Below are 72,089 nucleotides of genomic sequence, written 5' to 3'. Positions count from 1 at the left end.
GGCATGATCTGAGATTGTGATCACCCAATATCCCGTGTCCACTACCCCCGTCAGTAGAGCCCTATTAAAAATTAAAAAATCAATCCGGGAGTACACTTTATGCACATGTGAGTAGAAGGAGAACTCTTTCACTCTCGGCTGGGTCCCGCCCCATCTGCTCCATAAACACCTTTAGCCATTGCCTGCCTGTTCTTGAGCTCGATCGGTCAAACCCAATGTCAGTAGCTGTGTTAAAATCCCCTCCCATGACAACTTATGCGAATACAGGTCCGGGATTTTCCCCTGCATCCTTTTTACAAACTCCACATCATCCCAATTTGGCACATACACATTTACTAGTACCACCTGCAACCCCTCCAGTTTCACACTGACCATAATGTACCGGCCTCCCACGTCCACAACTATTCTTCCTGCCTCAAATACCACTCCCTTATTAATCAGGATCGCAACCCCTCTAGTCTTCAAGTCCAGCCCCGAGTGAAAAACATGTTTGACCCATCCCTTCCTTAATCTGATCTCATCAGTTACTCTAAGGTGCGTCTCCTGTAGCATTACCACATCCGCCTTCAGTCCTCTCAAATGCGCGAACACGCGTGCCCTCTTAACCGGCTCAATTAGCCCCCTCACATTCCATGTGATCAGCCTAGTTAGGGGGCTCATCCCCCCCCCCCACTTCGCCGATCAGCCATCACCTTTCTTGGGCCAATCTCCAACCCGCACCCCATGCATCCGCCGCCCCGCCCCCGACCTCCTTTCTGTCCCACAGCAAAAATCCCTCCCCCATCAGCAGAGTATTTCCCCTCCTCCCCCCTAGTAACAGCACTATGTAAACTGACCCCTTCGACAAGCATAACATTTGCTCGCCCCCCCACTGCGCTTCCGTGTGCTAGCCCGCCCAGCTAGCTTGGTAACCCCCGCCCATGGCGCTAAACATTCTCCCACCTATTGTTCCCTCCCCATCCCCGTGAGCGCTGCAACGAAGTTCAAAGTCCTCAGTTTGCCACCAGTCCTTTCCTTCTAGCGAAGTCCATCGCTTCCTTGGGAGACTCAAAATAAAAGTTTTGCTCCTCGTATGTGACCCAGAGACAGGCCGGATACAGCAGTCCAAACTTCACCTTTTTCTTAAAAAGGGTCGACTTTATCTGATTGAACTCCTCTCTTCTCCTGGCCACCTCCGCACTCAGATGCTGATAGATCCATAGGATACTGTTCTCCCACTTACAACTCCATGTCTACCAGGCCCACCATAAAATACGCTCCTTGTCCAATCTCACCACCACTGCCCTCAGGGGGTCCCTCACATTTATCAAACGTGAAAAGTTGGATTCTGATACAATGCGTCATTACTTCCCCCTTAGCTTAACAATTACACATAGGTTTTAGATTAACGTGGATTACAAAATACATCTTAATATACAATGGTCCCATGGACATCCGGTGGCAGCCATGGAGTGCGAGGTCGCTTATTTGGAAGCTCCCGCTCGTGGTGGACTTTTGGGTCCTTTTTCCCCGATGTATGGGGGATTTGAGTGGTAAAATTGGAGGCCGGTGAAGAAGGGAAGAAGAATTCCCCACCAGTTTATGGAGTCATGAAGTGGTCTGCAAAGGAGAGATTGTTTGACAAAAAAGGGAGTGGAGTCAGCGGCACAAGAAAACATGGTAGAAGGTCAGGGACTGGGATTGCCGGCCCAGTGGTCAACGGAGCAGCTGGTAAACTTCCTCTGGGAGAGTTTTGCCAAGCAAAGGCAAGTGTACCTGGGCCCGATTAAGATGGGGATTGACCGTGTGGAGCATAGATTGGAATCCCAGGGACAGGTGATCAAGAAGGTGGAAGAGGTGGTGGCTGAGCATGTGGACCAGCTGACCGCCATGGAGGCAGAGATAGGGCTGATGAGGGACCACCAGAAAAGGCTGCAAGAGAAGGTGGAGGATTTGGAGAACAGGTCAAGCAGGCAGAACCTGAGGATCATTGGTCTTTCGGAGGGTATTGAGGGATCAAACTCAGGGGCATATGTGGCGCGTATGCTCGAGAAGCTGCTGGAAGAAGGTGCTTGGAGGTGGACAGGGCGCATAGAGCGCTTGTGAGGAAGCCACAGATTAATTAGCCACCAAAGGTGATGGTGGTACGATTGCACTGATTCCTGGACAAGGAGCAGATCTTGAGGTGGGCCAGAAAGACGAGGAGCTGCAAATGGGAAGGCAATGAGCTGCACATTTACCAGGACTTGGGTGCGGAACTGGCGAGCTTCAACAAAGTAAAATCAGACCTCTTGAGGAAGGGGGTGAAGTTCGGCATGCTGTACCCAGCTCGTTTGTGGGGCACCTATCAAGGTCAAGAAGTCTATTTTGCATCGTCGGAGGAGGTAATGAACTTTGTGAAAGACAGGGGACTGGCGGGAGATGGAGGATATTGAACTTGGGGACGGGTAATTCTGTACTTTCCTTTTGGGTTTTGTATGTGTTGGTTTTGTACCAAATTTTGGGCCTTTGCTCAGTGTTGTCCGTGGTTTAGATCTGTTCTATTTGGGGAATGGCGGGTTGAATTTTCATCTTTGTGTTTGTTGGGGATTGTAATTTGCAAATGTACATTCGAGCAGTGGGGGGAGGGGGGGGGGGGGATAAGTGGGAGATAAGTACCAGGCTAGCTGGGCGGGCTAGCTCACGGAAGCACAGTGGGGGGCAAGCAGGTGATTTGTTTGTTATGGAGGGTTGGGATTAAACAGGGGGCTCGATGGAGGCTCCATTGGGTGGCAATCATCGGTTCATCCCAGGGAACAGGGATGGGGGATTTAGGGGGTGGCAGAGGGTGGGCATCAGTAAATTGAGGGACCTGTTTATTGGCGGGAGGTTTGCGGGCCTGGGGGAACTGGAAGATAAATTTGGGCTTCCCCAAGGGAACATGTTCAGATACTTGCAGGTAAAGGCGTTTGCTAGGCGACAGGTAGAGGGATTCCCTTTGCTGCCCTCGCGGGGGACGATGGACAGAGTGCTTTCGGGGGTGTGGGTCGGAGAGGGGAAGGTGTCTGACATCTATAAGGTAATGCAGGAGGTGGAGGAGTCGTCAGTGGAGGAGCTGAAGGCTAAATGGGAGGAGGAACTCGGGGAGCAGATAGAGGACGGAACTTGGGCGGATGCCTTGGAGAGAGTCAACTCTTCCTCCTCATGTGTGAGGCTTAGTCTCATCCAATTTAAGGTGCTGCACCGGGCCCACATGTCTGGGACTAGGATGAGTAGGTTCTTTGGGGGTGAGGACAGGTGCACCAGATGTTCGGGGAATCCAGCGAACCACGCCCATATGTTCTGGGCATGCCCAGCACTGGAAGAATTCTGGAAGGGGGTGGCGGGGACGGTGTCGAGGGTGGTTGGATCCAGGGTCAAACCAGGGTGGGGTCTCGCAATTTTTGGAGTTGCGGTAGAGCCGGGAGTGCAGGAGGCGAAAGCGGCCGGTGTCCTGGCCTTTGCGTCCCTAGTAGCCCGACGAAGGAGGGGGGGGGGGTGTAAGGGGGGTGTAAGGAATAATCCTTATTGTAGTTTCTATTATGTAACTTAATATTGTGTAAATTTGCGTTGTTGTTAAAATGCTGTGTTGTTCATGGAGGTGGGGCGAATGTTTATGATTGCTAATATTATTGTTATTTTTGGTATTTTATTATGGTTCGTTGTTGTTGCATAAATTCAAAATTTTTCAATAAAAATTATTTCCAAAAAAAAATGGAGGGTTGGGATTGTTGGTTTGTTAAGGGGGGGAGGGGGGAACTTTTCTGCTGGCAGCAGAGGGACTGGAGCATGGAAGCAAATGGGAGGTCGATGACGGTGGACACCCGAGGGCGGGCCAGAGGAGACGCGAGACACGGGCGGGCCAGAGGAGACGCGAGACGCGGGCCAGAGGCTGGCCTAAGACGTGTGATGGTTGATCGGTGGGGTGGGGGGTGGGGAGAGGGGTGGGAGGAGGTGACCTCCGACCAGGCTGATCACATGGAACGTGAGAGGACTGAATGAGCTGGTAAAGAGGGCTCATGTGTTTGCGCACTGATCCAGCTGGGGTGAATGGGGTGTTTAAGGAGTTTTACAGTCGGCTGTATGAGTCGGAGCTCCCAGCTGGGGTGGAGGAGATGAGGCAGTTCTTGGAAAGATTGAAGTTTCTGAATGTTGAAGAAGGGTTGGTGGAAGGGCTGGTAGCTCCGATCAGGATAGAAGAAATACTAGAGGGACTGGAGGCCGTGCAGTCGGGCAAGGCCCTGAGGCCGGATGGCTACCCAATAGAATTTTACAAGAGGTTTTCTGGGATGCTGGGCCCGCTGCTGGTGAGGGTATTTAATGAAGCTAGGGAGCGGGGTGTTCTTCCCCCAACAATGTCACAGGCCTCGATTTCATTGATCCTGAAGCGGGAGAATGACCCAGAGCAATGTGGGTCATACAGACCAATCACCCTATTAAATGTTGATGCCAAATTGCTGGCCAAAATCCTGGCCTCGAGGATAGAGGACTGTGTTCTGGGGGTGATAGGGGAAGACCAGATGGGGTTTGTTAAGGGAAGGCAGTTGATGGCCAATGTCAGAAGGCTCCTGAATGTGATCATGATGCTCTCCGAGGGGAGAGAGGCGGAGGTGGTGGTCACTGTGGACGCGGAGAAGGCCTTCGACCGGGTGGAATGGAATTATTTGTGGGAGGTCCTGGAACAGTTTGGATTTGGGCAGGGTTTCATTGACCGTTTGGTTGCTGTACCAAGCACCGATGGCGAGCGTGCGGACGAACCGGGAGAGTTTGGGTTATTTTAGATGGCACCGGGGAACAAGGCAGGGATGTCCCCTCTCCCCACTGTTGTTTGCCTCGGCTAAAGAGCCATTGGCAATAGAGCTGAGAGCATCAAAGGACTGGAAGGAGCTAGTCGGGGGGTGGGGGGTGTGGGGGGGTGGAGGAACACGGGGTCTCGCTATGTGCAGGCGACCTACTTCTATATATTTCCGCCCCGTTAGGGGGAATGGGGAGATTATGCGGATCTTAGGGGAATTTGGCCGATTCTCGGGGTACAAACTGAATATGAGTAAAAGAGAGGTTTGTGTGATCCAAACGAGGGGGATGGAGAGGAGACTGGAGGAATTGCCGTTTAAGGTGGTGGTAGGTAGTTTTCATTACCTGGGTATTCGGGTAGCAAGAAGATGGGAGCAGCTACACAAATTAAATCTGGGCCGATTAGTGGAACCAATGAAGGAGGACCTAAGGAGGTGGGACATGCTCCCGTTCTCACTGGCGGGGAGGGTACAGACCGTAAATATGACGGTTCTCCCAAGATTTTTGTTTGTTTTTCAGTGTCTCCCTATTTTTATTCCAAAGGCCTTTTTTAAGCAGGTGAACAGGGTAATATCTGGGTTTGTGTGGGCGGGTAAACGCCGCGAGTAAAGAAAGTGTTGCTGGAGCGGAGCCGAGGGGAGGGAGGGCTGGCACTGCCGAATGTTATGAAATACTACTGGGTGGCAAATATACCCATGATTAGGATGTAGGTAGTTGGGGAGGAGTCGGTGTGGGAGCGTGTGGAGGTGGCATCTGGTAAGGGCACAGGCTTTGGGACATTGGTAACGGCACTTCTGCCATTCTAGCTGGTCCAGTACTCCACAGGTCCAGTGGTAGTGGTGGTCCTGAGAGTCTGGGGGCAATGGCGGAAGCATATGGGAGTGGAGGGAGCGTCAGTGTGGTCTCCAATTTGTGGTAATCACCAGTTTGTGCCGGGGATGATAGATGGGGGGTTTCGGAGGTGGCAGAGAGCGGGTATTAAGAGGCTGGGGGATCTGTTTAGTGATGGGAGCTTTCTCGGCTGAAGGATCTGGAAGTGAAGTTTGAATTGCTGGGAGGGAATGGGTTCCAATATGTCATGAGAATGCCACTTTAACAAATGTTTGGCTGCTCATGTTACTGCAGTGATGTCAGAGTGTGGGTGGAGCTGAGCTCTGGCCCTGCTTTTTAGTTTCACTTTGAGAAAAAGCTTGGGTGTGCCTGTGTTTTTTTTGGGTTTGTTTGATTGTTGGAGCTGAAGCCAGACAAAAAAGACGTACTGTTGTTCTCTCTGCCATGAAAAGACTATAATTTGGTGAATTTGGAATTATAAATGTTCCCAGTAGTGAATTTTAACCTGATATGCTTCTGTTAAAAGGTGTTTCTTTTGTCTTCTGGACGTTGTTTGGGAACTTATTAAGGATTACTTAGTGTTATTCTTTGGGGGTTGTAGTTGAATTAATGGTTGCTAAGAAGTTCACTGTATGTTTAAAAAAAGTTAACTTTTGTTCATAGTTTGGCTATTGTTTTGCTTTAAAAAATACTTTGCGATTTCTGCTGTACCACACCTGTAGAGTGAGCCGTGTACTCCCCGTACCACAATCTATTAAAAGTTGTGGGTCAGGTGAACTCCATGATACACTTTGGAGTTCTCTAAAACCCGGCCTATAACATCTCCAGGTAATGGATATTGTGCAAAGGCAGGTTTTTACCTTTCCGCTCCTTCCGCCACAGGGGATACAGGACAAGATAGTTTCTAGAACGGGGGTGGGGGAGGGGAAGGTATTGGAAATTTACAAAGAACTCATGGAGTGGGAGGAAACCCAGATAGGGGAGACAAAACTTAAATGGGAAGATGAGTTGGGAAAGGAGTGAGAGGCGGGTCTGTGGGACGATGCCCTGAGCAGAGTCAATACATCCTCATTATGTGTCAGGCTCAGGCGGATACAATTCAAGAGGGTCCACCGGGCACACATGACGGTGGCCCGGATGAGCAGGTTTTTTTGGGGTAGAGGACAGGTGTAGGCGATGTGCGGGAGGGCCCGTAAATCATGTCCACATGTTTTGGGCATGCCCGAAGCTCAGGGGATTCTGGCAGGTGTTTGCAGATGTCATGTCCAGGATGTTAAAGGTGAGAGTGGCACCGAGTCCAGAAGTGGCGATGTTTGAAGTGTCGGAAGACCTGGGAATCCAGGGGACGAGAAAGGCTGATGTTTGGCCTTTGCTTCCTGAGAGATTCATCATTAGGGGTCGTTCGGAAGTGGCAGCCGTTTACCAACTTCTTCGGAGAAATTTGAACCATCAGCAGATTCAATTTAGGGAGGGGGTTTGGGGAGCAAGGGGGTTGAGGGGAGGGACTTAGACTATGTTGGACTAGCTTAGGTGAGAACTGTGGGAGATGGAGGGGTGTGTTACACGTTGAACTATGTTTATAGCAGTACTTGTGTCTTTTGTTACTATAAAACAATAAGTGCCTTAATGAAGTGTTTTCTAAAAAATATCTACAATGGTCTCATAAACACAAAGTTCTTTTTAAGCACACAAGGTAACTGTGGAAAAAAACCACTCTCCACTCTCTGAGCCCCAAGTGAATGATTGTGGCTATCTCCTCAGAATCCCCCCCAGATGAATGTCACGTGAGAGTTTCCAAACTCCTCTCCCAAAAATGCACTTTAAAATCCTCTCTCATAATAATGTTTTGCCTTAGTGGCTTGCAGTGGCGTGCAGAGGGGGCGAGGTGGGGGGGGGGGGGGGGGGGGGGGGGGGCGATGGTGCATTGGCCCCGGGCATCCATTGGATGGGGGCAGTCAATCAGAGAAGGAAATAAACTGTAAAAAAATTAAAAAAAAAAAAATTTAGATTACCCAATTATTTTTTTCAATTAAGGGGCAATTTAGCGTGGCCAATCCACCTACTCTGCACAATTTTTGGTTGTGGGGGCGAAACCCATGCAGACACGGGGAGAATGTGCAAACTCCACACGGACAGTGACCCAGAGCCGGGATCGAACCTGGGACCTCAGTTCCGTGAGGCGGTTGTGCTAACCACTAGGCCACCGTGCTGCCCCAGAGAAGGAAATAAGATAGTAATTTTAAAATTTCAGCGGTGATAAATCAATTTTTGGAGGCTCACCCTCACTGCAGAGGCAGTTGTTAGCCCTTTATTCCTTTAACATGGTGTACCCTTTCTGTCTAGAGAAAATGGTGCTTCACCCCATCCCCCCACATGCATGCGCATGATGTACGTGGTGCAACCATCAAAAGCAACAAGCAGACGTGGTTGTTCGTTCCTGCGTTTCCTCGAGTCATAACCTGTCTTTTCTTCAGCTTTTTGTGCACCTAGATTAGTTCTTTTACCTACTCAGGTCAGTGAATAGCTCTAGAACGGGTGCAACTACGTTTTTTATAGGTTTTTTGGTGCTATTTAATGAAATATTTACGTGGGATGTAGTAAGAGTGAAGCCTGGATGATCAGAGGACTGCTATGGCATTTAATCTCGGAATAGGAGACATTTATTCCTTAACATGCTAATATTCGAATACAGATACCACTAATTTGCAAGTCTATGATATAAATTGCACAAAATTATCAGTGGAGAATCAGTGTGAAATAATTTGATACGAAGGAACAAAGAAATGAAATATGGTTTATCCGTCTGCAACTGACCGATTGTTTACCATTTTCTTCCCATTTTCTCATGCGTCTTACCGTTTTTGAGATAGAAAATAAAATGTTACGAGTATTTCGTGTACAACCGAGTGGAGCACAGAACAGGAAAAAAGAGGGCCAGAGTCGAAGAAGAGTCCCATCAAAGAGGGGCATTAGATGCATGGATAAAAAGAAGTAAAGAAGAAGTAGGAGAACCTAGAGAAGTAAAAGATGATGTGGGTGCAGAGAAGGAATTTTCTGATACGGATTCAGCTCAGTCAGAACATAATACTCTCTCTCCTCAGTCTCGTTGTCAGGATGATGATCCATGTGAAGAAAATAAAGAAGATATTTGCATATTTTTGCAAAGAAGCGATTTTGGCTGTTTGAAGAAACCGATTCCAGATCATTTGAAGATGACAATATTACAACATGGCCCTGAAAGATATCAGAATAAAAGTGGTCCATTTGCTGAGAAGGATGGGAGATCATTTTCCAAACAGTGGTTTGATAAAGTTTCCACAAACGGAGAAATTGTGGAGAGAAAATGGTTGTTATACTCTCCATATCGGAAAGCATGCTACTGTTTTGTTTGCTTTTTGTTTTAAAAGGAGCATTTGTCGTCTGTGTCAAACTTTGGAAAGGAAGACGGTTTCTCCACTTGGAGAAAATTAAATCCAACAATACCTGACCATGGGAAAAGCCCTTCTCATAGAGCTCACATGAGGGAATACCTGAACCTTGTAGTTCGACTCCATCATTCAACTACGATAGATGCTGAACTTCAACAGCAAATGTCTGCTGAAAAGAAAAGATGGAAAGCTATAACTGAACGGATTGTCGAGGTTATATCCTTTCAGGCAAAACAGAATCTGGCCTATCGTGGACATCGAGGAGAAGGAATATCTGGGTTATCAGAGCCAGGGGAGACAGTCAGTGAAAATACAGGAAACTTTCTAGCAACAATCAGACTTTTGGCCAAATATGATGACATCTTAGCAAAACACTTGCAGAGAGGGAAAGAGAAACCAAAAAGTGTCACCTACTTGTCCAACAGAATACAAAACGAAATAATCAATCTTCTTGGTGAAACTGTCAAGAAAAATATAATTTCCGAAATTAAGGACGCAAAATATTTTAGCATAATGCTGGATTCAACTCCAGATATTGCCCATGAGGATCAGGTTTCTGAAATTCTGTGTTACGTTCATATTGATGAAAACAGAAAAGTAGAAATAAAGGAGACATTTCTGGGATTTTTTCAAGTCAACAAGAAAGATGCAGTCAGCCTGGTAAATAAAATTCAGGAAAATTTGGAAGAAGACAAAATTTCCATGAATGACTGTCGTGGTCAAGCATATGATAACACAGCAGTTATGGCTGGAGTGAGAGGAGGTGTTCAACAAAAAATTCTAGAAGTTAACCCAAAAGCTGTGTTTGTGACTGCGAGAACCACAGCCTCAATTTGGCCTGTGTCCATGCAAGTGAGGTGCAACCTGTTGTTGTTACATTTTTTGGCATTCTAGAATAATTCTTTACTTTTTTTTCTTCATCTACTTCTCGTTGGGAAGTGTTAAAATCATTTGTCACTCGGACTGTGAAAAGACAGTGTGACACAAGATGGAGTTCCAGCCATGATGCTGTGCAAGTAATCCACGAAGAGTGTGACAACGTTATTGCAAGCCTTCAACACCTGCTGGAAGGAGAATTTTCAAGGGAAACTAAATCTGATGTAGGATCGCTACTGAACTCTATTCAACAGTTCCCGTTTATAGCTTTATTAAATTTTTGGTACTCAGTTTTATCATCAGTGGAGAAAGTCTCAAAACGTTTGCAGGATCCGAAAATGGGGTTCCATGAAGCTTCTTGTGATCTGAGAGGACTTATTCATATCTTGAATTTGAAGAATGACGAAATTATCCACAATGCAATAGATTTAGCCAATGAATATTGTGAAAATTGGAGAATACCAATTGCACGAACAAGGAGAAGAAGAATAATGCCTGGAGAGTCAGCAAGAGATAGTGGACTGACGGTACAAGAAGAAATGAATATAGTAATGGTAGAGATTGTGAACAGATTAAAAACTGAAATTGAAGACCGCAGTGTCCGTCTTCAAAGACTCAGTGACCGATTTTCTTTTCTTCTGAACTTGAATTCAGTAGTGATTGAAGATGAACAAGAAAGAGAGAAATTAAAAAAGGAATGTTCAGACGTTGCAAATTATTATGACAATGATGTGGTTGCAATTCAGTTATATGATTAAATTATTAATTTTGTGATGCTCCTTCGAGCTGGAGGGAATAGAGTTCCCCCTGATCCTAAAGATGCTCTGGAGTCTTTACTGCAGTATGGGAGGGATGTCTTTCCGACGCTGTGTGTTTCATACAGATTACTGCTTACAATCGCATTTTCAGTCGCAAGCTGTGAAAGGTCATTTTCAAAACTGCAATTAATAAAAACATATCTGAGGTCTTCTATGTCACAGGAGCGACTGACCAACCTGGCTTTAATAAGCATTGAAAAAGAATTTCTCACAGCTGATGTAAAAAGTGAAGTAGTTCAGGTGTTTTGTGACAGGAGGTATCATTTGGGGAAAAGAACTTAATAAATTTGATTGATTTATATTAAAATCGAATAAAGCGTTTATTTCATGTTTCATCTGTGTTTATATATTCAAAATGTTTTCCTTTCTCATAATATTTCTCAGTATATTAGGCCTTATACTTGAGTCTTTGGGGCATACAATCAAGATTTGCCCCGGGCATCACCAGGCCTCTGCACGCCACTGGTGGTTTGCATTCCAAAATCCAAACAAGGTTTGCCAAATGACACTTTTAAACAAAGCTTCTGCTCCACTTTTAATGGTGATTCCAGTCCACGATTTACAACTCCCCCTTTAGGATTTCTTTGCCTTGACTGTTGTACAAACTGTTCATAATTGCTTTAACTCTTGATTCCCAGACTCTATTAAAATGGCATCAAACGTTTCATTTGTGCTGTTAGGTAATTTGCACATTCTGAATTTTTCCTCTGTGTACCCAAACAGGCACCGGAATGCGGCGACTATGGGCTCTTCACAGTAACTTAATTGCAGTGTTAATGTAAGCCTATTTGTGACGATAAAGATTGTTATGAAAAAATTATTATTTACCTCTGAAGTCTACTGTCCCACTTTAAATCTAGTTACCGTAATTGGCTCTTTAACTCAGAATACTTTGCCTTGAATTCTTCAGAATAGTACTTTGGTCTCTCTTAAGTTAATACTTAATCTAATCTCAAGGGAGGTGCCAGCTAACGTTTGTTTTCCATTAAACTGGAAGATTGCCTCATATGTACTTTGTAATTTTGTAATGGCAGCAAGTTTTAGAAAGACTGTTCAGGTCAATAACTTAAAGGTTATATTCCCTTACCAATCTGTAAATGAACTTTGTTCTACATCTTCCTTACTGTTTGAAAAATGAAATGAAATGAAATGAATGAAAAATGAAACAAAATTGCTTATTGTCACAAGTAGGCTTCAAATGAAGTTACTGTGAAAGGCCCCTAGTTGCCACATTCTGGCGCCTGTTCGGGGAGGCTGACAGGGGAATCGAACCGTGCTGCTGGACTGCCTTGATCTGCTTTCAAAGTCAGCGATTTTGCCCTGTGCTAAACAGCCCCTAAATCTGTTTATCATAGATGTGAATTTACTTACAAAGCAAAATAAACATGAGAACGACTGTTCTGCCCATCTTAGTCCACCTATCCAGGATGACTGCTCAGAACCTATCCAGGTCTTGCTTAAATGTTTCCAAGATTTACAGATTTACAGTTCCATTCCTCTATCTGGGAAGTGTTTACTTGATGCCCATGTGCACCACTTACTGGACATCGTCACAGAGGAGCAGTAACACATCAGACTAAGGGCAACTCCACAGTTGGTGGGAAACGGGCCACATTTTGTCTGCAGAGCCAATTAAGTTCCTCCTGTTGCGGCTGCCATCCTATCGGTTCCAATATCCCATCCCCCAAGAGCACCAGCTAATCACAGGGACAGCAGCTCAGCAGCCTCAGCAGCATCATCGCTAGTGGTGGCCATTGCTGGGGCTGCGCGCCCTTGGAGACAGTAGAGTTTGGGATGTTGGCGCCATTGGCAACTGGGAGCTCTTCCATGGGCCATGGAGTAGACAACAGGGAGGACATTCTTCTGGAGCCCACTGGGAGATCACCACCATTGACAAATTGCCAGTGAAGTCAGAACGAGACCCTTGATTGGTCACATAAGTGGTACAGTTGGCTCCTGGTGGGCTGCTCATTAGTCACCTTTCGCATCGCTGGCAAAATGGCATGTCAACAGGGAGACATTACCCACCTCTCCAAAACCTACTATCTGCCGGGGCTTTGTCTGTATAACCAGAAAATTCTGGCTGAGCTCTGCATTTGCTTTGCATGCGGCGTGCATTTCTACGACACAGCTTGATAAGGGGACCACCTGTCAGCAAATAGAAATTATGTCACAAGCTTTCCTTGTCATTGCCCTCATTTACACTTAGAACATAGAACATAGAACATTACAGCACAGTACGGGCCCTTCGGCCCTCGATGTTGCGCCGACCTGTGAAACCATCTGAAGCCTATCTGACCTACACTATTCCATTTTCATCCATATGTCTATCCAGTGACCACTTAAATGCCCTTAAAGTTGGCGAGTCTACTACTGTTGCAGGCAGGGCGTTCCACATCCCTACTACTCTCTGAGTAAAGAAACTGCCTCTGACATCTGTCCTATATCTACCACCCCTCAATTTAAAGCTATGTCCCCTCGTGTTGGTCATCACCATCCGAGGAAAAGACTCTCACTGTCCACTCTATCTAACCCTCTGGCTATCTTATATGTCTCTATTAAGTCACCTCTCAGCCTTCTCCTCTCTAACGAAAACAACCTCAAGTCCCTGAGCCTTTCCTCTTAAGACCTTCCCTCCATACCAGGCAACATCCTAGTAAATTTCCTCTGAACCCTTTCCAAAGCTTCCACATCCTTCCTATAATGTGGTGACCAGAACTGCACGCAGTACTCCAGGTGCGGCCGCACCAGAGTTTTGTACAGCTGCAGCATGACCTCGTGGCTCCGAAACTGAATCCCCCTACTGATAAAGGCTAGCACACCATAGGCCTTCTTAACAGCCCTATTAACCTGGCTGGCAACTTTCAGAGATTTATGTACCTGGATGCCGAGATCTCTCTGTTCATCTACACTACCAAGAATCTTGCCATTAGCCCAGTACTCTGCATTCCTGTTACTCCTTCCAAAGTGAACCACCTCACACTTTTCCGCATTAAACTCCATCTGCCACCTCTCAGCCCAGCTCTGCAGCTTATTTATGTCCCTCTGTATCCTGTAACATCCTTCAGCACTATCCACAACTCCACCGACCTTCGTGTCATCTGCAAATTTACTAATCCATCCTTCTACACCCTCTTCCAGGTCATTTATAAAAATGACAAACAGCAGTGGCCCCAAAACAGACCCTTGCGGTACACCACTAGTAACTGAACTCCAGGATGAACATTTGCCATCAACCACCACCCTCTGTCTTCTTTCAGCTAGCCAATTACTGATCCAAACCGCTAAATCAATCTCATACTTCCTTATTTTCTGCAATAGCCTACCGTGGGGAACCTTATCAAACGCCTTACTGAAACCAATATACACCACATCAACCGCTTTACCCTCATCCACCTGTCTGGTCACCTTCTCAAAAAACTCAATAAGGTTTGTGAGGCATGACCTACCCTTCACAAAACCATGTTGACTATCGCTAATCAACTTGTTCTTTTCATGATGATTATAAACCCTATCTCTTATAACCTTTTCCAACATTTTACCCACAACCGAAGTAAGGCTCACTGGTCTATAATTACCAGGGTTGACTCTACTCCCCTTCTTGAACAAGGGGACAACATTTGCTATCCTCCAGTCTTCCGGCACTATTCCTGTCGACAAATACGACATAAAGATCAAGGACAAAGGCTCTGCAATCTCCTCCCTGGCTTCCTAGAGAATCCTAGGATAAATCCCATCTGGCCCAGAGGACTTATCTATTTTTACACTTTCCAAAATTGCTAACACCTCCTCCTTGTGAACCTCAATCCTATCTAGCCTGGCCGACTGTACCTGAGTATTCTCCTCGACAACATTGTCTTTCTCCAGTGTAAACACTGACGAAAAATATCCATTTAACGCTTCCCCTATCTCCTCTGATTCCACACACAACTTTCCACTACTATCCTTGATTGGCCCTAATTTTACTCTAGTCATTCTTTTGTTCCTGATATACCTATAGAAAGCCTTAGGGTTTTCCTTGATCCTATCCGCCAACGTCTTTTCGTGTCCTCTCCTCGCTCTTCTTAACTCTCACTTTAGGTCCTTCCTGGCTAACTTGTAACTCTCAAGTGCCCTAACTGAGCCTTCATGTCTCATCCTAACATAATCCTTCTTCTTCCTCTTGACAAGTGCTTCAACTTCCTTAGTAAACCACGGTTCCCTTGCTCGACAACTTCCTCCCTGCCTGACAGGTACATACTTATCAAGGACACGCAGTAGCTGTTCCTTGAAAAAGCTCAGGTTAGGATTACATGTTGCTCAGTTGCTAAAGATGTATAAAAATCCAACCAACAACAATCTCTTTGGCAGAATTGATTGATACACTTAACTCTTCGCAATTTAAAATTTGCTCACCTCTAGTTTCCCCGCACCTTCCAAAAGTTCGCCCATCTCATGATAACATGCATCAATTTCTGGACCGTTCAGCAGACAACAATAGTACTGGAAAATTTCAATGGCTGCTTTGAAGAAGCCATACTTCAGCTTCCATTATTCCCATTAGACGATAGATGCCCCTATTGTGATTTAATTATAATTGTGAAAGCAGAGGATAGATAATGTTGCTGAAATTGGAGCCCCAACCTTGCTCTACTTGGTTGGCCATGACCTTACTGAATATTACTACACTCAGAGGCTTCTCAAGTGCACAATATGTTACAGAAACAATCCAATTCCATGGCAGTCACACGACTGACAGCGACTGGTGCCATAGGTTCTCTCCATAACACTACGGGGATCTCAGTAACCTCACTAATCGGCACTAAATACATCATTGGTGTTTTTACTACAAGACCAAGCAAGGACCTCACTTTCCAATTGAGCAGCAGAAGCTAACAGGAAATAATCCTAAGACATATTTATTTTCGAATAACAGGATCCCTAAAAGTCAAGGGTGTCATTGATGGTGTGCAGACAGCCCTATGTGCTCCATAGCTTTTTTCTCCATTGATATTCATTTTGAGTGTGATACCACAAGTAAATGTCAACTTCACCGTCAGAAATCATGACTCGTGAATATGACTGTAGCCTATCATGTGTTGCAAATCTGATGATCAAGATCGAGATACTGAAAAGCCAAGGGTACATGTTAATGCTTTGGCTCATAATCCCTCTCTGGTAGTCCCAGACATCAGCGGATCCATAATGGAGCACAACATAATGGAGCTGACACAGTGGGTGTGAATTTACAGACCCTCCAGCTGGTGGGATCCACCGGGGCCCCCCAAAGTCAACGTAGATTTGAATGGCTCACCCCATCCACCAAGGGGGAACAGGAAAACCCTGGCTAGCGATTCCAGCATGCGTAGTAACTTTCACAGTGCTTCAACAGCCAACAAAGCATTTTTTGAAGTGTGGTCCCTGTTGTAATGTAGGAAACACAGCAGCAAATTGTGTACAGGTCAGCTCCCACTAACAGTAATATTCCAACGTAAACTGCTGAAGGTGTTGAGAATAGGCCTGGTCACCTGTATTCTCTATAACTGGCAATGAAACAGGCATCAACACAAAGCAATCGGTACTGCTCAGTAGATGGAAGGGTTACTAGTCTGCAGTGACGTTGGGCTCCAAATACGAGAGTCAGTCCTTTTGGACTGGCTGTTAATATTTACTTATGGACATTTATTATCTATTCAAGTGTAACATTCGATTATCATTTAGACCCAGTGGTCCGACTCAGCTTTACTCCTTTTTTTCTGGTTGTTGGAATGAAAGGTTAATGCATCATGTCTTTGCTGAGCTTCTTTGGCAGTGACACGGTCACCTTAGTTCTTTTTTCACTTTTGGCTGGATTTTGCCTGCTGTACTTTTATATTAGACCCAAACCCTCAGCAGCTTTCAAGCTTCCCCCAGGCCCAGCTCCTCTACCGCTGATTGGGAATCTGCACACCCTGGACCTGAAAATGCTCTACAAAAGCCTGATGGAGGTCAGATACATTTATCCCCTGTCATGTGAGAGTACCTTTAAGAAATGGGTGTTTATAAATGGGTGTGTATATAAATATCTGCAGTGAGAGTACCTTTAAGAAATGGGTGTTTATAAATGGGTGTGTATATAAATATCTGCAGTGAGAGTACCTTTAAGAAATGGGTGTTTATAAATGGGTGTGTATATAAATATCTGCAGTGAGAGTACCTTTAAGAAATGGGTGTTTATAAATGGGTGTGTATATAAATATCTGCAGTGAGAGTACCTTTAAGAAATGGGTGTTTATAAATGGGTGTGTATATAAATATCTGCAGTGAGAGTACCTTTAAGAAATGGGTGTTTACTACTGCAGTGATGTCAGAGAGTGGGTAGAGCTGGGCTGTCTGCCAGCTTTTTACTTTCATTTGTGAGCAGGCTGCAGGGTGTGTTTTAGTTTCGTTTTCAGTGTTGGAGATGAAGCCAGTCAGAGCAGCTGTACTGTTGATCTCTCTGCCATCAAAAGACTATCTCTTGATCATTTGGTGAATTCAGAAATATAAATGTTTTCAGTAGTGACTTTAACCTGATGTGCTTCTGATAAAGGTTTTGTTTTTAAGTCGTATGGATGTTAAAAAGGAAAGCTTAAAGGTTTACTTAGTGTTGTAGTCTTTGGGGGTTGTATTTGAATTAATGGTTGCTAAGATGTTCACTGTCTGTTTTAAAAAGGTTAACTTGAGTTCATAGAATAAACATTGTTTTTTAAAAATACTTTTCCATTTCTGTTGTACCACACCTGTAGAGTGAGTTGTGTGCTCCCCATACCACAATCTATTAAAAGTTATGGGTCAGGCGAACTCCATGATACACTTTGGGGTTCTCTAAACCCTGGCCCATAACAAATTGGGGTTCTCTAAACCCTGGCCCATAACACTCCGTTAAGCAGTTAAGTTGTTAAAAAAATCAATTTGCAGGATTTGGGCATCACTGGCTAAGGTAGCATTTGTTGCCCATCTGTAATTGGCCTTGAGAAGACAGAAGTGTAAAAGTGAGTATTTGTGGTGTCTTCTCCAGTGGTGGGAGTCAGGGCAGGGGTGGTTGCAAAGGGCGAATGCCTCTACCTTGTGCGGGATGATGTAGGAGTGGTTTCAAGACCCGTGTATTGAGTCAGCTTCCATGTGGGGTTATTCCCTGTGGCTCAGCTCAGTGCAGAGAGGAACAAACACCACAACCTGGACAAGATGGCTTATTTAATCAAGCTTGTTACGTGTACATGGAGAACAGACTGGATATCGGCCAAGACCCGTTCTGCCGAACAAAAACCCGAACACAGTACTTAGACAACGTTCAAAAATCAATTGAGCTTCATCCTGACAGCTGCTTGTACTGACTGTTTGTGAGAAACAGAACAACAGAACCAGCACCCTGGATTGTTTCCCAAAGACAAGATGTCAGAAGTCATGTACTTTTGGTCAAGTTCCCTATCCTAAATCCCATTTGATTACTTATTACTACAATGTCCTAAAAATACATGTTTAATGGTTAATAATGATTACTCAGTCCTATAATTCATCTCAGTCCTTAATAAAATAACTTACATCAAACCACTCTAGTGGCATGCTAACGATTCAGTTTTAAGAGGTATCATCGCTGAACCCCCTCTTCACGTGAGGTTGGGGTTGATACAGCTAAAGGTTGTGCACTGAGCGCACCTGACAGAGACGAAGATGTGCCATTTGTTTGAGGGGGTGGATATTTATGAGCAGTGTTGGAGGGACCCAACCAATCACGGACATATGTTCTGTTCCTGCCGAAGCTGGAGAAATTTTGGAGGTTGTTCTTCGGCACCATGTCACTGCCGCCTGTCTGGGTAATGTTGGCGGGGGCGGGGGCGGAGGGGGGGGGGGGGAGTTTAGTGTGCCATCTTTAAAAATGGTGCCTGATCTCTGTTGAGCCGGCAATGCTGGCTCCAAGCAGGCCCCGCCTCACCACAATGATAGCAAAAATCATGGCCCCAGATCGTTTTTGCACTGAGTGCACAAAAGTATGGAGAGAAAACATGGCTGCGCGTCTGGAGAGCTACACACGGGTTGTCTTGTTTTAGCCAGTACCCTGCACACTGAGGGGAAGAGTCCACCAGTCCATTCAACCCAACCAGCCCAGCCAGCTTTTGTTCTCCAAATTTAATTCTTTATTAGCGCAACCCTCTATTCCTTTCTACCCCATACCTCCAGGGTGCTTGATGTCAAGTGTAAATGCAGAGCACATGACCTGCTCATTGTTGCCACTTCCTAATTTCCTCTTATTTAAATGGTTTTTTAGCTCACTGGGCTAAATCGCTGGCTTTTAAAGCAGACCAAGCAGGCCAGCAGCACGGTTCGATTCCTGTACCAGCCTCCCGGACAGGTGCCGGAATGTGGCGACTAGGGGCTTTTCACAGTAACTTCATTGAAGCCTACTCGTGACAATAAGTGATTTTCATTTCATTTTTTCAGGAGGCAGTGACTCGCACTTTGAAAAACCATGCCCTATGGCAGCCTCTGCAGAACTTCATGTGATTTTTGATTAATGGAGATAATGAAGTGTTAATAACAGAGTATAAGTTTACTTTAAAGGAAATATTGGAAATATTGTGCACTAATTGCCAGCGACATTATAATCATGACGTTGATAATAATGTGCTGATCCTCCTATGTAAAGCCCAAACCAAACAACAGCATTCAGGACCGTCTTTATCTTTCATAGCCATCACCACGCAGAAGGGGAACCTCCTAATTGGGATCCCCAGATGTCCTGCCCTGGCACTGCTACCATGGCACCGTCACCCTGGTACAGGTTGGCATTGGTGCTAGGGGCCATTCCCTGGCATGACCCTTTCCCCCCGCTGTGCTAAATGTACCTTGGCAGCTCCAGCAGGTTCCCCAACACAACATTTCTTCATGATGGAATTTGTCCTCTTAACAAAAGTTCATCACAACGTCTCTGCAACTTTCTGTCCTTTCTTGAAAGCTTAGTTACACTTTCTGGGATCTTTAGAATCAACCCAGGAACCCGGAGGGTAAAACTAGACGAGGGCAGGGGGGTCAAAACTTGCACTTGCCCATTGATAGATAAGTTCAACTGAGGTCAACGGAACTGAACGGGATGACTAATGGACAATTGATTTGTTTTGGGTCCCCACTCATGTCCAATTTGCACCACCCATCTCTCCCCCCCCCCCCCCCCCCCCCCCCCCATTCTCACCCTTTATATTAATGCACTGTTATTGACAGGATTTTTCTGGTTTCATTTCAGTTATCTGAGCAGTATGGGTCTGTGTTTACCATTCAGCTGGGACTGGAGAAAGTGGTGGTACTCACGGGGTACAAAACAGTGAAAGAAGCTCTCGTAGACCGTGCAGATGAATTTGCAGAGAGAGCAAAAATCCCTGTGTTGGAAATGCAGACAAACGGTTATGGTAACTTGCAGCTCTTCACTTTATTATGCACTGTTGATATTATAATTATGTGTTAACCAAACAAATAAGATTTTAATCACTGGCTTGGGGAATGCCAGTTAACAACATGAGCTTGGGCTCCATTAAGAAACATGAGAGCAGTCAGCTTGTTGCTGTGAGGGGTTGAGGTGGGTGATGGCAGAGAGAGAAGTTATATTCATAGTAAAAAGATATTTTGACTTGTGGGGGAGCCAGAATTTGGGGTCATAAATATAAAACGGACACTAATAATAATCACTTAGTGTCACAAGTAGGCTTCAAATGAAGTTACTGTGAAAAACCCCTAGTCGCCACATTCTGGCTCCTGTTCGGGGAGGCCGGTACGGGAATTGAACCCGCGCTGCTGGCCTTGTTGTGCATTACAAGCCAGCTATTTGTAATGCACAACAGTCCAAAGATGTGCGGGTTAGGTGGATTGGCCATGCTAAATTGCCCGTAGTGTCCTAATAAAAAGTAAGGTTAAGGGGGGGTTGTTGGGTTACGGGTATAGGGTGGATATGTCGGTTTGAGTAGGGTGATCATGGCTCGGCACAACATTGAGGGCCGAAGGGCCTGTTCTGTGCTGTACTGTTCTATGTTCTATGTTCTATTTAGCCCACTGTGCTAAACCAGCCCCTAAGGAATCCATTCGGGAACTCAGGAAAAATGTCTTCACACAGAGGGTGATGAGAATTTTGGAGATTGCGAGGAATCGTGGTGGATAGCATAGATATATTTCAGGAGAAACTCAATAAACAGATGAGATAGAACAGAATAGAAGAACATGCTGATGGGGTTAGATGAGAAGGCGCATAAATACTGCAAAGGCCTATTGGCTGAATGGCTTGCTTTGTGATTTACATTCTGTGTAATTCTATGGAAATTACCACATTGGAAACTAATCTGAAACCATTGATAGGAATGAAGGGTGCAATGAGTATATTAAAACATTAATGTTTCCCATTCTGTTCCTGGATGCACTGGAAACAAAGTAAGGCCTGGATTTTCCAGTCGCTCGCTCCCTTCAAAGCAGGATTTATAGCGGCAGATGTGTGGTGAGTCATTGGCCACCGGTGGGATCTACCATGCCACTAAAGTTTATGAGCATTTGCGCACTCACCTGCCGCTGGGAATCTGCCACGAAGGGGTCAACTTCGGTGGGACAGGAAAATCCAGCCAGCCGGTGAGGCCAGAAATTCCCGCCCAAAGTAAGTTACCTTCCATTTGATGTCCATTCTAGGTATTTCTTTTGGACATGGAGAGTCATGGAAACAGATGCGAAGGTTTACTTTAATGACCCTTCGTGATTTTGGAATGGGCAAGAAGACAATTGAAGACAAAATTACAGAGGAAGCCAAATTTCTGGTACACACAATACAGTCACATCAAGGTTAGAACTTATGCTATTCTAGTTCAGTGTAATTCTAGAACAGGTGTCCTGGCTGACTTTCCCACTTTTGCACTTAGGATTAATGCATTCAGGTCGATTACCTATGACATTAAACCAAGTACCCCAGTACTTCCCAGTACCCCAATAATATTTATCCCACAACTAACACTAAATCAGATGATCTGGTCGTTGTCTCATTGCTGTTTTTGGTAGCTTGCTGTGAATAATTTGGCAGCCACATTTCCTACCTTACAATACTTTACAATACCAAAATTCAATATTTGCTCCATGGCAGGTTGGTTAGCTCAGTGGTCTGGACAGCTGGCTCATAATGCAGAGCGAGCCAACAGCGTGGGTTCAATTCCTGTACTGGCTGAGGTTATTCATGAAGGTCTGCCTCCTCAACCTTGCCCCTCACCTGAGGTATGGAGGCCTTCAGGTTAAATCACCATCACTGAGCTCTCTCTCAAAGGGAAAATCAGTCTATGATCCTCTCAGGCTATGGTGACTTTAAGGTGTGAAATAAAAGCAAGTTTTTTTCTTTATTATTCTGTTCTGGCAAAGACCATAATGGCCTCAAAGACGGGGCCTTACTGGTCTGCATGGCTTAGAAACTCGGCATCAGAGGAGCTGAAGATGTGTCAACCTTAAAACATCAGAAGGAATTAAAAAGTGTCACCATTCCGTTTTCAAAATAACGTTAAATTCATGTTGATCTGTGTTTTCTGGTAGGCCAGCCCTTTGATACAACTGAGCCTGTCACCTCTGCCATGGCCAACATCATCTGTTCGATAGTTTTTGGAGATCGCTTTGACTACAAGGACCAAATATTTTGTACTATTACAAAGCTGATACGTGAAAATTTTCATCTACTTGGAACTTCTAAAGTCCAGGTATACATTCAGTATTATACAGTTAGAAATGTGAGGTGAAAGATTTTGATAAGAAGAGCAATATAAAATAAAGGATCTTCGGGAGCAGAGACCTGTGGGGATATGTACACAAATCGTTGCAGGTATCAGAATAGGTTGTGAAAGTGGTTAATCAGGCTGATGGGACCCTGAGCTGAAGCTGTTCTCTTTGGAGAGAAGAAGGTTGAGAGGAGATTTGAGAGAGTTGTTCAATATCATGAGGGCAAAGTAGACAGGGAGTAATGGTTCCCATTGGCAGAACCAGAGGACACGAATTCAAACTGTTAGAACAAAGAACAAAGTACAAAGAACAGGCCCTTCGGCCCTCAAGCTTACGCCAACCTTGCTGCCCGTCTAAACTAAAATCTACACTTCCGGGGTCCGTATCCCTCTATTCCCATCCTATTCACTTATTTGTCAAGACGCCCCTTAAACGTCCCTATCGTCCCTGCTTCCACCACCTTCTCCGGGAGCAAGTTCCAGACATCCACTACCCTCTGTGTAAAAAAATTGCCTCGTACATCTCCTCTAAACCTTGCCCCTCGCACCTTAAACCTATGGCCCCTTGTAATTGACTCCTCTACCCTGGGAACAAGCCTCTGACTCTCCACTCTGTCTGTGCCCCACATAACTTTGTAGACATCCTGTTAAATCTCTTCTGCACCCTCTCCAAAGCCTCCACATCCTTCTAGCAGTGTGTCGACCAGAATTGAACACTATACTCCAAGTTGGGGGTGGGGGGACAGATGGAGGGTTGGGGGGGATGGTCGCGTTGGGGGGTGGGAAGGTTTGGGGGGGGGGGGGGGGGGGGGGCGGCTGCGGGGTGTCAACTAACCCAAGCTTTTAACCTGTACTGTGCCAAATACATATAATACAATATGTACCTGAAATTCCTACATTCATTACACTACTGTACCTTTTTGTGGCACTGGAGGTCAGTCCTTTTGGTCACGCGGCCTGAGTTTATGGCGTTGGCACTTCTTCCCATGCTGCCTGGTAGCTCACCCTCCAGGACCCTTGTAGACACAGGACATCCCTTCTGGGGTCCACTGCATCTAGGAGCCTCTCCAGGTCTGTACCTCCAAACTTTGTGGCCGGTTACCTTGGCGCCATGGCTGTGAGCTGAGTGGGGATGGTTGTGCAAGTGCTGTTTACGTCATGCTTAACATTGTTAGCTTGGTGGGGGAGGGGGGTTGGAATTAACATTGAACGGCCTTGCCCACCTCCCCAAGCCGAGCTCCAGGAAACTCCTGGCAGTTCCCGCTCGATATCAAACTTAGAAATCGCACCCAAAGTTTACAATTACCAGTTAAACGATGCTTAACAATAAAATGAAACACAATCACCTCACTGCTATCTTTATCTTCACTCAATAAAACCGCATCTCAAGTCAAAATCCATTTTTAAATACAGTTAGGAAACATGGGATTACTTTCCAAACACTGGGTAGAGATCTTATGAGACTTTTGGAAGATAGAGACCTGAACCCTGTTAGAATAATGCAGAATCTCTGGCTATATTCTCCAGAAACTGTTTCTCAGCTCTCCTTCCAACCAAAAGCTAAACTCTGTCTGCCTGCTAGAAACCTGGTACAAACCCGCTCCTCCCATTAGTTACATCATCCTTATTCCACTCAAATCTCATGACCTGATTATTTAAGTTTAAACACGAATGTCTCTAATTATCTACTCCCCAGCGAACCTTCTTTATATAAACAAAATTCCATCAGCCCAAACTTTTATGATGCTTTAATTATACGGTGTAGCCAAGGCACCTTTTAAACTAGGACTTTAAAAAAAGATTACTTCAGCAGTCATACACACACAAACCTGTATTGTGCCAAATACATATAATACAATATGTACCTGACGTTCCTACATTCATTACACTACTGGTGGCCATCTCTTTAAACTCTTCATCCCTGACTACTTCACTTCCCTCCAACAAGTGAGGAGCTCATTTATTTCATCATTACCAGGGAAGTGCGGGCCTCCGGTGCAAGGGGGTGGGGGGGGGGGGGGGGGGGGGGGGGAAGGTGGAGGACCTTCTCGTGAACCTGCTGCTGCGCCTGGCCAAACTTGCCATGAAAAAGTTCCAGGCAGCAGGAGATCTAGGGGGTCATCCAACCTAACTGTCTGCCCCTCTTCCGTCGCCTCATTTGCGGCCGTGTGTCCCTGGAAAGGGAGCATGCGTTGCCCATGGGCACACCCGAGGCCTTCCGTGCTCGGTGGGCACCGCAGGGGTTGGACTGCTTTATTGACCCCGATTTTCACATCCTGGTTTGATGGTTTTTAAGTTTCCATTCCCTCTTTATTCCTTTTGGGCTGAACTCCTTTTGTTCTTTGTGAGCGGCCCCTTTTATTTGTCCACCAGTAATTTGTGTTCTATTTAGTTGATGGGCCCAATAAAAGGTACCAGGGAAGAGATCATGTTTAGTTGATTCCACACATACCTCTCCCACTTTTCCTCAACCACCAATCGGAATCTCTCCTAAACCTCCTAGTGCTCGAGTCCTCTCCATCTCCACAGTCAGGGGGAAAATATATTTTCCTATATTTACTGATAAATTGCAAAACCTTGAACTTCATCCTATTCATTTACTTGAAACGTTAACCCTTTCTTCCCCTCTGCACTGATGACCTGTTTTCATACAGATTTTCATAGCATGTGCCTCAGTTTAAGTGTTCGTTTAAAACAATTATTTGGGAAACTTCACAGGTTTTGAAAACATTGTCCATTGCACGGGCTGATCTCTGAGGAGATAAACGTGTTTTATATTCCTCAGATGTACAATGCTTTCCCTTTCCTGGGTTTTCTGCCTGGAACTCACAAGAAGATCTTTGAAAACAGGACACGGATGGTTCAGCTGATCCTGAATTTCTACAAAGAACATGAGAAAACATTGAATGAGAACGATATACGAAGTTTAATCGATGCTTTCTTGCTAAAGCGGCAAGAGGTACTCTAATACCTTTGATCGTTGCGTTCTTTTACAAACACGGGGAGAATGTGCAAACTCGACGCAGACAGTGTTCCAGAGCCGGGATCAAACCTGGGACCTTGGCGCTGTGAGGCAGCAGTGCTAACCACTGCGCCACCGAGCTGCCCACTGGTGATATTTTTCATATTAATGTCAGATGAATATTAATTGAATGTGTGAACAAAAAATTCTTTGGGGGAGACAAAAGTTATGCCAACCTTGTACGATTTGCTAACTATTCTAGAAGAGCCTTGCATGTGTCTATACGAGGCTGACTTCTATGCTTCCAAAAACAAACTAATTTCAGCTTGTGTTGTTTTCATTTTCGAGGAATCAAAAAATTCAGATTCCCATTTCCATGACAACAACTTGGTGACTTCAGTGATAAACTTGTTTGCAGCTGGGACAGATACTTCATCTTCCACATTGCGCTGGGCAATTCTCTTGCTGACAAAGTACCCCGAGATTCAGAGTAAGTGTTTATTTTAATTTATTCAAAAACGCATTTATCTGAGCAACATATAACGTCGTCAAAATCAATACATTGGGTGGCAATTTATGGGATGGGATGGGATGGGATGGGATGGGGCCCCTCAGGGCCACCCCCTTGCCCTCCACTCTCCCCCCCCCCCCCCCCCCCCCAAACAAGTCCCAAATCACAACATTAGACAGCTCTGGGTCATTCTGCAATCCTCGGCCAATATGGTTGTTTACCCTGAGTATTAGGATCATCTGACAACTTAATCAATTGTTCTAATTAATGTGTGTATTACCTCAGCTGAGTCTTCAGTGCAGTACTGAGGGAGGGTTGCTTCCTTTTCAGTTTCTTATCAATGTTGTTGTTAAAGTTTCGTTTGCATTTCACCCACGCTCCAGATCTACCAGCACCCGGTGCGGGGGTGGCGGCGAAGGCAGAGGGCCTCCTCTTGAACCTGCTCCTGGGCCTGGCGAAGCTTGCCATAAATAGGTCCAGGCAGTGGGCGATCGAGGGCGGGTTATCCAATCGGACTGTCTGCCCCTCTTCCACAGCTTCATTTGCGGCTGGATGTCCCTGGAAAGTGAGCATGAGGTGTCCGCGGGCACACTCGAGGCCTTCCGTGCTCAGTGGGCACCGCAGCAGGTGCATTGTTTCATCCACCCCAGTTTTCACATTTTGATTTAATTTGTATTTTTAAGTTTCCACTCCTCTGTTCTTTTTGGGCTGTGCTCCTTTTGTCTTTTAAGAGCGGCCCCTTTAATTTATCCCTCAGTTAATTTCTGTTCTTCTATTTAGTTGATTGGGCCCTAAAATAAAGCCTCAGTTGATTGGCCCAATAAGATCACTAAGGGAGGGGAGGGTTGCACTGTCAGAGCTGTTGGCTGGATTCGGGTGAATTCTCTGTCGGTGGGAATCTCTGTTCCGTCGGCAGCACACACCCACCCGTGGGTTTCCCGCCAGTGTGAGGAAGCTGCAATGGAAATTCCCATTGGCCGGCAGTGGGAACAGAGAATCCCTCTGCTGGTGATGGCGTGCCACCCGAGGAACACACTGCTGGGGAGGTGGAGAATGCACCCCTTACTTGTTCCTGTTGGAACTGAATGGCGTGCAATTTGCATTCTCATTGGGGGTGCTATTTGTCCCGCAATTCAGGACATGCAAATGGGCCAGCACTCTGCTGCTGCGAATTGCCAGACATTCCCATCCCGCAGGCGGTGTAACCACTCGGGTCGAAATTAGCGCTAAAAGGCCTGACAAGCTGGAGCTGCTTATAAGCACTCCACTCACCATACACTCATTCCAGCCACCAGGATGGCTCAGAGCAGACCTGCCCCCTGAATTGAGGAGTCTGAAGTGGACCCACTGCTTGATGCCCTCGAAGAGAGCCTCTTCCCCCAAGGTGGGCCGCAGATCAAGCATGCTCTCCTGAGCAGCACGTGGGAGGAGGTGGCAATGCTACCTGCTTCACCAGGAGGAGACAGTTGGTGATCCTGAGGGATGGGTGTCACTCGTGGGACCTTTGCGTTGAGAGGGACGGTGTGTCGGGGGGGGGGGTCGAAAGGCAACAGTGCAGATATGCTTTGGTTGGGGTGAGCTCTGTTTCCTCTGCAATGAGGCAACACGTCTGAGGAGTGCCAAACACCTGGTGGCCACTGATTGGACATGGCCACACCCATCTGCTTGATGATACTGCTGGGGTATGAGGGTTTGCAGAGGGGGTGGCCTGGGTGGGCTCCTACACCACCAGAGGCTCCCTGAACATTTACAGGACACAATGAGCAGTCGGCAATGTGTATAGCCAGGGACACCAGAGAGGTGCATTTAAATCACAGCAAAGGCTGTCTGAGCCAGGCCACCCCGATCCCGAAGGGGACACCCCAAGTTCACGGATGTGGACACCAAGTCATTCCCCGCTACCCCCCCCCCCCCCCCCCCCCCCCCCCCCCCCCCCCCCCCGGGCCCGGGCAGCCACCCCCTGAAAATCTCATGGCACTAACAATTTTGCTCAACATGAATAATCAAGTAAACACAAATCAAATAAACTGAGGGACAAATTAAAGGGACAGTTCCTTAAAGGGAAATTGCTTTATACATGTGGTGATTGTAGATCTGAGTAGCTGCAATACAACTGAGCAAGCACTAGAGGGAGCACGGGAGAGCTATAAATACACAGGGACAGGAAGTGAGGACACACTTCACGGAAGGCAGAACTCGTAGCAGGACACAGACACGCAGGCAGGCAGCATTTGAGGTAGCTGTAAGTTACGCTTTGAAGACAGAACAAATTCACAATAGAACAAATTCACAATAAAACATCTTCTCCACCTTTGAGACTATGAGCTTTATTAACACACGAGGAACAACACATGGTACCAGGATTGGCTTCAGGCGCTTACTACAGGACAACTCAGCTGCAGACGCAGAAAGAACAAAATGGCATGGAAATCTCCTACTGGACATTCGACCTGGGAAGACATTGCTTATTCGAGGATGTGGCTTGGAATCCCACCTCAGCTGGACACGACCGGCAATGTAAGAAATGTCTGGAAAATGTTTAAACAAATGTTCGATTTATATATCATAGCTAATGATATAGCAGCAACCTCAGACGAAATTAAAATAGCAATGCTCATCGCAGGACATGAAGCTAGGAAAGTATATAATGGATTTAAATACTCAAAAGATGAAGACAGCAACAACTTACAAATAATACTAAAAAAATTTGAAGAGTACTGTATGGAATTTGAACAGCACGGTATGCTCAGAGGCCAAACTGCACACAGACTGAGTGATGCAAAATTCAAACAATCACTCTCAAAACAGGAAATCGCGAGTGAAAAGTACAGGTCAAAAAGAAGAAATAACTTGAATTTTTCACAAAGCCAAAACGCTGAAATCCAGTCCAGATTGAGAGGAAAAGGTAACTTACAACTTTCAGAAAGAAAAAACGCTGAAATCCGCGATAAAATGGCGTCGGAGCACATTTTACAGTCTTGGGGAGACAAAGAACAAAAAACTGCGTCTGCGCATGCGCAGGAAACGGAAGCCGCCCATGCGCAGTTACAATCACCCGTTTTGCGTTCTGCGCATGCGCAAGCCACGCATGCGCAGTTAAAAAAAGTTCTTGTTGCTGATCGTTATGCACATGCTCAGTCTCAAAACGTTTTGGTCGCGGATCGTTATGCGCAAGCCGCGCATGCGCAGTGGACACAAAACCACACAGTAAAGGAAGGCCGATTTGCGCATGTGCAATTCATTCCTACACATGACATCACGAGCGTCATGACGTCATGACGTCTGAGCATCCGGACCACGCCTACTTAAAAGGGAAATGCCCAAAAATTGAAAACAAGATACTTAAAGCGGTAAAACCAAACTTTCTTGCATCAGAAGACAAAAAAATGCTTGAACTTAAACCAGCAGTTGAAAACAACTCCCACAACACCCTGGAAAAAGCAGTCTGCACCACCCAAAGTGAAGAGAACAAAAAGAAATCCAAAACAAAAAAAGATAATTTGGTTTTCAAAGATTGCTACTCAGACATGGCTGGGTTATTCGGATATGCTGATTACAGCATCAGCGACACGGTCGCAAAGCTCAACACAAATCTACTCGTGGTAGATGAATCCAACACCATGGTGCCATGGCAGATCGTCAATACATTGGATGACAGCAATACCCAAGACGAAGACGACGCCACACAGAGAGTGATGACAGGCTCCACAGTGAGAGTGATGAAAGACTCCAAAAGGGAAGCAAGCAAACACTCCCTGGCGAACACCATGCATGAACAAGACCATGAAGGTCAACCCACCGTATCTGAGCAACCAAGCTCACATAAACAAGAAGAAGACAATGTACATCTACCCACTGCATGCGAAAACAGTGACAAGGTGATCACACTCGACATACAGGAGGTACAGGATCACAGCGAGACTGACAGTTCTCAGCTTGTCTGTACAGAAGCACAGAGTAGGGCCACCCAAGAGTCCAGAGAGGCCACGCCAATAGAAACCATGCAGATTTTGACTCCAGAAGAGGAGCACCAAGAGTCCAGAGAGACCACGCCAATAGAAACCATGCAGATTTTGACTCCAGAAGAGGAGCACCAAGAGTCCAGAGAGACCACGTCATTTGAAATCATGAAGATTTTGACTCCGGAAGAGGAGCGCCAAGAGTCCAGAGAGACCGCGTCAAATGAAATCGTGAAGAATTTGACTCCAGAAGAGGAGCACAAAGGAAGCAAAGACGAGGAATCAAATCCACGACAAATTACTGATGTCACCAGCATCAATGCAACATAAGAACATAAGAACATAAGAACTAGGAGCAGGAGTAGGCCATCTGGCCCCTCGAGCCTGCTCCGCCATTCAATTAGATCATGGCTGATCTTTTGTGGACTCAGCTCCACTTTCCGGCCCGAACACCATAACCCTTAATCCCTTTATTCTTCAAAAAACTATCTATCTTTACCTTAAAAACATGTAATGAAGGAGCCTCAACTGCTTCACTGGGCAAGGAATTCCATAGATTCACAACCCTTTGGGTGAAGAAGTTCCTCCTAAACTCAGTCCTAAATCTACTTCCCCTTATTTTGAGGCTATGCCCCCTAGTTCTGCTGTCACCCGCCAGTGGAAACAACCTGCCCGCATCTATCCTATCTATTCCCTTCATAATTTTAAATGTTTCTATAAGATCCCCCCTCATCCTTCTAAATTCCAACGAGTACAGTCCCAGTCTACTCAACCTCTCCTCATAATCCAACCCCTTCAGCTCTGGGATTAACCTAGTGAATCTCCTCTGCACACCCTCCAGTGCCAGTACGTCCTTTCTCAAGTAAGGAGACCAAAACTGAATACAATACTCCAGGTGTGGCCGCACTAACACCTTATACAGTTGCAACATAACCTCCCTAGTCTTAAACTCCATCCCTCTAGCAATGAAGGACACAATTCCATTTGCCTTCTTAATCACCTGTTGCACTTGTAAACCAACCTTCTGTGACTCATGCACTAGCACACCCAAGTCTCTCTGAACAGCGGCATGCTTTAATATTTTATCGTTTAAATAATAATCCCGTTTGCTGTTATTCCTACCAAAATGGATAACCTCACATTTGTCAACATTGTATTCCATCTGCCAGACCCGAGCCCATTCACTTAACCTATCCAAATCCCTCTGCAGACTTCCAGTATCCTCTGCACTTTTCGCTTTACCACTCATCTTAGTGTCATCTGCAAACTTGGACACATTGCCCTTGGTCCCCAACTCCAAATCATCAATGTAAATTGTGAACAATTGTGGGCCCAACACGGATCCCTGAGGGACACCACTAGCTACTGATTGCCAACCAGAGAAACACCCATTTATCCCAACTCTTTGCTTTCTATTAATTAACCAATCCTCTATCCATGCTACTACTTTACCCTTAATGCCATGCATCTTTATCTTATGCAGCAACCTTTTGTGTGGCACCTTGTCAAAGGCTTTCTGGAAATCCAGATATACCACATCCATCGGCTCCCCGTTATCTACTGCACTGGTAATGTCCTCAAAAAATTCCACTAAATTAGTTAGGCATGACCTGCCTTTAACGAACCCATGCTGCGTCTGCCCAATGGGACAATTTCTATCCAGATGCCTCGCAATTTCTTCCTTGATGATAGATTCCAGCATCTTCCCTATTACCGAAGTTAAACTCACTGGCCTATAATTTCCTGCTTTCTGCCTACCTCCTTTTTTAAACAGTGGCGTCACTTTTGCTAATTTCCAATCCACCGGGACCACCCCAGAGTCTAGTGAATTTCGGTAAATTATCACTAGTGCATCTGCAATTTCCCTAGCCATCTCTTTTAGCACTCTGGGATGCATTCCATCAGGGCCAGGAGACGTGTCTACCTTTAGCCCCATTAGCTTGCCCATCACTCCCTCCTTAGTGATAACAATCCTCTCAAGGTCCTCACCTGTCATAGCCTCATTTCTATCAGTCGCTGGCATGTTATTTGTGTCTTCCACTGTGAAGACCGACCCAAAAAACCTGTTCAGTTCCTCAGCCATTTCCTCATTTCCCATTATTAAAACTCCCTTCTCATCCTCTAAAGGACCAATATTTACCTTAGCCACTCTTTTTTGTCTTATATATTTGTAAAAACTTTTACTGTCTGTTTTTATATTCTGAGCAAGTTTACTCTCATACTCTATCTTACTCTTCTTTATAGCTTTTTTAGTAGCTTTCTGTTGCCCCCTAAAGATTTCCCAGTCCTCTAATCTCCCAGCAATCTTTGCCACTTTATATGCTTTTTCCTTCAATTTGATACTCTCCCTTATTTCCTTAGATATCCACGGTCGATTTTCCCTCTTTCTTCCGTCCTTCCTTTTTGTTGGTATAATCCTTTGCTGAGCACTGTGAAAAATCGCTTGGAAGGTTCTCCACTGTTCCTCAACTGTTCCACCATAAAGTCTTAGCTCCCAGTCTACCTTAGCTAGTTCTTCTCTCATCCCCTTGTAATCTCCTTTGTTTAAACACAAAACACTAGTATTTGATTTTACTTTCTCACCCTCCATCTGTATTTTAAATTCCACCATATTGTGATCGCTCCTTCCGAGAGGATCCCTAACTATGAGATCATGAATCAATCCTGTCTCATTACACAGGACAAGATCTAGGACCGCTTGTTCCCTCGTGGGTTCCATTACATACTGTTCTAGGAAACTATCGCGGATACATTCTATAAACTCCTCCTCACGGTTGCCTTGACCGACCTGGTTAAACCAATCGACATGTAGATTAAAATCCCCCATGATAACTGCTGTACCATTTCTACATGCATCAGTTATTTCTTTGTTTATTGCCTGCCCCACCATATCGTTACTATTTGGTGGCCGATAGACTACTCCTATCAGTGACTTTTTCGCCTTACTATTCCTGATTTCCACCCAAATGGATTCAACCTTATCCTCCATAGCACCGATGTCATCCCTTACTATTGCCCGGATGTCATCCTTAAATAACAGAGCAACACCACCTCCCTTACCATCCTTACATCATTCACCATTCAATCAGTCTCACCATTCTCAAGACGAAACGTTCAATGCAACAGATTCCACAAAGGACACTCGCACCAATCACTGTGACAATGACTCAAATTATCCACACGGGACACTCATTGAGCATAACAAGAAAAACAAAAGCCAAAAGAAGCACAGCAGAAACTAGAACAACAACAGCAAGAACAAAAGCAATATGAAGCGCGACAAAAACAACAAAAATTGCATAAGCTCTGCAGAAACAAGAACAACAACAGCACCAACAAAAACTACAAGCACAACGACAAAAACTACAAGAAGAACAACAAAACCAACAAGAAGCATAACAAAGATAGCGACAACAACAAAGACAGAAACGACAAAAACAGCAACAAGAACGGCAACGAAAACAACAAAGGCAGGAACGACAGAAACAACAGCAATGAAACAACGACTTGTACAAAATGGTACAACTCTGCACATGTAGGACAATGCCACAGCACCAGCTTTCAAGGCAGATGACATAATAAATCGATACCACAAGCACAGAAAAAAGTCCATGTCAGTGGTTCGACCATGCAAACACCTCGGGATGACGCATTGTTTACTTAAAATAACAAGAACACCGACAACATTCCCCACGTCAACAACAACAAAAGAAAAAACTCAGTGAACAAATTCATTAAGTTTGGACTCATAAATGTTTTTATTAAGAGTGGACTCATAAATATAAATTGGCTTTGTAAAATATTCAATAGCACCATCACTTGTATAGATACACATATCATAAGTAACTGTTTTGTACAATTTTCTTTAACGATGTACAGAAAATATGTAAAGAAAAAAGGGGGGATGTGGTGATTGTAGATCTGAGTAGATGCAATACAACTGAGCAAGCACTAGAGGGAGCACGGGAGAGCTATAAATACACAGGGACAGGAAGTGAGGACACACTTCACGGAAAGCAGAACTCGTAGCAGGACACAGACACACAGGCAGGCAGCATTTGAGGTAGCCGTAAGTTAAGCTCTGAAGACAGAGCAAATTCACAATAAAGCATCTTCTCCACCTTTGAGACTACGAGCTTTATTAAGACACGAGAAACAACACAATACAAAAGCAAGAAAAGCAGGGGGTTCGCCTCGTGTACTGGCTAATAGTTGTTCCTTAGCCAGTATCACTTTAAAAAACAGATTACCTCGCCATTTAACTCATTGCTGCAGTGGAACTTGCTTTGTGTAATTGGATTGCCTTGTTTCTCTTTATTGCAATAATAATTACACTTCAATTGGCAGTGAAGTGTATTGGGATCTCTGAGGCTGTAAAAGTGCTTTCCAAAACAGTATACCTGATTACCCTATATTAAGTGGAAAAGTTTTAGTATTTTCTAATAACTCCTAGGCTGCCAGCAGCTCTAGAGAAATGACAGCTCGCTGAGCGATTAGCTCACAAGCTGTCACATCGAAACAAATGTTAACAGTGCAGTAATGCAGCCATCCAAATGCTGACAATTGTTTTAGTACGACAAAATATCCCATGAATTTAAAATCCCATATTCATAAATATAATAATTTACTCTTGACAAGTTGATTCTACTCATTCAATTGTCCTTTTCACTTCTCCTATATTCTTGTTCCATTAAATACTTTAATGTTTGCTTTTAATTTTTCTCCCTCTGTTTAATTTAGGATGCGATTGAATAGCCACGCTGCGCCCGAAAAGCAGTAATCTACCCGGCTCGCAAAGCCTCGCGAGATTTACCTGATCTCGCGAGACGTTGCGATGTAAATCCAGTCTATTGTGGGCGGGATCACTTTTATGCAAATCTGCATATTAGAGCAAGACAGCTCATCTCACGTTAATGTGCATATTCCCGAGTTACCCGAGGTGTGGGATGAATCCCCTTTGCTTCTGAGATCTGGGGTGAGCACCGTTCAGTACTGGTCCCCACAAACGGAGAGCAGAAGAACAGCACTCATGAGGGTCTCCCAATGGATCGGAGGTCCCCAGGTGCATGTCCTTTGGGAAGGGTGGTACCCTAGCACTGCTGCTGCCACCTGGCACCCTGGCAGTTCCACCTGGGTGCCAACCTGGTACTGCCAGCTGGCAGGGGCACTGCCAAGTTAGCACTGCAAAGGTGTCAAGTTGGCATTTGTGTGCTGCCGATCAGACCAGGGATGTCTTGCGTGGATGTTGGGGGGGGGGGGGGGTGGGGGGGCAAGAACCCTCTATTTGTACATTGGGGCTGAAGGAGGAGTCAGGGATCGCATCAGGGGCCTTAGAGATCGGGGCACCATTTTGCAGAGCGCCTCCCCCCTTATCTCACATGAGTGCCGTTTTATAGCCATGTGTTTCTCTGCACTGTGAGCGCCGGGAAACACGCGGCTACACATGCTCGCTACTTGACTTGTTCCTATTTAATTAAATTGCACCCTTAATCTAATTTATCTGTTCTAAAAATGTTTTCATCTGTCAATTATCTTTACCCTGGGCACAACTATCAACTTTAGAATCTAAAAATTAGCCCCTTGATTAACTGAATACTGGCTTTTAGAGTAGTTTCTGCTCAGTCCTCGAAGCTCAACTGTCAACAATTTATATAAAGGATCTGCAAGCAGGGACATAACAAAATTTGTGGGTGATACTAAAATAGGTGGGAAATCAGGCAGTGAAGAGGAGATAATGATTTTACAGATGGATATAGATAGGCTAGGAGATTGGGCCAAAATTTGTCAGATGGAGTTTAGTGTGAGGTTATCCATTTTGATTGAAAAAACAGAAAGGTAAATTATTATTTAAATGGAAAGCAGATTCAGGATGTGTCTGGGCAGAGGGATCTAGGTGTCTTTTGAACCACAGAAAGTCGGTATGCAGGTAGAATGTAATTAAGAAGGCAAATGGATTGTTGCCGTTTATTGCAAAAGGTCTGGAGTATAAAAGTAGGGAAGTGTTGTTGCAATTGTTTAGGGTGTTGGTGAGACTACGTCTCGAGTATTGTGTCCAGTTTTGGTCTCCTTATTTGAGGAAGGATGTGGTGACATTGGAGGCAGATCCGAGGAGGTTCACCAGATTGATTTTGGGGATGAAAGGGTCGACGTATGTGGAGAGATTAAACAGTTTGTGCTTATACTCGCTGGAGTTCAGAAGAATGAGACAGGATCTGATCGAGGTATATAAAACACTAAAAGGGATTGATAAAGTAAACGTAGACCAAATGCTCCCCCTTGTGAGGCAATCTAGAACAAGAGGTCGTGGATGTAGGTTGAGAGGTGGTAGATTTAAAAGCGAGATGAGGAGGAACTACTTCTCGCAGAGGGTGATGAATGTGTGGAACTCGCTGCCCTACAGTGTGCCGGAATCAGAGTCATTAAATAGTTACAAGTAGGAAATAGATACATTTCTGATTTTTAAAATATGTCGAAGAGATATAGGCAACAGGTGGGAGGTGGATTTGAGCAGGAAGAAATCAGCCATGATCTGATTGAATTGCAGAGCAGGCTCAAAGGGCTGAACTGCCTACTTCTGCTCCTGATTCCAATGTAACTAACTCAAAAGTCTTAAGACCAATGTGCACCTTTGCTGCAGGACCAAAAGAGGAAACAAATTAGTGACCCAATAGTTGATTTTTTTTTCTCTGATGCTGTAAAGACTCAAATCAAATATAATTATTGTTGACTCTTTTGATTTTTAAGTGGCTGCATGATGGGAATCTTCAACCTTGATCACTGTTCAACCTTTCTGTCTTGCCTTCATTGTTCAAACAACCATGCTACATAATTGCAACATTTTGACTTTAGTCAGTGCTAATTTCAATAGGGGTCTTCACAATCTTGAAAGAAAACAGAAGATTAAATAAATAAAAGCAATATTCATGGCTAAATTAACAAAGTATTGATACCCTAAAATCATTTGCCAAAGTAGTTATGCATTACAAAGCCTTAAATTTACGCTGTCGACCAGGCCCCTCAGCTCAGCTAATATATAAATGTTTTGAAGGTGCTGTGATTGGGAATATTATGCAAGTTGAATTGTTTCTCCCTTAAGGAAGCGTTCAAGAGGAAATTGAAAGAGTTATTGGAACAGAGAAAGTGCCAAGAATGGAAGATCGGAAGAGAATGCCTTACACTAATGCAGTCTTGCACGAGGTTCAAAGATTTGCTAACATCATCCCAATGAATATTCCACATGCAACAACCACAGATACGTACTTCAGAGGATATTTTATTCCAAAGGTAAAGTTTTCAATAAATGATGAAATATAGCAAAGCAACAGGTGAGATTTAACGGAAAAGTGTCAATTGTAACAATTTTTTCTGAGAGGTTCCATTGACTGCACCCACGCGCCAGAATGGGGCCAGAATAACCCACTGGCGTGATCAGGTGGTAAATCCCGCCCGTAGAATTTATTTCATAACTGGGGCGCTGAACTCAGAGATCGGGCCACCATTTTGAAAAGGTGCCCCGATCTCTAAGTGAGCTTGTGAGAGCTCCTCCCCTCTCCACACCCCACCCACCCATGAGCAATGTCACCCCCACACACATGGGCATTACCCCACATTCCACCCAAGTGAGAACCCCTGCTATTACCACCCTCCAAACCTCCCAGAGGACCCTCCTTACCTTCCCTGCACTCCTCCGCTCCCCCCACCCTTCATACCCCCTTCACCCTCTTTTCTTGGCCATGGCCCCCCCCTGGCCCTGACTTTTGATAGTGCCACCCTGGCACTACTCCTGCCAGCTAGGCAGTGCCACCCATGCACCTTGGCAGTGCCAGTACAAAGGTGCCAGCTGGACAATACAAAGGTGCCTAATTTCCAGGGGGAGGGTCAGGGGGCCACACTGCCCTGTCCTTGGCCACCCAGCGGCCTCCAGTGGCCTGGGAGACCCCCAGGTACTGGTTCTCCTGGTCCAAGTTTGTGTGGACCAGTACTGAACAGCACCCGCTAGATCCCAGGTGGCTGGGGGATACCAGGTAAGTCGGACTTTAAATAGGTTTACAACCTACTTACGCGAGCACGGCCTGGTCCCGCCCATTGTGGGCATGTCCCTGATCCCAATGCCTTGCGTGTCTTGGGTAGATCCCATGAGGTGCTGTGGCTGTTGTGAAGTTCGTTGAAGGCTTCACCCGGGATCTACCGGCTATGCCACAAATATTTCAGTTCTGTGCTTCGTGAGTAATTTCTTTCAACCGCTAATTCCAAATGTCCACACATAAGGATGATTAACGCGTGAATGGTAGAGGCGTGAGCCCTCACAATATTTAGGCATTTAGATGAGCTCTTGAAACGTCATGGCATACAAAACTATGGACCAAGTGTTGGAAAATGGGATCAGAATGGATAGGTGCTTGATGGCCGGCACAGACAAGATTGGCCGAAGGGCCTCTGTTTGTGCTACAAAATCTCTATGGGTGGGATTCTCCGGTGCCCCCACATTCCAGGGGGAAGTTCAGGGGGCCACACTCCCCTGTCCTTGGCCACCCCGCGCGCCGTTCGCTGACAGCGCGATTCTGTCCTCCCGCTGCCTGTCAGTGGGTTTTCCCATTGAAACCACCTCACGCCGCCTGGAAACCCGTGATGGGAAAAAGTGAATCGCAACAACTGGAGAATTCTGAACATTTTCTATCAGCTGAGTTCCATAACATGTACAACGATCTGTTCTTCCAGGACAGGCAATGGAGATGAACATCTATCCCAGTGATGCACCATACAGGTGCATGAGTTGCCATCATTCCAATATCTGTGCAGCTATCAATGGAATTGTTTTTTGTGCCTCTTCAAGTGCCCATTGCTTCTAACAGTAATAAGCCTAAGAGCTGAGGGTGAGATTTTCACATTTGGGCCTTTCTCTTCTGTTGAAGGGAATGCAAGTGATTCCATTGCTGTCCTCTGTGCTGTACGATAAAACCCAATGGGAAAAGCCAAATGAATTCAACCCGTCTCACTTCCTGGATGCCGAGGGGAGGTTTGTGAAGAGAGACGCCTTCATGCCTTTTTCCACAGGTACACACATCGGATTATTTTAGTAGACTCCTTTTTCATATAGTTATCCTTTATCTATGGTTGTGGTACATTGTTTTATTTGTATCTGTTTGTGTCTGTGGATTATCCGTTGCCAATTATTTTCTTTGGTTTGTTTTCTTAAAAATAATTCAATATATTAGAGCAATGTGGGCCGGAATTCTCCGGCTGTTCATTAACGATGGGATTCCCTGGTCTCACCAGCAGCCCACCCCAGCCATGGGTTTCCTGGGTGGCTTCAATCGGAACTTCCATCTGTAACCCTTTTCTATTAATTCATAAACCTCACTATGCACTCACAGAATCACTGATTCCCTACAGTGCAGAAGGAGGCCATTTGGCCCATCGAGTCTGCACCAACCCTCTGAAAGACCAGCCTACCCAGGCCCATTCCCCCACCCAACCCCTGTAACCCCATCTAACCTGTACATCTTTGGACTGTGGGAGGACACCCACGCAGACACAGAGAGAAAGTACAAACTCCACACGGACAGTCACCTGAGGCCGGAATTGAACCAGTGTCTCTGGCGCTGTGAAGCAGCAATGCTAACCTCTGTGCCGCTCCATTTCAAGACTTCATATTAAGATTTTACCCTTTATTATAATATTTCCCTTAACAGACCTATACATCGAAAACATTTTTTTTAAAGCTCATAGTGTGAATGCTACAATGCATCGACAGACTTTGAAATCACTTTCGCATTGTTCTGAATTAACCACTCCCGCCGGCGGCCAACCGCGAGCCTCCTCCGCTGCTAGAAAACATGCCGGTCCCGCTGATGTCTATGTCATTTGGCGTAGCTCGCCTGTCCTGCCGCCGGGGATGCCACCACGGGAGGGGGCTGCCTTCGGTGGGACCAGAGGATCTGTCGGTGGGAAGGGCTGGATAATCCTGCCCATGGCAATAAAATTCATGTGATTAGCTGGAATCAATCAGATTGGCCATTTTCACATCAAGTAAATGTTGAAGAAAGAAGGTTGAAATAGTTTGATTTGAAAGTTGTAGGTAAAAATGTAACAAATAAATACCCTACCAAGGCCCGCTCCCCCACCCTGGACACAAACCTTTGGGCGCGTTGCGCTCGAGCGGAGCACAACACGGCCGGAAAATCCCGGGAGAGGCCTCTCACGGTCTTCCTAGCAGCCTCCACACCTCATGGGATTCATCCAGTCCCGCGATGCATCAGAGTCGGAATGCCGCCCTAAAGGGGCAGGACCAAAACTTACTTACGACTTACCTATCTGGGATACACCGACCTACCTCAATCCACCGGCCTCCCCAGTGAGGCTGCAGCCAGGCAACATTCAGCACTGGTCCACACAAATGTAGACCAGGCAGAATGGCACCCAGGGGGTCTCCAGGGTCATTGGAGGCCCCAGGGTGATCACGGATAGTGCAGGGTGGCTGGAACATAGGCACCTTGACATTGCCCAGCTGGCACCTCTGCACAGCCACCCTGGCACTGCTAAGGTGCCCAGGTGGCACTGCCAAGCTGGCTGGAGCACTGTCAGGGTGCCAGTGCAAGGGTGCCAGAGTGGCACTGCCAAAGGTCAGAGCCCGAGGGGGACCATGCCCATGAAAAGAGGGTGGTTGTGGGGTTTGAAGGGTGGGGGGGTACAGGGCAGGCAAGTAGGAGCCTCTAGGTTGTTGGGGCGATGACAGGAGAGGTTCCTGGAAGGGAGGGGCTGCTTTAAGGGGGCTTCGGGGAGCCTGAAGATAGGGCCCTCAGGGACCCTGTAGCGGGGTGTTGTAACTTGGGGGGTAGTGCTAATGTGTATGATGGGTGGCAATTCCTATGAGTGGGGGGGGGGACCACAATCTCACTTGGAGATCGGGGCACCTTTTCAAAATGGCTTCAGCTCCCCAGTGCTAAAGAAAATTCTAAGGGGGCGATTCTCTTGCCATGTTGCGCTCAATGTGGTTGACAACCAGTGCCTCTCCTCCCACTTGGTGCCCATAGGGCACTAGGGTTTGCCATGGGGTGAAGGGGCAGCTGGTTCGAGCCCGGCTGCATCATCAGGCTCTGCCAGCCCCGGTGGGTCCTTGATATCTGCATCATTGTGTCGACACCCTCACTGATGCACCTCAGTGATTGGGCCATGCTCGGCAGCGCCTCGGCAATGCCCACCTGCGACGAGGACAAACTCCGCAGCACCTCAACCATTCCCATCTGAGAGTGGGACATATCCTGCAGAACCTGATCAAGGTCAGCCTGGTATGGGTGACATCCCCCAGCGAGATGGACATTCTGTCGAGACCCTCAGCCATGGCAGTTACCAACTGCGTGACGCCTTAGACACCCTCACTAATGGTGCCGACGTCATGCACCAGGCTCTCAACTGCGGTTGCCACCCTTGCAGTGTTGACCTCAGTGCCACGCATTGCCGGTGACATCTCTTGCGCCCGTAGCCTCTGGGACTCCTCCAAGTGGCTATGGACCTGCTGGAATGTCGCTGACATCTCCCTCTGTATGTCCCGGCCGCACCCTAACATCTCCATCAGCTCCGGGATGACCTCTTCCACAGGCTCAGCATCAGGCTGGGACCCAGCCGCGTCCTGGGATCCAGCAGACCTCCGACTGCTGTCTCGTCTGGGAGATCCTCCCTCCATCTGATGTACATCAGCAGCATGTCCGCTAACATTTCCCACCGAACTGCATGTATCTGCGCTGGGGGATGGTGATGACAGCTGTGACGCCTTGACAGTGGCATCCTCGGAGCTCTCATCCAAGGTTTTCTCCTGGGAGGCTGGAGCAGGGGGGGCACCCGGTTGGGGGGGGGGGGGGGGGGGGGTGGGGGGTGGGGGACGTGGGGGGGGGGGGGGGGGACCCAGGGTGGGCACCCAGGGTGGGCCGGCACCGTCGACTGGAGGATCTGCGACAGAATGGACATGTGGTCAGTGGGAGGGATGGGTCAGTCAGTAAAGCAATAACACCTCACGTTTGACAGGTCCTCCGGGTGGACCCCGGTGGTTCCTCACCTCTGCGCCAGCCTCCACGTTGGTGACCGCTCTGTCCGCGGCCACCTCCGTCACCCCCAGAGCCCGCTCATCGAAGGTGGTGAGGGTTCTTATGTCCGGAACACCACCACTAGTCTCGGCCCTCCATCATTGATGGTGGGAGAGCTTTTCCTGAGGAGCCACAGAGAGGGAACATCAGCCACACACGTGGCTCACCGTGATGGGAGGGGAGATGAGAAGGGACCCGAGGCCAGAATTGAACCCGGGTCCCTGGCGTTGTGAGGCAGCAGACACGATGGGCCAAATGGCCTCCTGCACTGTAGGAATTCTATGATTCTATTCTGTGGACACTTCCAGTGCCACATTTCCTTGGATGAGATGCTAAAGCAAAGTGTCTGCTCTCGCAGTCGTCCTCTGCTCAACATTTATTCGGCCTGCATTACAGTGTTAGTCTCTGGAGCAGGTTTGGAACCACAACCTTGTGCCTCAAGGGACAAGAGTACTACCCTCTGAACCACAACTGAGCTGAACTATAAGAACTTTTAAAAAATCACATTATCATCCAACTTTTAATAAAGTGAAAGGCATGTCTGATTATGTCCTGAATGAACTTTACGTGTCACCCCAGTCTCAGCTGATTTAATTGATTACCAAATAAAGTTTAACAAGACTGCGCCACTTTACTGAGCAAGGTGAAGGTGTTGGAACATTTTCTGAATGTATTTTCTGCTGCATTTCAAAGGGCGACGGATTTGCCTGGGGGAAAGCCTTGCCAAGATGGAGCTGTTTCAGTTCTTCACGACACTGCTGCAGAGATTTTCCTTCCGTGCCGCGCCAGGTGACCCCTTGGATCTCACGCCATGTATCGGCCTTACTTTATGCCCGAAGCCTCACCAAGTGTGTGCTATACTCCGTTAACAAACACGGCTCACCAGGTTGCCAACCCTCCTAGAATTTTCTCAGCATCCATGCAAATTGAAGATGAACATCTTGGACCACCACTGAGAGACTCTTAAGAATATCATTTTGGTGCAGGGTAGGGGTTTGTTTTGAACTTCTTTGAACACTTTTGATTATTAGCTTTCCCTAACATGCAGAAGGAGGCCATTCGGCCCATTGAGTCAGCACCGACCCTCTGAAAGAACACCCTGGGCGGATTCTCCGATCCCCGCGCTGGGCTGGAGAATCGGCGCAACTGCGCCACGCTGCCCCGACGCCAGCACGCGATTCTCCGAGGAGCAGAGAATCGGCGCCATTTGGCGGGGCGCGGGGCGCGGTCATGGGCTGGTGTCCGCGGCCGGGCCGCCGAGTCTCCGGCCTTGATGGGCCGAGCGGCCGTACAGCAATGGCAGAGTCCCGCCGGCACTGTCCACACCTGCTGAAAGCCGGCGGGAATTCTGCGCGCAGGGTCGGGGGTGGCCTGAGGGGGGGGGAGGGCGGATCCTTCACCGATGGCGTCTGGACCGCGATCGGGGCCCACCAATCGGCGGTCCGGCCTCTCCAGCCCCGGCCCTATTTTTTTACACTGCCGGCCCCTGAACCCCTGCACCATGTTGCACGGGGCCGGCGCATTGAGGAAGTCCCCCGCGCATGCGTGGGTTGGCACGGCGCCCAGTTGGCACCCGGAAGGGAGACTGGAGCGACGTGAACCGCTCCAGCGCCGTGCTGCCCCCCTGTAGGGGTCAGAATCAGTAGTGCCCGCGCCCGTTTTGTGCTGTCGTGAAACTCTGCCTCCATTTCGGAGAATCCCGCCCCCTACCTAGGCCCATGCCCCCCAAACTATCCCTGGTATCCTGGTAACCCCCGCCTAACCTTTTAACACTAAGGGGCAATTCAGCATGGTCAATCCACCTAACCTGCACATCTTTGGACTGTGGGAGGAAACTGGAGCAGCCGGAGGAAACCCATGTCACTGGACTATTGATCCAGAGACCCAGGCACACAGGGTCAAATCCCACCATGGCAGCAGGTGGAATTTGAACTCAATAAATAAATCCGGAATTATAAAGCTGGTCTGAACAATGGGATCATGACAACTATCCCCAATTGTTGTAAAAACACATCCGGTTCAGTCATGTCCCTTTTAGGACAGGGAATCTGCCATCCTTCCCTGTCTGGCTTACACGTGACATCAGGCCCAATTGGGGGTCTCAGGAACAGCGAATGGGATTGCAAGAAGTAAAATGTCATAAACTTTCCGTCCCTTTGTGCTGCCCCGACAACAAACTTTTCCCTTCCAAACAGCTCAGCAATGTGACTGGTTTTCAGGGCTCTGATTGGCTGTCCCCTCGCTTGACTCATTGGGTGTTCTGTTCATGCAAAGGAGGCACTTTCAAAAGATGTAACCTAAAACCATTTTACTATCCTCCCGTCTCTTATTCTCCATCTCTGTATCTTATCGACCTAAAAATAATTCTTAAAATTTCCAGTCGAGAAAGAAGGCTTTTGGGCCTTTGATCTGATAGAATCCGCCATATTTTAAGAGTTATCGATTTTTGCAGTTCTTGATTTTAAAAATAAATATGTTGACATTTCTGCAAAGTGCACTGTATACTGATTTGCAGCATTGGAAATAACCAACAATTCCCCAAATATATCACTGATTCTCTCTCTGTTAATGTGATATTTATGACATGAAAATTAAATGTATTTGTTTCCCACTTTTGATCTATACTGTCAAATCCTCCAGTTAAGATGTTAGGATGGCCACAACGTCTGTGCTGGGAAGGAAAACTCATAAATGGGTGGGGAAAAAAATCCAGATTACAATTCAGCAAAACTGCCTGAAAACATGCACTGCATAGGAGATGAGGTGCTGCGCATTAGCTCCTCCCACAGTTGACAAGCTAAAAATACTCAAACTCACATGAACCATCAACTGAGCTAAGCACGGTAGCACAGTGGTTAGCATTGTTTCTTCACCGCACCATGGGCTCGGGATCGATTCCCAGCTTGGGTCACAGTCTGTGAGGAGCCTGCACGTTCTCCCCGTGTCTGCGTGGGTTTCCTCCGGGTGCTCCGATTTCCTTCCACAAGGCCCGAAGGACGTGCTTGTTAGGTGAATTGGACATGCTGAATTCTTCCTCTGTGTACCCGAACAGGCACCGAAATGTGGCGACTAGGGGCTTTTCACAGTAACTTCATTGCAGTGTTAATGTAAACCTGCTTGTGAAATTAATAAGGATTATTTTTATTATTAGGCACCGGGGATAGCTGCAATCTGTAGAACTGCAATCCAGTGTAAGGTGCAGTCTGAATACAAGTCAACATTCTTCATTTGCTGGGAAGCAAGGTAGCACAAGCGATTAGCACTGTGGCTTCACAGTGCCAGGGTCCCACGTTCGATTCCCTGCTGGGTCACTGTCTGTGCGGAGTCTGCACATTCTCCTTGTGTCTGTGTGGGTTTCCTCCGGGTGCTTCAGTTTCCTCTCACAGTCCAAAGATGTGCAGTTTAGGTGGACTGGCTATGCTAAATTGACCTTAGTGTCCAAAAAAAGTTTAGGAGGGGTTATTGGGTTACGGGGATAGGGTGGAAGTGAGGGCTTATGTGGGTCGGTGCAGACTCGATGGGCCGAATGGCCTCCTTCTGCACTGTATGTTCTATGTTCTATTACAAGAAACTGAAATCATGAAAATCAAGAACCCTCATCAAGTTGGATTCTACCAGGTTAGCCTCTACCCCGAAGGCCCAGGAGTTTCAGCACAGGTTTTCAAATTTATATGATGTGATCTGTGTTGATCTATTTTTTGCAAATTTTAACAGTTATATACTGAATGCTACAATGCTCGTTTAATCCTGCAATGCTTTTGTTGCCGTCCGGGTCGCTTAACTTTTCAAGTGCTAAAATGGGGTCATATTGGAAAATAATTTGGAAGCACAGTTCTATTGCAAATAACCCCTTTTCTCCGGTCAATTCTCAGCCTCCCAAATTGCTGTAAGTTTGTTGAAGTAAACAATCACGTAAAATCAACTACCAAAGGCATAATTGTCTTTAAAATGGGGGCTGTATTAGGTCTGCATGGCCTGGTCATTACTCCCGCTTCCTAAACCGACTTCACCTGAACACTACTTTATTCCATGTGTGCACAGTTAGAGATGATTATCTAGTATGTTGGTACTGTATAACTATTGGGCTGTCCATTGATAAATCTTATGCTGACATCACCATTTGGAGTTTTGCATGTTCCGCAGCCACCTGTTATGTTTCAATAAAGGTATTACACCTTTATTCAAGAAAGAAGGGAAACAGAAAGCAGCAAACTACAGGCGAGTTAATTCAATCCGTTACTAAAGAGGTTATAGCAGGATAGTTTGAAAATCTTAATATGATCAGGCAGAGCCAACTTGACTTTGTGAAAGGGAAATCTATTTAACTAATTAGAATTCTTTGAGGAAGTAATGAGCAAGGTGGGTAAAGGGGAACCTGTAGATGTGGCAAACTTGCATTTCCAAAAAGCGTTTGATAAGTTGCCATATCAAAGGTTATGGCACAAGATCAAAGCATATGGTTCGGAGCAACATATTAGCATGCATAAAGGATGGGTTAGCTAACAGGAAGTAGAGAGTAGGGATAAATAGATTTCTTAGGGTTGGAAGCTGTAACTAATGGAGTGCTACAGGGATCAGTGCTGGGTCCTCAACTATTTACAATCTGTATCAATGACTTGGATGACGGGAGGGAATGTATGGGAGCTAAATTTGATGATGGCACCAAGGTAGGTAGGAAAATAAGTTCTCAAGAGGAGGTAGTCTGTAAAGAGACAGATACGTTAAATGAGTGGGAAAAGATTTTCCAGATGGAGTATAATATAGGAAAATGTGAGCTTGTCCACTTTGGTAGAAAGTTTAGAATGCAACATATTATTGAAATCAAGGGAGATTGTAGCACTCTGTACTACAGAGGGATCTAGATGTCCTGATACATGAATCCAGAAAGGTTAGGCTGCACGTATGGCTAGTGATTAAGAAGGAAAATGGAATATTGCCGTTTATTGCAAGGGAAATGGAATATAAAAAGTAGGGAAGGTTTACTGCAGCTTTACAGGACATTTGGAGTACTGTGTACAGTTCGGTTTCCTGATTTGAAAAAAAAGACATAATTGCATTAGCAGCGGTTCAGAGAAAGTTCACTCAACTCATTTCTGTGATAGACGGCTCGCTGTATTAATAAAAATGTAACAGGTTGGGCCTGTACCCATTGGAGTTTAGAAGAATGAGAGGCGATCTTATTGAAACACACAAGATCCTGAGGAGATTTGGTAGGGTCGATACCGGGATGATGTTTTCTCTTGTGGGGGAGACTAGAACGAGGCGACACAGTTCAAGAATAAAAGGTCCCTCTTTTAAGACAGAGGTGAGAATTTCTTTCCCTAAGGGACATCAGTGTGTGGAATTCTCTTCCTCAGAGATCAGTGGAAAGCAGTCTTTGGATTCATTCAGTGCAGAGCTAGATAGGTTTTTGATAGACATCAAAGTCGAGGGTTTTGGGGGAGGAAAGAAAGGAAAGTGGAATTGAGACCACAATCTGATCAGCCATGATCTTATTGAATGGTGGAGAAGGCTTGAAGGGCAGAGTGGCCTACTCCTGCTCCTGGGTCCTATGTTCCCATGTTCTATGTAACCCCTTTGTCTGTGATGTCTGGAGATGGCATTCTAATGTTGATCACAACCCTGAAATGTAACAGTCAGGCCTGTGATGAAGAAATATATCAGCAATGTAACAGATGCATGTAGCTAACAGAATGCATGACTTAAAAAAGTGGGCTGAATTATGCCTGTCTGATATCACCTTTCACCCTGCTTTATGTAAAGACTACAGATGAACTTGACTCCCTGGGGACACTGACTGGTTCCTATTATACTGTGGTGTCTTGCTTAAGTACTTAAAATGACACATGTAAATCTAAGCATTAAAAATTATATCACACATGAATCTTTTCCGTTCCCATAGTTTATTGAAGAAAGATTCTGGAAATGCAAAAATTAGAACACAAGACTACAATAATAACAGAGAAAATGTTTCCAGTTAAAGGTCATGCCTCCGGACAGTCAGGATGTTGTACAGGTCCATCTAGGTCATGATAATTTGGTGGTAATTTGACTTAATTTGTTCAAATGGAATGAGATTTTCAGTTCTGGCTTTTACATAAATGCACAATATCTATTAAGTCACCTTGGTGCAGCATGTCGATCTAAATCTCTGCATAAATCCAAACATCATTGCTCATTAAATAACATATCTGCATATTAGGTGTGTTTTTTATTTTGTTTATTGATAACCTGAAAGTCTAATAATAGTGGGGTATCGTTCACGGTGCTTCAGACACTTTTCACTATCAATAAATATACTATTTACTTTTATTGCTATTTCCTTCTCGAGAATCATCCGAGTGTTTTCCATGTTCTCCAGTGATTCCTGGGCTTCTCTGAGTTTCGCCTGCAGGAGCGCGATGGACTCCTGGAGCTCACCGACCTCACAAATCAAGCTGTCAATGTTGGGAGACAAAAGGTGGACACAGTCAGTGAGAAACGGGGGGTCACGTGATAGAATAGCAAGAGTGATCATTTGAATAAATACTGTCAGTGCACAGGTCTCCATCTCAAAAACATTCTGTCAGCTTACTTGAATTGAGCAGGATCTCTGGTGAGCTCCACATTGGGCCTGTAGGTCCTCTCATACAGTCTAGTTTGGGCTACCTTCAATGGAGCCTCCTTGTCCTTTATGGCCTGTTTTAGATGGGCAATGTTTTTCTCCTGGTCTGCAATCTGCTCAAGTATCTATTCAAAGGAAAAAAAAATTAGAATGTCACTTGCAGCCTTAACAAAGCCTTCATTGACTTGCATAACTTCAATCCACACAATTATTTACAGAATTTCATATTTTCTTTGGAGCAAGGTACATTCTACTAAATTGTCATATCCCACTGATGCACACACTGGGGCTAACTTAGTGAGGTGTCACCAGCAAGCACAGAAAGCAGAGGATTTAATGGTCATTAAAATGTGAGCTACTGCTCATGGCATTAATATAAACCAAATTGCTGCCAATAATATGTAATAATAATCTTTATTACTGTCACAAGTAGGCTTACATTAACACTGCAATGAAGTTACTGTGAAACTCCCCTAGTTGCCACACTCCAGCGCCTGTTCGGGTACACAGAGGGAGAACTCAGAATGTCCAATTCACCTAACAGCATGTCTTTCGAGACTTGTTGGAGGAAACCAGAGCAGCCGGACGAAACCCACGCAGACACGGGGAGAACGTGCAGACTCCGCACAGACAGTGACCCAAGCCGGGAATTGAACCTTGGCGCTGTGAAGCAACAGTGCTAACCACTGTGCTACCACACCGTTTATGTACAGATAAAGGCAACTTAGCAAGTAGTAAATGTAACTCCATTATCTAAGAAAGGAGGGAGAGAGAAATTGGGGAACTACACAATTATTAGTTTTACGTCCGTAATAGGGAAAATGTTAGAATCTATTGCAAAGGATATGATAACTAGACACTTAGATAATAATGATATGATTGGGCAGAGTCAACTTGGATTTATGAAAGGGTTTGACAAACCTGTTGGAGTTTTTTGAGAATGTTATTTGGAGCATAGATAAAGGAGAACCAGTGGATGTGGCGTATTTGGATTTTCAGAAGACTTTAGATAAGGTCCCACACAAGAGGTTAGCAAACAAAATTAGAGCACCTGGGACTGGGGGTAATATACTGACATGGATTGAGAATCGGTTAACAGACAGACAACAAATAGGCCATTCTCAGGACAGAAGGCTGTTACTAATTGGGTAGTGCAAGGAGTAGTGCTGGGGCCACAGATGTTCACAATCTAAATGATTTGGATGTGGGGATCCTTGTTCATGAGTCACTGAAAGCTATTATGCGGGTGCAGCAAACAATTAGGAAGACAAGTGGTATGTTGGCCTTCAGTATAAGGAAAGTTAAGTACAGCAGTAAAGATACCTTGCTGCAGTTGGTAAGATCACACCTGTGGTATTGTGTACAGTTAAGGAAGAATATACGTGCCATCGAGGAATTGCAATAGAGATCCACCAGATTAATTGCTGGGATAGCAGGATTCTTATCTGGGGAGAAATTAAGGAAACTGTTTGTATTCTCTCAAGTTCCAAAGAATGAGAGATCATCTCATTGAAACTTCTCAAATTCTTAAAGGGCTTGACAGGGTAGTTGTAGATAAGACGTTTCCCTTAGTTGATGAGTCTAGAACCAGACAACCACAGTCAGAATAAGGACAGGCTATTTAGGACTGAAATGAAGAAAAATTTCTTCACTCAGAGGGTGGCGAGTCTTGGGACTTATATACCTCAGAGGGCTGTGGAAGCTCAATCACTGAGCATGTTCAAGTCAGATATTGGTATAGAGCAAGGTGATCAGCCATGATCTAATGAGATGGCGAAGCAGGCTCGATGGGCCAAATAACCTACTCCTGCTCCAATGTTCCTCTGTTCCTACACATCAAAATTATTCTTCTACAGACAATACACACAGTCAGTTGTATCGCCATTCAAACAACAACAACTCGCATTTATTTGGCATCTTTAATGTAACTAAGTATTCCACAGTACTTCACAGGAACTTCATCACACAAAATCTGATGCTGAGCTTCAGTAGAATATATCAGGGCAGGTGATCAAAACACTGGTTTTAAGGAGCATTTTAAAGCAGGAGAGAGACATAAAGAGGCGGAGAGATTTAGGGAGGGAATTCCAGATACTATGGCCTTGGCAACTGAAGGCACGGATGCCAAAATTAAAATAGGGGGCACTCAAGAGGCCAGAATTGAAGGAGTTCAGAGTTCTGACAGGGTGGGGCTTTACAGTGCAAAACTATCTCACTTCCTAACAGTTCTGAAGAGCCTTTTCTTGTCCTTTCAAGTAAGTTAAATTCCAGCACAGCCACATGAATTGCTGTCCTATATTTACACATTTTTTAAAAAAAAAGTATTTTTATTAACGATTTTCCAATTTTCCAATACATTTTACAACAAAACCCATATTCCACAGCAGATGACACACAAAAACCAATGTAACAAAAACCCCGGCCAGTTATACCCACCTCATCCACCAAGATAAGAAAATGACAACCGAAAGAAAAAGAATCGAAAATAAACTAAACCCCAAACCCACCCCCAGCAACTGACGGTGACTAATTCCTCAAAGTCGGTAACAAATGGCTGCCACCTCTGGTTGGACCCTCCAACTGACCCCCTGGCGGTGTACCTGACTTTCTCCAGGTACAAGAATTCCATTAGGTCACCCAACCATACCGAGGCGCTGGGCAGAGATGAAGAGCTCAACCCCAGCTGAACTAACCTCCGGGCAATCAGCGAGGCGAAGGTAAGGACATCTGCCTTCACGCCCGATTCATTCAAAATTTAAGTCAAATTATTTATTGATTCAGATTAAAAAGGTTAAAAAAATACCCTGTATGAATATCCACCTGCAGTGGCACAAACGTTTCTAATCAAATTCTCTCCAGTTTTATGGTTATATATTTGATGTGATTTGGGAATAAAGTGAAACAGAATCAGTTGACTTGAAACTCACCCTTCTCAGATGATATTCCAGTTTAGCTTTTGCATCATTGAGTTCTTCCAGACGTTGGTTAAAAGCAGTATTGACTCGATCGTACTGGCATCGTAGGTCTTGTGAGGTCTCAAGCAGCACATTGTCAACCAGAGCACGGAGGTTAATAGAAGCCATTCGCTCCTGCTCAGCTTTGTAAATGTTACAATGGGTGAACGCAGCCCAAGTCTCCGGGGTCGAAGAACTGCGAGGTTAAAACAAAATGCAAAAGCGTCATGCCTCAGTGGTTATTTCCGTGCAGGACTACTTTTTGCTCTTCAAATAGCTGGCACAGACTTGATGGGTTGAATGGCCCCTTCCGTGCTGTACTGTTCTACGATTGTGGAATGATATATATTAAGAGCACACGCTACAGGGTTAATGGAGTGGAACAACATTTTGGAGGGACATTTACTCGGACTAAAGATTAGCTTTGGCTCACCCAAGTGTAAAAAACACAAAAGTAGAAAATACAAAACACAGAAGTCATCATCAAACCGCAGAGTATAGTCAAAACAACTTGAGCACTGAAGGTAATGCAGAGAAATGCCCAGAGAATGTCCCATGTGTAAAATGTCTTGATAATGTTTCTGCCACAAGGGCACATTGCATATGCCCATTTCCAAAAGTGCATTTGTAGTTCCGCATCTCTGTCCAAACATCTGCATCTCAGTGGGTTTTGGTTATTCATTCTTACTGGTAAAAGTTTGAATTCGGGATTACTTGTTCTTCCAACCCTCTTAAACCCTCTTAGAATTAGAGGAATGGGCTAGTTAACCATCGACAGCCACAAATATTGGAAACACTCTTATTTGCATAGTGAGTAGGTACAGCACAGATGGATCAACAGGTTTGTTGAATGGCGCACTCTCAGTTCCACTTCCCCTCAACCCCACTCAAAGTACTGATCCTCTGCAAAGTTGCAGTGACTCTTTATAGGGGATTCAACAGAATATTAATCCACAGTATCAGAATTTCTAACATGGTCAAATAACATGTCATAGTTACATGCTGACTATAATAGAAAAAAAAAGACCTGCATTTATATAATGCCTTTCACCATTGTCGGACATCTCGAAGTGCTTTACTGACAATCAAGCATTTTTAAAGCGTGGCCTCTGTTGTGATGCAGGACATGTGGCAGCCAATTTGTGCAAAGCAAGCTCCCACAAATGGCAATGTGATAGCAACCAGATAATCTGATGTTGATTGAGGGATAAAATATTAGCCAAGACTCCAGGGATAACCCTCCTGCTTGTCTTGCACTGGAGTGTGACTTGAATCTGGAACCTGGTGACACAATTTAAACAGTGTCACCGAGTGAGCCAAAGACAACATTAGAACAAATGTCATAGAACATAGAACAGTACAGCACAGAACACAGAAGGGGCTGGTTTAGCTCACTGGGCTAAATCGCTGGCTTTTAAAGCAGACCAAGCAGGCCAGCAGCACGGTTCGATTCCCGTACCAGCCTCCCCGGACAGGCGCCGGAATGTGGCGACTAGGGGCTTTTCACAGTAACTTCATTGAAGCCTACTCGTGACAATAAAGCGATTTTCATTTTCATTTCATTTCATTTCATTTCATTTCAACAGGCCCTTGGCCCTCGATGTTGCGCTGAGCATGGTCCGAAACCAAGATCAAGCTATCCCACTCCCTGTCATTCTGCTGTGCTCCATGTGTCTATCCAATAACCGCTTGAAAGTTCCTAAAGTGTCCGACTCCGCTATCACAGCAGGCAGTCCATTCCACACCCTAACCACTCTCTGAGTAAAGAACCTACCTCGGACATCCCTCCTATATCTCCCACCCTGCATCTTGTAGTTATGCCCCCTTGTAACAGCTACATCCACCCGAGGAAATAGTCTCTGAACATCCACTCTATCTATCCCCCTCATCATCTTATAAACCTCTATTAAGTCGCCTCTCATCCTCCTCTGCTCCAAAGAAAAAAGCTCGAGCTCCCTCAGCCTTTCCTCATAAAACCTATCCTGCAAACCAGGCAGCATCCTGGTAAATCTCCTTTGCACCCTTTCCAATGCTTCCACATTTTTCCTATAATGAGGTGACCAGAACTGCACACAATACTCCAAATGTGGTCTCACTAGGGTCATGTATAGTTGCAGCATAACCCCGCAGCTCTTAAACTCAAGCTCTGTTAATAAACGCGAACACACTATATGTCTTCTTCACGGCTCTATCCACTTGAGTGGCAACCTTCAGAGATCTGTGGACATGAACCCCAAGAACCCCAAGATCTCTCGGTTAGTTGCTAGTTAGAATTCCTACAGTGCAAAAGGAGGCCATTCAGCCCATTGAGCTGATACCGACCCTCTGAAAGAGCCCTTTCTCAGCCCACTCCCTCACCCTAATCCCTTAACCTCACCTAACCTGCACATCGTTGGACACTAGGGGACAATTCATCATGGCCAATCCACTTAACCTGCACTTTGGACTGTGGGAGGAAACCAGGGCACCTGCAGGAAATCCACACAGTCACCGAAGGCCAGAATTGAACCCGGATTCCTGGTGCTGTGGGGCAGCAGTGCTAACCACCGTGCCACCTTGTGCAACAGTGAAAACAAAACAAAAAATCAGAATACGTGAATAAAATAATTTTGAATGCCAGTGCTGACATTGATTTTCTTTAAAGTCTTTGAAATTGTAGGTAAATATTGTAGTTTTCCCCTCCCTCACCGTTTCATAAATTCTTTAGACTGGGATAGAGCAGGTCAGATACACATGGCTGTATCCACCGAGTCACACCAACATAATTCACTTCATTCACTCCCGGGGAATGCACCGGGCCAGGATTAGGGTCAAGTTTACCGTGACATACCCATCAAGATCAGTAAGAGCACTGGTCCAGAGAATGTGGAAGTAAACAAGGGCCATAAAAGAAGCTTTCACATAACTGGCACCTGTAATATACCCACACCTGACAACAGTAAGTATGATGAGAAGTCCTCAGACCTGCTGAGCATTTGAGGGAACTGGGACTGTATTCTCTCGGGTTTTGAAGAATGGGAGGTGATCTCATTGAAATTTACAAACTTCGTACAGGGCGTCTCAGGGTGGATCTAGTTAGGATGCTTACTAGGAATGGTGTACCGAGAACCAGAGGGAACAATCTCAAAATAAGGAGCAGGCCATTTAGCACGGAGATCAGAAGGAATATTTATGCTCAGAGGGTGATGGAAACACAATTATTGAGCATATTTAACACAGAACTCGCTAGATTCTGGATACTAATGACATTAAGGGATAGGGGGATAGTGCCAAGTGGCACTGAGGAAGATGATCAGCCCTGTTGGTATTAAAGGAGGGTAGCGTTTCTCCCAGTTTTAGTGGGTTACTTTCAGGAGGAGTGACATCTTTTGTGCGTCTGCTCAGCATATCCCCGTCACCGGAAATCATCAGCCCTGATCTAATTTAATGCTGGAGCAGGCTTGGTGGGCCGTGTGAATTAACATTCATATCTGTAAGTCAGAAAATCACAGGCTCAAGTCCCATTCCAACAACAACTTGTATTTATATAGTATCTTTCAGGTAGTAAAATGGCCCAAGGGGGTGCTGTGGAGCAACATTGGACACCGAGCTGCGGAAATGGCCACCGATGACTGGGTGACTGGTTGCTCAAGAGGCCAGAACCTGATCAGGGCAGTGATCTCAGAGGGTGGTGGCGGGTCTGGAGGAGATAACAATGATATGGCGGGGGTGAGACAATGAAGGGATTTGAAACAAGGATGAGAATTTTAAAATTAACTCATCGCTTGACCAGGAGCCAGCTTTGACAAAGGGTCACCTGGACTCGAAACGTTTCCTCTTTTCTCTCCTGACAGATGCTGCCAGACCTGCTGAGATTGTCCAGTATTTTCTCTTTGGTTTCAGAAGCCAATGTAGGTCAGTGTGCAGAGGGGTGATGGATAACTGACACCAAACTTTGTCTGACAGGTCAGTGCAGAACTGACGGAGTGCTGCACTGTCAGAGATTCCGTCTCTCCAATGAGATGTTAAACTGCTGTGTTCGAGCCTGAACATGCAATAAATTTCCATGATCTGTGATGATACTTTTTTGTTCAACACAGGTCACAAGAAGTCTTAAGGCACCCTCTAGTGGCCCAGTTCCTTTATGCACCATGTTAATATGCTACATGATCATGACATGTCTCATAATAAATAATAATAGCTTATTGTCACAAGTAGGTTTGAATGAAGTTACTGTGAAAAGCCCCTAGTCGCCACATTCCAGCACCTGTTCGGGGAGGCTGGTACGGGAATTGAACCCTTGTTCTGCATTACAAGCCAGCTGTTTAGCCCACTGTGCTAACCAGTCTATATGTAATATATTGTGATAAGCAGTGAGTTTTTCTGTGTAGCTTGGCTCATAGATTATAATCACAGATAGATTACAACAGTGACTACATTGTAAAAGGACTTCCCTGTCTGTAAATCACTTTGAATGGTTGGGAAAAATAATGTAAGCAGGTTCTTCCTTCTGTCCGACTGTGCTTATCATAACCGGCATCCGCATGGGACTTACAGAATGGGGACAATTGTATTCCCAGAGTCCTTTACGGAATACAAGCTTCCCCGCTAAGGGGGCAGGGGAAGCTTGATTACTCTTGTATCTAAAGCTGGCAGGTCAGGGACCGGCCGATACTCATCTGCTTGGGTATCATCAGGAGCTGTGTACCTTGAGCCTTGCAAATAAATCTTTGTTTCTTTTGTTCAACTCGGTGTGGGCTCCCTGTGTCTTCATAAAACTGGCGACGAGGAGTAAACCTGGTCTGCTGTCAATGCTGTGACCCTGCCAATTCCACCACCTCCCTGCGTCCGTGTTTTCTGGTAGAAGCCTTGATTTTTCGCCATGCCCTTCTTCGGGCGGCTGGACACCTTTGATGCTGGAGTCGAGGATTGAGCTTAATATGTGTAGCGGATGCGCTATTTCTTTCGCGCAATTAATATTGCGGAAGATGAGCCCCTAAACGGTGATCCTGCTGACCACTTGGAGCAGTCATACATTTGGGTCATTCGGAACTTCACATACTCGGTGCCACTGGCCACCCTCACCTTTGACCAGCTCATAGAACTTGTCGGTCAGCACTTCAACCCGACACCATCCGTTATAGTTCAACACAATTGTTTTAATACGGAAGCGAGAGCCCCGGGTGAGTGGGTCACCAAAATTAAGTGCTGGATTTGGAAAATCGCCAAGTTCTCCGAATATGGGCTGTGCTGTCACCCAATCGCCTAGTCTGTGGAATCAATAATGCGGAGACGCAGAAGAAGCCCTTGGCCGAGCCTTTCCTGAACCTCCAACAGCTACTGTAGTTATCCTTATCCTGTGAGATCACAGAATGCAGGATTCGGGAGATACAGGGCATGGAGGTCAATACTTTGGGATGCAGTCCCTCCCGTGGAGTGTCCAGTTCCCTTAGTGGATGTCAAGCTTGACCAGTTGGAGATTTTGGATATTATTCGGCCCAATCTGTGAGCGGCACCAGTGGTCCCAATCCTAACACCGGATGGGACGGTCCACCTCCATGGGGATTACAAATTGGTGGTCAACACTGCTTCACAGCTTGCCCATAACCCCATGCCTCGCATCAAGGACCTGTAGGACCTGTATACTAAACTGGCTGGTGGGTCCTCATTTACAAAACTGGGCATGTAAAATGTGTATCTGCAACTTGAACCAGACAGGTCCTCTTGTCAATACGTTATGATTACGTACTGGGGCCTTTACAAATATACCCGGCTGCCTTTCAGGATGTCATCAGCAAGTTGAAATATTTCAACGTATCATAATTACCTACGGGATTCCCCACACGTCGCGGTATATTTGAACAATGTGTTGGCCACGGGGGATACCGACCAGAAGCACTTGAAGAACCTGGAGGCAGCATTGTGACATTTTTCGGAATTTGGCATCCGTCTGCGACAGGCGAAGTGCGTGTTTCACGCAAGAAAGTTGGTCTATTTGAGTTACCGGTGGACCGCGACGGTTTGCACCCAGTGGCGGGGAAGGCGCACGTTATCCAGTTAGCCCCCATCCTGACGATGCGACGGAACTCCGCTCGTTTCTGGGGTTAGACAATTATTCTGGGAAATTTGTCCGAAGCTCATGGCTGTACTGGCCCCTCTACATCTACTTCTGAAGAAGCACCAGGCTTGGCTTTGAGATGCGGCCCAGGAAGCAGCTTTTCGGCATATCAAGCGATGGCTGCCGTCCTCGGGAGTGCTGACACCACGATTCAGGCAAGCCATTGACCATCACGAGATGCCTTACGGTATTAGGGCCATTCTGGCCCATCAAATGCCAGATGGTCAGGAGCGGCCGATTGCCTTTGCACTTCGGACGCTGACCACAGCTGAGTGCAAGGATGCACAGATCGTGAAGGAGGGCCTGACAGTGTTGTTTAGGGTAAAGAAATTCCACCAGTATGTCAACTGCCGCCATTTTTACATCATCACGGACCATAAGCCTTTAATTGGCCCGTTTCACGAAGACAAAGCGATCCCACCTATTGCATTGGCACGGATCCAATGCTGGGCCCTGTGCTGGCCGCTTAGGGACCAGTGATCAGGGGCCCATATCGCCCACGCTGACGTTCTGAGCTGCTTGCCTCTGCCGGCCGAGGCCATGGCCCCCCTCTGGCGGGCGGAGACACGGCATTTTGAATTTCATGGACTCCGTGCCAGTTACCTCGTCGCGTATCGACGACTGGACTCAGATGGACCCCATACTGGCCAAGCTGCAGCATCTGGTATTGGTTGGTGGCCAGCACTGAAAGCTGCCAGTGGAACTGCGAACCTTCTCATCCAGGATATCTGAACTGAGTGTAGAAGATGGTATTCTACTATGGAGCTCTCAGGCTGTAGTCCCGGCGAAGGGTCAAGACCTCGTATTGAAGGACATGCATAACGAACACCTGGGTAAATGTTGGCGTGGAGCTGTGTCTAGTGGCCAGGAATAGATACGGTGGGCAGCACGGTAGCATAGTGGTTAGCACAGTTGCTTCACAGCTCCAGGGTCCCAGGTTCAATTCCAGCTTGGGTCACTGTCTGTGCGGAGTCTGCACGTTCTCCCTGTGTCTGCGTCGGTTTCCTCCGGGTGCTCCAGTTTCCTCCCACAGTCCAAAGATGTGCAGGTTCGGTGGATTGGCCATGCTAAATTGCCCTCATTGTCCAAAAAGGTTAGGTGGAGTTATGGGGATAAGGATAGGGTGGAGGCGTGGGGCTTTCGTGGTGTGCTGTTTCCAAGGGGCGGTCTGAACTTAATGGGCCGGGTGGCCTCTTTCTGCACTGTAAATTCTATGATTCTGTGACATCTAGAAAGTAGCTCAACTGTATCCCATTTGCCAGGAGCATCAGAACCTCCTTTCCATCGCACCCTTTCATCCAGAGGAGTGACCAGGTCGCCCCAGGCCCGGGTTCATGCCAACTTTGCTGGTCCATTCATGGGCCCGATGTTTCCACTTTTGTTGGACGCCCATTCCAAGTGGTTGGATATCCACAGAATGAAACGATCACCTCTCTTTTTCGACACATGGCATCCTCAGTGCTCTGGAAGGCCATCGGGATTCAACAAGTGCGAATGGCCCCTTTCTACCAATGGTGCTCAAACGGGGGCTCCGGAAACAAACTCCTGATTCCAGGGATATGAGTCTGGTTTGGTTCTTGTTTGTTTCTCGGACTATGTTACACGCTGTGACTGGAATAGCTCCGGTGAGGTGCTCATGGGCCGACTACTCCGCATCCGCCTGAGCTCACTGATCCCTGATATCAGGGCAAATGTACGCCATAGTCAGGAGCTTCAGGAATGCTGCCGTGTTCAGCGTCGCTCTGGAGGATGCGGTGTTTTTGCCGTCAGGATTCACTGGCTCGCTGGCTCTGGGCCGGTCTCCCACCAGGTTCAAGTCGGCAGCCAGCTGCTGACGCGCCAAATGGATCACCTTCGGCCGAGGAGACTGCCCCTTTGTCCGATTCCTGATGTGTGTCCCGTTCCGGATTGTCCGGTCCCGCTGTTATGACTCGTGCATGTCTCTGTGGCCTCTGATGTGGACTGTGCTGTGCAGCTATCTCCTGCAGAGTTCCCGCTGCGGTGTCATTGTAGGAGACGGTGTTCCCTGATGCGATACCCAGCGTCAGACCTGGTGGCCGGGGCACAGGATGTTCCGCCTGAACCGAAGAGAGTCCGTCGGCCTTCCTTACATGTTGCTTCTTCTTCTCCTCCTCTTTGTCCACAGCCGTCAGAGTGTCCTTCAGACTTGGGGGAGGGTGGGGTGATGTCATAACCTGCATCCGCATGGGACCTATGGGGTGGGGACGATTGTATTCCCAGAGTCCTTCGCGGAATGCGAGCTTCCCCACTACGAGGGTGGGGGAAACTTAATTACTATTGTATATAAAGCTGGCTGGCCCGGGAACGGCCGAGCGATCACCTGGTTGGATATCACCAGGAGCTGTGTATCTCAAACCTTGCAAATAAATCTTTGTTTCTTTTGTTCAACTCTGTGTGGACTCCCCGTGTCTTCATAATTGTGCTCTTCCTTGGTTATAATAATAATAATAATAATCACTTATTGTCACAAGTAGGCTTCAATGAAGTTACTGTGAAAATCCCCTAGTCGCCACATTCCGGTGCCTGTTCGGGGAGGCTGGTACGGGAATTGAACCTGCGCTGCTGCCTTGTTCTGCATTACAAGCCAGCTATTTAGCCCACTGTGCTAAACCAGTCTATGTTGTTGACCAACAGCTGCCAGTGAACCAGGAACAGGGAACCTGATTGAAAACAATTTCTCTTTGTTTGGGCCTGGTTTCTTGGGTACTTGGATTTAGATTTATTGTCACGTGTACCAAGGTACAATGAAAAGTATTGTACTGCGTACAGTCCAGGCAGATCGTTCCATACATGAAAAACATAAGACATATGATAAATACACAAAGTAAATGCATACACTTAGACATTGAGTGAAGCATATGGAGTGTAGTACTACAACAGTAGAGAAGATGCGTGGAGAGATCAGTTCAGTCCATAGAAGGGCCATTCAGGAGTCTGGTAACAGGGGATAGAGGCTGTTTTTCAATCATTTGGTGCGTATTCTCAGACTTTTGTATCTCCTGCCATATCTTCCTGTCGCGGACAATGGAAAAGTCCATTGACCTCAGGCGGGATTCTCCAGTCGCCGGGCGGGCGCGGCCGGAGCATCCTGTCCTTCAATACAATACTTTTTTTTTTTTTTTTTTAAATTTAGATTACCCAATTATTTTTTCTATTATGGGGCAATTTAGCGTGGCCAATCCACCTACTCTGCACATTTTTGGGTTGTGGGGGCGAAACCCACGCAGACACGGGGAGAATGTGCAAACTCCACACGGACAGTGACCCAGAGCCGGGATCGAACCTGGGACCTCAGCGCCGTGAGGCGGTTGTGCTAACCACTAGGCCACCGTGCTGCCCCTTTCAATACAATACTTACTAATTTGGCTTAAAAGGGTTTAAAAAAAAGCTTGTGTGAATATGCCACAGCAACATGAACCTCTGACAATGCAGCACTCCTTCAGTACTGACCTGTTATACAAATTTAGACTCAATCATCCATCATGCTTCTGCTCAATGGCTATTGGTTCGTAGTGAAGCAATGCCTCAATTTTAAAATGATTATCCTGGTTTCAAATTCCTCCATTGTCTCAGACGCCCCTCACTATCACTGTAACCCCTACACCACCTTCCAATCACAATGTTGATCCAATCCTGCCCACTTGAGCAACCCCAATAGTAGACACCCAGTCTTGAGACGTTTTATTATAATAAAGGCACCATATTTATTGTTGTTAATGTTGTTGGAATGGGAACTGATCAGAAATTAGGGCTATGGACTCTTTGGCGGGTTTTAAAAATTGGTTGTAGTTGGTGTAAAACCCAAGGATATGCTGTCCATGCTGCCTCGAGAAGGTTGTTGAATCGCCAGAATTGCCTTGGACTCTCCAGGAATTCCAGGATAAACTCCTGGCAAAATCCCAAGTGAAAAATCATCGGACCATTAAATGATTTTCTTCAAACTCTTTGAGAAATATATTTTTAACCGGGTAAAAATACAGGAGGTGGCCGGAGTCTTTTGCTTTCTGATTGGCTGAGCAAAGGTGGTGCAGTGGGGAGATGAGCCTGCTGGGTGACCCTGGTGGCAAGGCGGTTGGGGGCAAGAGATCCTGCGATGAAACTCCAGGAATATGTGCAAGCAGTGCTGGCAAACCCCACATCTGGTGCAAAGGTGACTGTGCAGAAGTCTAATTGGTAGATGGCTGGATCTATTTTCATGTGGGGGGGGTGTTGATGATTTTTTTGGGGTTGTTGTGGGCTACTTTTGCCAGTGTGCCCTGCTCTTGGCACACAGCCAAAAGGTAGGGAGGATTGTGATCCACGTGAGTCTGCTATAACTCTAGGGCTCCCCCTGTGCCAGTAAGGCAAAGGTGCAATACAAACAGAAAACACTGGGATCATTCGGCAGGCCCAGGTGGCGTCAGAGAGCCGTTTCTCTCTATAGATGCTGCCTGATCTGCTGAATATTTCCAGTACTTTTTGTTTTTATTTCAGATTTCGATGTTTTTTCCTTTTGTATCAAGGCAAAGCTGTGTCCAAACAGAGTGACAAATGAAATCTTAGTTACCCACGGCAAGGTGCATTCCAGGTCTCTCATTTCCAGACTACATTTGCTAACGTTGTTTACTCTTGCGAATAAATTTCATTAATCCCCCTCAAAATGAATTTTTCCATATCTTCACGCTCCAAGGTGGCATGTGACTCTCTGACCCATGTGACTTGCTCAGATAGGAAGTCATTAATTTTAATTATCCCATGTCTTTTTATTTGTGTGGAATATGACTTGAGGGTTACGACAGGATCTGAAGGCCCTATCGGCATTATTTGAATTCTAAATATGAATTAGAATCTCCCTTACTTGTCCTCAAACTTGGCAGAGTTTGGATGGAACTGAATGTTTGTGCTCTGGTTGTTGAGGCCTCCAGCTTTGACGTCAATTTTATAGGCCTCATACTTGTCGGACCAATCCATTTCCAGGACCTCCTTGGCATCTCTGTTCCTCCTGTGACAAATGGGGTAGAGCGCATCATTAGTATAATGGAAGAATACACACCATATTATTCAAGTACAAGGTGTTAAAGAAAGTTTAAGGCGCCTTCCAAGATGGCAAACCTGAGAAATTTTACTTTGCTCATGGCTGGACTCCCTTTTCTGAAAATATAAATGTTAACTTTAAGGCTTTAGAAATACACACAGGGCAAAATGGATGCACAAAACCATTAACTTTTAAGTTTTATATAAATGCGTCGCCAAGCAGCTGTTGTGGATTGCAGCAGTTGGTGGCAGCTGATTATTTGGCCATGAGGGGTATCGTGACCACTTTCAACCCTGTTTTCAACTGATATACCTAGAGACATTTTCCAGCTGCGGTCATATAGTAATCCAGGAGACACGGCCTGGAAGGTTAACTTTGTTTATTTACTACTTAAAGACAAAGCCTCTATGGTGGCAACAAAGTCCCACCCCGGGCCCACGGAACTGCTGGTCCAGGTTTGGGCCGGCATTTAAAAGGGCTGCCGATAACGAGTCCCAGCTGGGGAGGTTTCCGTCCATTGCCAAGGAAACTCGTACTTCACCTGCCCCACGGGGAGATATATTATTGATCCTCCATGGTCCTCATGGGGGTTATCACCGGTCATAAGGCAGCAATTTGCATCTTCCCTTCCTCTCCCCGCCTCGGGGAACAGGAGCCAATTCTGGTCGTCTACCTAGTGGCCCCAGCTGAGGTCATTTGAACAAAATGAAAAATGAGAGTTCGAGTCTAGGGCTTTGCTGATCCACATTCTCACTCATTTGGCTCAACCAAGCTATTGGGAGAGTGAGTTTCGGTGCAGCATTATAAAGCAGAGTTTTATAACATTGCTTCTGATCTTTGTCCCTGTTTTGCTTATTTTTTGCAGGTTTTTTCTCTATTTTCTCCTTCTTTTCTTTTGGATGACAGCTGTTCATGATTCTGCCATTCACTTAGTTTTGTTTCCCCCTTTACTCCATTCCCCACTCTCTTTGGTCTTGACCCCTTTGTCATTTTGTCTCTCCTGCCTGCTACCTTTTACACACCTTCTCTTTTGTTCTTCTTCCCATCTCCCTCGCTCCTTCCTTCACCTGCTTAAAACCTATTTGTGTCTCGTACTTTCCGTTTTCTGATGAAAGGTCATTGACCTGAAACCTTTGGCGAATTCTTACAAAATACGTTTGAATACAAAGGGATTCTAGCAATAGAGGGATTTGGCCAGAAAGTGAAGTTCAGATATGATCTTATTGAACAGTGGATCAGGCCTGAGGGGGAATATGGTCATTTGGTTTCGGTTTCTTAAGTTCTTATGTGCTCTGTAGCTGGAACTTTAGTGGAATATTCCCCCAGTTAGTGCCCTAGCTAGAAGTTTGGAGTTTCAGAAACACTGGATGGGGTTTACCGGCCGTTTGCGCTGGCGGAAACCTCAGATCCCGCCCACGGCGCATCTCTGCCACATGGTTCCCGGCGGTGAGGGGTGCGTCAACAGGAAACCCCATTGACAACAGCGGAACTAGAAGATCCCGCTGCATTAGGAAGCACTTCTACGCGCAAAGGGTGATGGAAGTTTGGAATTCTCTTCCACAAATGGCAATTGATGCTAGATCATGTTACTTTTAAATCTGAGGTAGATAGATTTTTGTTAAGCAAAGTTGTTAAAGGATTTGGGCCAAAGGCAGGTATATGGGACGGGTTTCTCCGTCCCGCCGCACCGATTTTCAGGTGCGACGCGGCCCCGCCGGCTGCGGGATTCCTCGGCTTGCCAGCCGGCCAATGGGGTTTTCCATTGTGGGCAGCCCCACGCCGTCGGGAAATCCCAGGATGGCTGCCGGCACAACGGAGAATCCTGCCGGTGGAGAATGGAGTTAGGCCACTGATCAGCCATGATCTCACTGAATGACAGAGCAGGTTCGAGGGGCTGAATGGCCTACTCATGTTCCTATGTTCCTAATTATATAACCTTTGAATGAATTCCCCCATTTAATTAATCACTGATTATAAAAAACAGTAAAAATTACAAAACTACTCAAAAAACAAAGAGTCACAATCATTTAGATTTTTAAAACAAAGGATCTGAGTGTTAGGTCTTTCCCTGAAAACATAATATATAAAATTACTGAGCAATGATTTTGAGTGTCAATTGAAGACTTCTCTGTGGGTTGCTGTCCCGTCAGTAGGTAAGTAAATAACTTGAAATTGAAGCCATAATGCCGAATGCACTGGAAGGGCAATGAATAAGTAATGAATCTAATGTCATCCTGTCCCTGACAATTAACTTACCTAATCTGCTTAATGACCTCATCCAAAGTTCTCTTCAAAACTCCTTGTACATTTTGAATCAGATCAACTTCCTGCATTAAAAAGAAATAACTTTATAGGATGTTGGTTCTGAAACAGACCATTACTGGTGGAGCTTTCACTGGTTGTACTCCAGTGTACTGAGTGTCAGTTCTGGATGTGTGTGAACCATATGCAACATTCACAAGAATTAAATGACACGAGCAATGCAGTAATTTGTATCAGCCTGGCTCAGTCAAAGCACTCTCACTGCTGAATCAGAAGATCATGGGTTCAGGTCCCACTCTGGGTTTTATGCATAACAATCTATGCTGATGCTCCAGTGCTGTGCTGTCAGAGGTGTCTTTTGGATGAGATATTAATCTGAGGCCTGGTCTGTCTTCTCGGGCGGCTGTAAATGATCCCACGGCACTATTTTGAACTCTTGTTATTATCCCTCAATCAACTTCACAATGAATTATCTGACACATCGCTAGCTGTGGGAGCTTGCTGTACACAAATTGGCAGCAGCGTTTCCTATATTACAATAGTGGCTACAGTCCAAAAGTGCTTCATTGGCTGGAATGTGCTTTGGGATAGCTGATGGTCATAAAAGGCACTATACAAATGCAAGTCTTTATTTCTTTCCCATTTCCTTTTCTCCTCTCCTAACATTTTGACTGATTCCAGCAACCAATATTTACCTGAACCTTCATCCCTGGTATCTGTCAAAACCTTGCCAGTTAGCTGCCCCAGCTTTATTTCCGACTTAAAACCACAAAAGCACAAGATGAGGAGCAGAAGCGGGTCGTTCACCTAGTCTGCTCCACCATTCAATGAGATCATGACTGACCTAGTGTGACAATCCTCAACTCCACGCTTTTGTCTTATCCCCATAACCTTAAATTCTCTCATTGATTACAGCTCTCCTCGTTTTTCAAATGTTAGCCATTGATGATACAAATGCTTACAAATTCTGGCTATTTGTTCCATTCATCTAGTGACACAGACATTGCTCGAAATTGAATCTTAATAATCCTGCAGTCGTGATACGATATTTACATGGCAACAGTTGCTCATATAAAGAATATGAAACTAACAGAGGTGAACGGGGCTTAGTATCAACTTACAAATTGCACTGACGCTGCCTGCTCTGGCCTCAGTAAAATGGGAAACTTCTATTTGGGATTCACAGTCACTGTAAAATATTGCACTGTGGACAGAAAATTTGTCAAAGGATTAATGAACGCAACTGAAGATGAATAGAATTATTGATAGCTGGGAATGAATAATAAGCTATGATTTTCTCCAGGGGTCCAGAGTCAATTGACGTAGTCTGAGTACTTAATGAGTGTCATATAAATACAGTATTAGATGCCACACAGGTGTTCCTTTTATTGTCATGTATAATATATACTGCAGTCTCAGTGTAATGAGAATGGTGCTAATGACTATTCAAAACAACATTGGAATTTCGCAAACTGAGCAACAAAAATGACCTTTGCCAAATATTAAATAATTCAACAGTAGCAAAGATGTATTTTTTTTGTTTGTAAATGTTGTTACCACACCCTGGGCTGGTGCACGGTCGATTCCAGCCCCACAGACCCCAGAGTCCCAGCACAAGTGAATTAACCAATAATTTGTATAAAGTTCGCAGAATCTTTGTCCCTTGACTACACAATAAGTTATAGACACCACAGGTTTGTAATTTGAACACAAGAACTGCATATTTTTAACAGAAATAAAGTTGAAATATTCGTTAATTATAACGGAATAGTGGCTAGCTAATCTACAACCCCCTTTCACCATCCCACCCTCTACCCAATTATACACAAGACAGACAAACACAGAGGGAGGGGGAGGGGTAAAATAATTGGGATTAAGGTGAAAATAGAGAGTCCTTGCTTCCGATGTTGACGTCTTTGCAGCAGGCTGGCCTCCCAGAGTATTTAGGGATTGAAGTCATTGGTGTGGTGTTAATGATGTTCTTCTGGCAGTAGCATCCATTCGGTACACTCAGGCATTAGGATTTCCTCTGGAGAGTAACTTTAACCTTTATTAACCTGGGCCTTCATTCAAAGGAACAGCCTCAGCTATGTTTAATTCTTAAGGCTCTTTGTCTCATCTCAGTGCAGCTCCAGTCAGAGTTTTCCAGTGTTGCCAGAATGCCCTCCAGGCTCACTGAGGAAAGAACAAATCCCTGATCCGGGTGTTTCAGAGAAGTTTCAATATTTGAGGGAGAGGAGCTCAAAGAGCTTCTTCCAGCTCTGAGTTCAAATTGAAACTAAACTGGAAACACAGTCTCACAGAGGAAGGAACATTCCAGAGAAAATGCCAACCAATCAGCAGGAGCCACTGACAAGACCCGGCAATCCGAGTCAATCCATTGGCCAACAGCCAAGCCCATCAAGGTGTGTTGGCACTGATCTCCCCGGAATTTGCTGGTTTGAAAAAAACATTTAAAAAAAAATTAGGACAGCCAGGTTAACGAGGTAGATGTTGAGGAATGTCCTCCAGGAAGACTGCAGTGGTTCATGAAGGCAGCTCACCATCACTGTCTCAAGGACAATGAGGGATGGGCAACAAAGGCTGGCCCAGTTGGTGACACCTACATCTCATGAAAGAATAAAGGAAAAGAGTGGGATGTGGAGATGGGGAAAGGTTCAGCGAGGGAATCCCTGAACTTAGAACCCTGGCAGCCGAAGGCATGGCCACCAAAATGGGAGGGCAATGAAAAGAGATGTGTAAGAGGCCAGAATTGATTGTAGGAGTGCAGAGAGCTGGAGGGGTGGGGGGGAAGGGAAAGGCGACGGAGGAATTTGAAAACAAGGATGAGAATTTTTAAATGAGGCTTTTCCAGACAAGGACTAAGATGGCTGCACAGCCCATAAACGCTCAGTTACATTTTTACATTGGTACATAAGTCACAGAAAAGCATAAATAGTCTTCCTGTTTCTTTATTCATATCAATAAAAATACTTATCTCAACAGCATTCAGATTTAAGGATGACAATTGATGGATGACCTCAGTCACGCATATGGATCTTGAGTTGGAAGTCAATTGGATTGAATTATTTGTTCCTTTCCGCTGAATTTTTCCCAAATGACTGTACCAGGTTGTTATTGCTCAGGGCAGTAAGGTTACTGATAGATAACATGTTTGACCTGATATCCATCATACACCATGACAGGTTTAGATAACTTTTATAGCAGTGGGCACTCTGAAAGGCTCACCACAGCAATTATACACCAACTTTACGTTATATTATATTAAAATTAACCTGTATGTCAAACATTCCTGACTCAATATGATTTTGTTTCTTGTTGATTTATGAGGTGATGAAAAGATGGGGGGGGGGGGGTTGGAAATTACATTGAACACAACAAGTAAAACTAAAAGTCTAGGGCACTGCTAACATGTCTGATTGAATTCTGTGTCAGACTGAGGAAACAGTGAAACAAGACCGCGCCTGGGTCCCAGAGAAAATCAAGGGATCTAAACTCTAATAGGACACTCAGCGAGCCAGCAGGGGTATGATGGCATGCTTCTTTTGTGCCCTTTCTCCCACCAATAGACAGTCAATAATATTGCAGTTGGGTTGGCATATTTCATCCCTCCAGCATTAGCAGCCATGCCTTCAGCAGCTGAGGCTCTAAGCTGTGGAATTTCTCCTGTTCCCGTAATCCTCTCTGCCTCTCTGTCTTCCTTTAAGAAGGTCCCTAAAACCAATCTCTTTGACCAAGCTTTTGGTCACCTGCCCTAATATCTCTTTCTGTGGCACGGTGTTTGATTTTGTCTGATGAAGCTGCTGTGAAGCACCTTGGGATAACTTATGACATTGAGGGTGCTATATAAATGCTCTTGTTGTTGTTGATGCTAGGATGTGTTCCTGGTCTGAAACCAGTTGCTGTCAAATACACAGCACCGCTGGCGTCACCTAAATTCTGCTGTGGGTTGATTACTGTATATCCATCCCAAGAGGCAGAGTTCTGCGCAGTCACGTGTGTACGGAGAGCTTCGCTGCCTAATTAATAGGCAGGGAGGGTCTTCCATTTGCTCAAATAATTTAAAAAGAAAATCGGAAGATGTTTATTTAGCAAGCTAGCAAGCTAGCACTGGTTTGCAGTGTAACTCCATTTAGCCACTTGGTTTCATATCCTTTCATTTTTAAAAATAAATTTAGAGTAGCCAATTATTTTGTTTCCAATTGAGGGGCAATTTAGCGTGGCCAATCCACCTAACCTGCACATCTTTGGGTTGTGGGGGTGAAACCCACACTGACATGGGGAGAATGTGCAAACTCCACATGGACAGCAACCCTGGGCCGGGATTCAAACCCGGGTCCTCAGCGCCGCAGTCCCAGTGGTATCCACTGCGCCACATGCTGCCCTTTCATATCCTTTCATTTTAAAACATTAGCAATCCCAGTTTTGACATTTTCAACTGACCCCTCCCCCAGCCTCAACAACTTTTATTGAGGTGGGGGGTTGGACCGGGGGGGATGGTCACGGCTTCCAAATCAACTCTTAAAGGCCAATTTTAAGGTTATCCCCTTGTTCTGAACCCCCCGCAACTCCGCCAACTCCATTCAATCCTTGAGCCATCTTAAAACATCTCAATTGGATCACTCCTTAATCTTCCATATTCAAGGATTTATGCAAGACTAGTCTAGGCCTCATAATTTAACTATTTAAGTCCTGGAGTAAAGTTTTGTTGCACCTCTTCCATGGTCAATATCTATCCAGAGGTGCTGAATACAATACTTCAGATTGGTAATGGGCCACCTAGGCTAATGAGGGCTCTTTCATCTCAGTGGGCCATAACATTGAAATCGGGCTTGTTCACTAACTATGACCCTTGAATAAGATTGAATACATTTAATACACGCCAAATGTTTATTAACATGTTACAGAAAATGCTTAACCACTCATATATTAATGGAACTGTCATCAACTTCAAGTGGTAAAAACAAAATCAATATTTACATTTGATGGGACACAGAAGGAGTGCATGGCTCTCAAAGCAATGTTTTGAGCAATCAGCACTCACCTCAGTTCACTCGCCCGCGCTTTAACTTGTGTATCACTTCAGTCATACCGGTAGGAAAAAAAACTATGCGGATGGAAACCTGCGGAATGTGGCAACTCTGCGTGTGGGCAATGGTCAAGAAAATGTCTTGTGAGTCGCACTTAGAACCCAGACGGATTGCAAGTGGCCCCTGGGCTGCTAGTTGCCCACCACTGCTTCAGATGCTGCCTAACCAGAGCTTTGCACAACTGTAGCGTAAATCCCACCCCCTTAGTATTCCAGTACCCCCTACCCAACCTCGAGCTTAAATCCATTATTCTTTTTCCCAGTAGTTATCCCTGTAGATGGGACCACCGAATCTCTTGTCCCTGCCTCGCACAGGTTCTAACCATGTGAAGATGGTCCTGTGTTCGTGTGAAGTCCCTTTGCAGCAATGCAGCTCAATGCAACCCGTTCAAGTGGGGAGTGCCTCTGCCACTCACCTTGAGCAACTCGTCCTCCACCCTGTCTCTGACCAGGTCGGGGCCTTGGCGCCTTTCCCTGTTCTGCAGGTTGTCGGTGGAGATGAACATGGCGATCTCGGTCGCGTCCAGGGCAATCTGCAGGCGCCTCTTCTGCTGGAGCAGGAGCTCGGTCTCGGCCAACAGGTCCTCGATCTCCCTCTTTAGCTCCGACTTCCAGAAGAAGATGTCCTGCAGCCTCTCGCCCAGCTTCTTGGTGGAGGTGGCCTGGGTGTCCTGGCTCAGCCGCTCCCTCTCTGCTACCAAGGTCTTGGACTGGTTCTGCACGTTCTCCGCCGTATCCCGGTCGGCGAAGGCCTGGTAATACTTGGCATAATTGTTCTGCGCCCACTCCTCGGGGATGTACTTGGCTGTCCTGAAGCCCGCGGTGGGTAGGCCGGCTGAAGAGTGAAGCCCCTCATTGCGGATCATGCAGTAAGGTTTACAAGGAAGTTCCTCCTCAGGAATGCAGCGCGCAACTTGCGGATGAGTGATAAGAACTTCTGTAGCAGACATGGTTTTAATGTTTCAATCTTCCACTCAGATTTGTAATATATTATTTAAATGTATATAGTAACACACATATATAAATATATATAATCTATATGTGCACTGAGCAGGGTGTGAACCCGCCCTCCTCCAGCACACTTTCTGCCCTTCACCTCCTCTCCTTTCGTTCCTCCCAGTTTGTTGTGAGCGTCGCGCGTTGCTCGGTTACCCGGGGCCGTCACTATGGTAAGAAGGTGTTGTTACAAAGCGTGTGTTCCTTGATGGGCCATTGAGCAATGGGTTTGCTGCCGGCTGTCCCCCACCCTCAGCCACTCTGCTTAGACACTTCATGGTCATGAGGATGCTGTGCAGTTAATCGTCCGCCGTTTTCTGTCAAGATAATGGGCCGAATGGCTTCCTTCTGCACCCTGACTCCATTACAGGGATGTGGAGTTGCCGGCGTTGGACTGGGGTGAGCACAGGAAGAGGTCTGACAACCCCAGGTTAAAGTCCAACAGGTTTGTTTCGAATCACTAGCTTTCAGAGCGCTGCTCCTTCCTCAGGTGAATCTGAGGAAGAAGCAGTGCTCCGAAAGCTAGTGATTCGAAACAAACCTGTTGGACTTTAACCTGGTGTTATAAGACTTCTGAATGTCCATAAGAGGAGAAAGGAATAGGAGCTGGAGTAGGCCATTTGGCCCTCCGAGCCTGATCTTCTGCCCATCTCCATGCTATCCCCTTATCCCTAAATTTCCCTTAGAACACAGAAATCTCCTGTCTGAAAGGCACTCAATGGCTGAGCATTCATGACCATAAAATCCCTACAGTGCCGAAGGAGGCCATTCATCCCATCAGGTCTGCACCGACCTCCTGAAAGAGCACCCTGCCTCGGCCCACTCCACCACCCCATCCCCGTAACCCCACCTAACCTGCACATCTTTAAGCACTGTGGGGCAATTTAGTGTGGCCAATCCACCAAACCAGCACATCTTTGGGCTTTGGGAGGAAACTGGAGCACCCGGAGGAAACCCACGCAGGCGCAGGGAGAACATGCAAACTTCAAACTCCCAAAGCTGGAATTGAACCCGGCTCCATGGCGCTATGAGGCAGCAGTGCTAACCAATGTGTCACCGTGCCACCCCCCCCCCCC

At 45.9% G+C, this 72,089-nt stretch overlaps 2 protein-coding genes across 2 annotated transcripts; one reads left to right on the top strand and one right to left on the bottom strand.

The window, feature by feature from the left end:
- Positions 1 to 16,459: 16,459 nt before the first annotated feature.
- LOC119978873 (cytochrome P450 2K1-like) lies at positions 16,460 to 43,088 on the top strand. Its single transcript, XM_038820781.1, has 9 exons — positions 16,460 to 16,710; positions 19,983 to 20,145; positions 21,404 to 21,553; positions 22,286 to 22,446; positions 25,250 to 25,423; positions 25,775 to 25,916; positions 36,993 to 37,180; positions 38,809 to 38,950; positions 42,670 to 43,088. Exons 1-9 carry the CDS (start codon positions 16,510 to 16,512, stop codon positions 42,843 to 42,845), a joined length of 1,497 nt encoding a protein of 498 aa, XP_038676709.1. The 5' UTR covers positions 16,460 to 16,509; the 3' UTR covers positions 42,846 to 43,088.
- A 4,772-nt stretch (positions 43,089 to 47,860) lies between these two features.
- Positions 47,861 to 71,100, bottom strand: tekt4 (tektin 4). The gene is made up of 6 exons (XM_038820634.1): positions 70,434 to 71,100; positions 64,923 to 64,993; positions 62,490 to 62,633; positions 51,508 to 51,730; positions 48,551 to 48,705; positions 47,861 to 48,413 (listed from the first exon to the last, which is right to left on the bottom strand). Exons 1-6 carry the CDS (start codon positions 70,965 to 70,967, stop codon positions 48,197 to 48,199), a joined length of 1,344 nt encoding a protein of 447 aa, XP_038676562.1. The 5' UTR covers positions 70,968 to 71,100; the 3' UTR covers positions 47,861 to 48,196.
- Between the last annotated feature and the right edge of the window lie 989 nt (positions 71,101 to 72,089).

The sequence above is a fragment of the Scyliorhinus canicula genome, chromosome 15 (genome assembly GCF_902713615.1).
Source record: "Scyliorhinus canicula chromosome 15, sScyCan1.1, whole genome shotgun sequence".
NCBI lineage: Eukaryota > Metazoa > Chordata > Chondrichthyes > Carcharhiniformes > Scyliorhinidae > Scyliorhinus > Scyliorhinus canicula.
Note: the sequence above shows the minus strand (reverse complement) of the source record. Positions and strands in the feature narration are given on the sequence as shown.

Excerpts from the sequence above, each read along its gene's own strand:
- LOC119978873 (XM_038820781.1), top strand. The coding sequence starts at position 16,510 with ATGTCTTTGCTGAGCTTCTTTGGCAGTGACACGGTCACCTTAGTTCTT. Across the intron at positions 16,711-19,982 it reads TCTACAAAAGCCTGATGGAG|TTATCTGAGCAGTATGGGTC; the intron begins GTCAGATACATT and ends GTTTCATTTCAG. Across the intron at positions 20,146-21,403 it reads AATGCAGACAAACGGTTATG|GTATTTCTTTTGGACATGGA; the intron begins GTAACTTGCAGC and ends TGTCCATTCTAG.
- tekt4 (XM_038820634.1), bottom strand. The coding sequence starts at position 70,967 with ATGTCTGCTACAGAAGTTCTTATCACTCATCCGCAAGTTGCGCGCTGC. Across the intron at positions 48,706-51,507 it reads TGGAATATCATCTGAGAAGG|ATACTTGAGCAGATTGCAGA; the intron begins GTGAGTTTCAAG and ends TCCTTTGAATAG. Across the intron at positions 48,414-48,550 it reads AGAGATCCTGCTCAATTCAA|CTTGATTTGTGAGGTCGGTG; the intron begins GTAAGCTGACAG and ends CAACATTGACAG.